This window comes from Chroicocephalus ridibundus, chromosome 4 (genome assembly GCF_963924245.1).
Source record: "Chroicocephalus ridibundus chromosome 4, bChrRid1.1, whole genome shotgun sequence".
NCBI lineage: Eukaryota > Metazoa > Chordata > Aves > Charadriiformes > Laridae > Chroicocephalus > Chroicocephalus ridibundus.
In genome coordinates this window covers 7887278-7959366 of record NC_086287.1, presented here as the reverse complement: position 1 = coordinate 7959366, position 72089 = coordinate 7887278, and the positions used below count along the sequence as shown (strand labels likewise).

At 38.1% G+C, this 72089-nt stretch overlaps 1 long non-coding RNA gene across 1 annotated transcript; it reads left to right on the top strand.

Annotated features, from left to right (window-relative positions):
• The first annotated feature begins 12796 nt into the window (after window positions 1-12796).
• On the top strand, window positions 12797-22926 carry LOC134515106 (uncharacterized). Its single transcript, XR_010070881.1, has 3 exons — window positions 12797-12855; window positions 22500-22673; window positions 22772-22926. It is a non-coding gene; the product is annotated as an uncharacterized LOC134515106 (long non-coding RNA).
• Window positions 22927-72089: the final 49163 nt, after the last annotated feature.

Genomic DNA, 72089 nt, shown 5'->3' with positions numbered 1-72089 from the left:
GTAGAAAACAAATCAAAAGGATCATTGTCTAGAAATGAATATGGTATTCCCATGTAAGATCCTAAATTTGTTGGTGGAATGCCTGATGCTATTATAAATCTGGAAATGTTGAGATTCACTATTCCAAGTGCTGACTGTCTTGTACACTGTAAGTGCAGACTGTAAAACTTAAACATAACAAGAAATGATATTTTGCAACACCTGTTTCAAGTACATTAGCATACTGTAATGATATAGTTATGGTCTTATAAAAAAGCAGAATTTAGGAAAAGGGCTGCTCTATCATCTATATCATTTTTTCCACTGGGGAAAAAAATAAAGTAAAAAAAAAAAAAAAAAAAAAAATCCTCCTTACAATTCCTTCCTCAGCTACCTGGCAGGTAAATCACAGTATTCCTCTTTCCCCACCTCCAAAAAAAAAAAAAAAAAAAAAAATTAAAATAATCCCAGACTTCAACTGGCCCTCTAGGGAAAAAACCTTCAAATTCCAGGGGAAGAGCTGCTGTGTGCCCTGTGCAGCAGCCATTTTGCCTGTCCAGTGCAACACCCTAGAAGAATGCTTCAAATGTGAAGTGTCTTCCATAGGCAATTCCTTGGGAGATTTAGAGCTGGGAACAACCACCTCAAGCCTTTCCTTTCTCCTTTCTGCCCTCATTTTGTCATTCACTCATTATAAACAGGATTCCTTTTATACTGCTGAGACGTCACTGTCTGGAAAACCATGATACCCTATTTGGAGTCCAAAATGTATGCCTAGGTATCTTGAACATCCTGAGCTGCAGCAGGGCTCTCCCCTGTCTTCGCTGTAGGTTGTGCCAGGACGTTGGGCCTCTGAGGATCCCTACTCAGACAAGCACCTGTCCCCAGGTTAAGCTGGGTGTTAAACTGAGCAAGGCATTCCACTAGATGATAGGGAATCTAAAATTCAATTTTGTAATGCTGCCTAGAGATACCCAAATCTGCTTGCAGTTTCTCCTCTTGATGCTTTGCATGAAATGATTGTTTTCTTTCCTAATTTCACTGCAATTCTACTCCTGCAGAAGCAAGGGAGTTTAGGTTGGGTTCATATAGTCAGTGAATATCTCATGTTATTCTTTTCAAGTAAGCAGTGCGTAAGGATGACATAGATATGTCGTAGATATGGACTTGAGTTTCTTCTTCCCCCTAAAATATATAGTCAATTCAACTTCTTTCTCTATTCAACTCTGCAAACATAGGAAGATGTGTGAAATGAACAAAGTATGTGTATATAAGCATGATGGGTAAAGAGTGTTGATGTTGAACCTGAAATGAAACTAAGGAAAGCATATGATGTGTGAAACATATGGCAATGCATATGTATGAAGTTTGGATCAGGATATGCATCACAAAATAGTAATAGGTTTTTATTCTGGGAGAAGAGTGATAAAGCAAAGGGGAATAAGAACCTCACACTGAAAACAAGAGAAGTTGGAATCTCCTTCCTCTTTGCTATTTGGCATTTCCTCTTGAGAGAAGCGGAGGAAGTATTTAAATATTTTATAACCTTCGTTATTGGAACATACATCTCTTTATTACATTTTTGGAAGCATGTGTTCTATTTGAAATCAGTATGGATGTATAAATATTTTTAGGAGATGATTATTCTCTGTATGTAGGTGGAGAAGAACATCGAATTAGTGAGATCTTGCTTTCGTGAGTAACAGAGCAGCTGGCATTATCCCTCCTTTCCCTCCGCCTCCCTGGCCAAGGGAAAACACCTCTTATCCTCAACTTTAATTCCTAAAATAAAATAAGAAATGGTTTTGGCTTCGCTCTTTCTGTCTGCTTCTCCAGGTGATACTGAAATTGCATCTGCCGTGTTTGCAATTCTTTTACCAGGTCATTGTGGAGGTGTAGGGAAGGTGAAAAGAAATGGCAAGCAGCTATCGCAGAACTGTAGAAAAGATCTTTTAGTCTACTTCCCTGACTAAATGTCTGTCTGATTTGTCCTCAAAGGCATTTTGACATGGAGACTCAAAAATGTTACCTAATCTGTACAATTCACACGTAAGCATCCAGGTTTAAATACTTAGCAGGAGGACCAGCTCCTGTTTATCTAACGTGTGTAGCATAGACCTCACCACCATGAAGATTAAGTACAACTGCCAGTCAGTGGCGAGTCAAGGCCCCATGGTCTTCCCCTTCTGTTTTCAGGCAGTACTAGTGGGAATGTAAATGTCCACCAGTGGTGCTGAAAAAAGAATATGCTCCCCAGTTCTGGTAAGATATCAACTTCTCTGAAGGGGTTCAAGTCCAAGAATGCTGCTCAAGGATCATCATTTGGAAAAAGATTCAAAGACTTCATTTTTCCTTCTCCATATAGAGATAAGGCAAATGAGCAATGAACAACAGCAGATACTGTGGCTCTAGTTTATTCAACTGAAGCCTTGAAATCTTTAAATCTCTTTTTTGTACTATTTCATAAATTTATTTTTAAACGTTTGACAAAGTTCAAACTTACCTCTCCTGTGTACTGTCTTCCTGACTGCATACAGTAGGAATATTTTCCTACTGTATATATAAGCAAAACATATATTTTGCTTACAGTAAAAGAACCAGGTTTGATGGAACAGCATTGAACTGTTGCACGTGAAAATTTGGCCCAATATCTTCTCTAAGAAACCACTGCAGAAACGCAACTTCACAACTTCACAGAAACGTTTGAACTCTTTCTCTCATTGTTACTCATGAATAACATAAAAAGGACAATTGTTTAAATCTCACCAGAGAAAAAAAATTGTCATGATTCAAAAAAGGTTTGAGACAAGATGAAAGTGAAAGTAGAATATAATCAAGCAAGAAAAGGAATGTCATCATTCTATTATGTTCAGCAAACTAACTTTACTAGAAGACTGTGACTACTGGAGTGAAGCATCCATGTTAAAACTGATCATGGTTGACACTGCAGTGTATTTTCTAATTGCTCATCTTATCACATAATTCCAAACATTTGGATTTTCTTCTGAAGGGTAACTCAACAGAATTGAGGCAACTAGAGATAACCATGACGTCTTCAAGATAGTTGAGTTCTTCATTCTAAACCAGCTACATAGTTTCGTCTGTAATTTGACAGACTGGATACTATTTTCCTGTTTTCTTACTCATTTGCCATCAAAGCTTTACATTAAATGTAAACATAAATGAAACAAAATCGGATTTAACCATTAGAAAAATGTGTAAAATAAAATTTTTCCTTTACTCATTTAGTTTGGTTTTAGAAAGCTATTGACCAGCTTAATTCAGAAGGATGTATCTCAATTTTGAACAAGCTGTATGCTTTGGAGTTCTGATGCAGTTTTTGCTTTGGCTCCTTATAAAGATTGAGGCAATATACAAATTTTAAATATAGAATAATGTTTGGAATTTTGAATGATGCCATATTCACTGCTCTTTGAATTTCATGCTTGGATAGTAGCCATGGCAATCTGCAGATAGTGAACTGCTTTAATAAGCACCCTGAAGACTCTAACACACGTGTGTGCCTATTCTGAGTTAACAAACAATAAAACTGAGGGATTCAGATTAAAGAATCGTTTCAGACTAGCTTTACTCTTCTGAGTAACTTACTGGGCAAATATGTAGTCCTCACCAGCTTTTTTCCAGTAACTAATCTGGCTATTTCTGCTGCCTCCTCTTTCCATTAAGGCTTCTCCCAGGTCAAAAAAAAAAAAAAGCCAAAACAAAAAAAACCAAAAACACGCCACAAAACAAACAGACAAAACATAAAAACCCAGCTACAAGACACAACTAATAAAACTATGTTAATTGTACTTTTTCCATTTCTTTGCATGATGCATCACTTTGCCAAGCTATTATTTGCATTTGTAATCTTAAGGCATCTGGAGGTAAGGAACATGTCTTTTTATATTTGTACAGCTCCCAGCACAACAGGCATTAGGTGCTGACTAAGCCCTAATGTCCTATAACTACTTTGTCATTGTCATCCGTACTAAACAAATACCTTTGCTTGAAAGTAAGCATGTTGAATGAGCAACAACATTTAATAAATCCCTCCCTTTTACTTCACTAGTAACAGGCATGTTGAAACAAAATTACACTGATGTAAATTGGGAATGATCCTATTATTTTTAGTGGAGTTAATCCAAAATAATATAGATGTTAACTGAGAACAAAAAAGTCCGGAATCCACAGGGAAAACAATAGAATAAATGGGGTTTAGATATACACATTTCTTTTGCCCAGGTTGCAAATCAGACTTGAGGCAATTCTGTAGAATGCAAAGCTTACTGATAATCTGTACCACAATTTACTTCAATTTTAGATTAGTTATTTACTGCCTTTCTGCAGATGCACGTTAATTAAGTTGATTTTGATGAATATATTATCTATAAACCCATAGTACTAAAAGGTTACGAACTGCGAAGTCTTAATTTCTTGAGATTTTGTTTCAGAACTATTTATCAGATTAGGCTACAAGAAAGAGCTGGCTGCTTGTGGGAGAAGTGTCACTTTCTGGTCATTTGAATCCAATTATGAAAGACGTACAAGTAGAACATTCCAAAATAGCATCGCTGTCGCTATGACTGCATGTCACTTTTGTCTCCATGTCGTTGGTTTTAGAAACATCACACAAAATGAATTGCATCAACCTTTTGTTTCTTTTCCTATTCTTTTTTAAGGCAGCCTCAGAATTTCCTGATAGGGTTGAGATGGAGCACCAAGTACAGATTTTCCTGAGTGTCCCACAGACACGTAAGTCATTTGGTTCATATGTGGGTGGTCTTTGACTTATTCAGCTAGCTCTGTTACAGACTCTCCAACACATCCAACCCAATTAGATAGATGCACAGTATGGTCTTTACGAAATATCATTCAACCATGTATCTTGCAACAAGCAATTACAAGTCATTTTCGGGGCATTGATTTATTTCTCATTGCCCTACCAATTTAATGACCTTATGATTTATACTGATTATGGAAGTCTCTCCTTGGCAAGCAAAGTAATTATCCATCAATCTTAAATTCTTTAAGGGAAGAAAATGTTTATTTTCTGTCTGCATAATAAGTTTTATGTCATTTTTAATGTCATGACTCCCACATGCACTGAAGATATATGTAGTGACTTCTAATGTCTCACAGAATGTCAATTGGAAATGCAATTCGACAACAGGCTTAGCTTCTATTGTCTGAATATTTGACATTATGTAATGAAGATGGTTAGGTCCTCTGCTTGGAAATGCATACATTATCCTAGGATGAAACAACGGACAAATTCTGTGGTTCAGTCATGAGGCCCTACAGAAAATTCTCAGTGAGAAAAATAGGAGATTTTAAGTATATTTAAATATCAACTGTACAAATAGAGGTCAAAGAGCAACAGGATGGATCATGCCTCAGCACAAAGGGGTGAAGCACACGACCTCTCACTGCCCCCTCTGCTACTGTGTTTCTAGAGTTGTTGGATTTACCGTAAGGATTCCAGCACTCTGTGTGTGTGTGAGAGTTTATTTTGAAAGGAAATAGGTTTTATTTGAGTGCAAATAGGAAAAATTCTAGGTTGCATTGCATTATTTGCCAGACTAAAATGTTCTACGTGGTCTTCAGCCAGGTTGTAGATGACACTAAGCTGGGCGGGCGTGTTGATCTGCTTGAGGGTAGGTTGGCTCTGCAGAGGGATCTGGACAGGCTGGGCTGATGGGCTGAGACCAATGGTATGAGGTTCAACAAGGCCAAATGCCGGGTCCTGCACTTGGGTCACAACAACCCCATGCAGCGCTACAGGATTGGGGCAGAGTGGCTCAAAAGCAGCCCGGCAGAAAAGGACTTGGGAGTGTTGGTTGACAGCCGGCTGAATATGAGCCAGCAGTGTGCCCAGGTGGCCAAGAACACCAACAGCATCTTAGCCTGTATCAGGAATAGTGTGGTGAGCCGGACTAGGGAAGTGATCATCCCCCTGTACTCGGCACTGGTGAGGCCCCACCTCGAGTACTGCATTCAGTTTTGGGCCCCTCGCTACAAGAGGGACATTGAGGTGTTGGAGCATGTCCAGAGAAGGGCTACAAAGCTGGTGAGGGGTCTGGAGGACAAACCTTATGAAGAACGACTGAGGGAGCTGGGGTTGTTTAGCTTGGAGAAGAGGAGGCTGAGGGGAGACCTTATCACCCTCTACAACTACCTGAAAGGAGGTTGTAGAGAGATGGGGGCTGACCTCTTCTCCCTGGTGACAAGTGATAGGATGAGAAGAAACGGGTTCAAGTTACGTCAGGGGAGGTTTAGATTGGATATTAGGAAACATTTTTTCACTGAAAGGGTTATTAAACATTGGAATAGGCTGCCCAGGGAGGTGGTGGATTCACCATCCCTGGAGGTGTTTAAAAAAAGGGTAGATGGGGCACTTAGGGACATGGTTTAGAAGTGGCTTTTGTCAGGCTAGGTTAAAGGTTGGACTCGATGATCTTAAAGGTCCCTTCCAACCTCAGCAATTCTATGATTCTATGATTCTGGAAAGCCTATATTATTTTTGATTTTTTTTTTAATTTTTTTTACTGTAGAACTCACAAAGTGAAAGGTTCTTAAAACCTGAAGACCCTGGAGAGACTGACAACCTAGGAAACAGTTTTACAGATGTACCAGTGAGTTTCCCAAACTTGGCTCCTTCTCAGCCCTGCTCCTCAACAGTTATTCACACGCAGTAGATCCAATCACTGCTGATGCCACTTTACTGTTTATTTCCATCTTTTTCATTATCTCCTCCCAGTCTTTGCAGACTGATTGACATGTAACTTCTATTAATAATCTTAGTGTTTTAAGACCTACAGCATAACTCCTATGTAAGATGATGAAGTCCCTTCCACACATTCTGAGTTTGATGGGAAGATTCACTGTTCACAAGATTTAGTATGGATGGAAGTGATGGTTCAAGTTGGGTATAGAAATTAAGATGGTGAGGTGCCAATGTGTCCAACATATAGCTTCAGTGATACAGACAAGACACTAGAATTATTTCTGTCCGTACATTCAAGTTACGGGAAATGATGATAGAAGAAAACTCTTCCACTGCTCAGGGGCGCTATACGTCAAGAGATTTTAGGTTTTACAGCCAAGACTCTGCACTTTACCCATGAAAAATGCCCATTAATTGGGCATGGATATGGTTTTCCTATGATTCTGGAGTTACTTTATTTCTGAGTCCTTAATTCCCTACTATAACGTCTCAAAACTAAGATCCATCAGAGATAAAAACTGCACAGAGAACAAGATGCTGTGAAAAATTTAATAGGAAATGTCACCTTCTACAACTCAGGTGACATCGCCAACTCAATGTAAGAAGGGCTGATTTAACTTTTCACATTTGACTTCTTGGGTTGAAGTGAAGAAAGAAAATCTAGACAAGCCAACAAATACTCTTTCTCCCTGAAATCTGCAATTACATGTTTTTTTAAAGTTAATGTCACCAGAAATGACATGCCACTTCCACCTTTTTAAATCCTGAAAAGGAAAATCTTCATGCAATCTTAACGCAACATTACCTGTCATTTGACTGGCCTGGTACAGGGATAACATGTGAGTGCATCCTATCACACCTTTCATTACAGACAAAAACTTTTTTTGCCCAAGAGCTTTAGGATTTTTTTTCTTTTTCTAAAAAAAATTGTTAACTAGGAATGAGACCAACCCAAAATTTCAAATTTAAATACTTCCTCCCATGCCAAATCATTTAGGTTGACCAGAAAAGCATCCTGACTGTTTTTTCTCATGTTCTCAACACTACCAATTTCAAATACCTAAGCAACTCCAACACCAAGCGGAGTGGATTGATTTCTATCCACGCTACTTAAGGGTAGCCTCTTTTGGGGTAGATTTGCCCACATCCAGGGTGGATCTCACTATCTTCTGGTCCCCGTGTAGTGCTCTGTTGCCCTAACACATTATTATTACTGTACACTTTTAAAATTTCAGTGTCTGCCTACCAGAGACCTTGATTTTATAGCTCAAAAGTGAGGTGACAGAAAGAACCAGGAGAGTGGCGGGAGGGTGCATTTGAGGGTGCTGAACATTCTGAGATAGTTTTTTAAAAGACTGCGTAGGTAGAGGAAGCTAAATTTGATGCACTGATTTGATTCATCCTGCTTTTTGGGAGCACTCCAATTCCAGCTTTGGAATGATCCTAAGTAAACCAAGGAACTGAGTGGATGGTCAGTGATCCAGTGCTTGAGCCTGCTTCCTGGCCATCGTTAGCAGTTTAGATATGCCCCATGTAACGGGATATAAAACACAAATAACACATATCTCAGTTCAGCATTTTTTAGTTCCTATTTATATCCTCAGCATACACTGTGAAACAGTATCTAGCTCCAAGAAAAAAATTGCAGTATTAAGAGCAACAGCTTTGAAGCAAGCCGAAAGTATAGAAACAGATACTACAAGACAAAAATAAATGGGCTGACACACAAAAATAGGAGTATTGCCAATCAGTTCCAATTTTATGGAATTAAATGTCATCAAACAAACTATGTAGAAATTTGGAGCAGATTAGTTTATTTTTCATGTAAAATTTCTAGATTTTAGGCATTTTGTTTAGCATTGAGGAATACATATGGAAAAATCAACATAAAACAGAGGATGCTGACAGATCCCAAGCCACTGTGTTAATGGGGAACCTTATTAACTGGAGATTTTGCTGTAGAGTTGACCGACTTCATTCCATGTTTATCTCATTGGCCCAGTTTAAAATTGGAAACTTCCATGGCTGTTTAAAAAACTTGCATTTTAACACAACTAAATGCAAGATGATGCGTGCAGAAGCTACTATTGCGCACAGAACTCTCTTTTCAAGATGTGAGTCTGTATATAAACACACCTGGAGTTATCATTACTCCCAACGTGATGCTTTGCTAAAATAGCTAATTTAATGCTGGCATTCATAATATGAAGATAACTGATTAGGATCAGCGGTGTAGTGTCTTCTAAGATTAGTGGATTACCGCACAGCATTAATTTTGATGGTCACTTTACAAATTAATGACAAATTTAAAAGAAACTACAAGAATGATGTTACAGCTTAAAAATATGGCCTTCCATCACAGATTATAAAGGCAGTACACTGAGAAAATGGGAAAACTTCATCCTAGTTCGTAAGTACTCCTATGATTAAGACTGCTAATGTGGCAGACAAGTTACTAAGTGAACTAAGAAATTTTACTATTTCAATTATTTTTTGTCGCACTCCTGGTCTTCTGCTTCAGGTTATTTCCCTGTAGTGGAGCCTGTAGAACACAATGTCTGCCATTCTCTCTGCAGTTTCAGTTCGTAATTCAGAGTCTTAGGTTAAAAATCTACATTTTGAGTTGCTCAAGCTAAAATGCCAGTTCAGACTAGACTTGCCAAGACGGGGATGCACATTCCAGTAACTGACCTATAGCTGAGAGCAAAACCTTCAAAAAAAGGATCAGGGTGAATGGCTTGAAGATCTCAGGCAAGGTTTGTCAGTTACTCTGGTCTAATCCTGAACACGTGTCATGGAAGCGGAAAGTAAATAAAGGTATTCTGTTGTGATAGTGCAGAAAGAGCATTTTTAAAGCAAAATCTATTGCAGGTCTGTGAAAATAACTACTAGGTACACAGAAAGTAGCTGGGAATCACCCATTTTTGCATGCAAAACAGCACAGTCTTCTTGGAAAACAAAGTATGTCATGCAAAAATTTAATTCTGAAATTAACTTTTTGTAGATTACAGTTAGTTTTTACCCCTTTTAAATTAAATTAATGCACATTTTGTAACAAAACACAAGATCATTATGTTTAAAATACATATAAAAATATTTCAAATGTATTTTTGTATTTTTCAGATCAGAATATTTGTGGAATATAATGTATTTTCAAATACTTTTTGACAATGTGAATAGCAGTTATTTTCCAATTAATTTAACGCATCTTTAACAATCAGTACATTCTAATATGAGACTTAAAATAATGAAATGTGTTTTAAGTGTGTGGTTAGTGCATTATCAGAGTTTGGGGGGTAGGGTCATATATCTAATTGTGAATTTCCACACCCTACAGATTTATAAAATTTCATAAACACAGCTAATCTTTTATGTGCCATGCATATAATCTATAAAATTTACGATATTAGTCTAGCGATTTTGTCATCAATTATTAAAATGCATTCTAAACCTGAATTCCATCTTTAACACATACTGTATCTTTCTTGAAATACATGAATATAATGCGATTTACTGCATCCTGAAATAGTTATTTCTGTACACATTTCTGCGTTTGTAATCTGCCTTCAAAAATTATTTCCTTCACCACAGGTAAATTCTACTGAACATTATTGAATTCCTTATTTTAGGTAAGTTTCTCCCAAAGACAAGCACATAACCGTATCTGCAAGACTATCCATCCAGCCCGTTTATCTTTCCACTCACCTTCCTACCTGGCTGTCTCATTTTAGGTATTTCTAGGGACCTGGCACTTGGTATCTAGAAGCATCTACTTGCAAATACAATTTTTCAGGACATCATTGAATTTTACTACAAAACAGGTCTTTGCCCGGTAGGATTTTTTTCCTTTCTCTGTGATTCACTCAGACCTCCTGTACGGCACATAGACTTATACAGATTCCCTCACCCTTTATCACAGCAGTACATCATACCCCAGCTATACAAGACCTAAAAATGGATTGTTTTTGTAGATGAACCAAAGAGAGAAAGGAAAACACAACAGAATTTAAAAACATGCTTGAGATCTGCACAGTGATTCACCAGTTATTTTTATATTGGAAACAGCATTGATCTGAAAGTTAAGTATGTCTCATAGATCACAGGTATGTGTTCTTTGCAAACATTCATGAGGACAGGGGAAAAGGAGAAAAAAATACTGGCATCCTAATCTACTGTTTCCCCCATCCTTCATCTCTGCATTTTGCAGCATACAATCGAGGAGAATATAGGAGACAAGAAATCTATGAGAACAATTGTGACATATTTTTCCTGTGGATCTGGGTTTTGGGTTTGTGTGCTTTTTTAAAAATACTAATAACGTTCCTACTATTGACTGCTCCAAACTATTTTATCATGAAGAATATAAGAAGGTTTGGTTATGTTGGAAATGTCAGGGCCTTTGGGAAGAAAACATGGAAAACAGATGTTTCTTGTTTAAGGTTACAATGTAATTAAACCAATGGGACTAATATTACTTATATGCCATTACTTAAGAAGCAGCTGTTCCTCCCACCTCCAGCTTCGCTGATTGGATCATGTATATTTTCCACCCCCATAACACTGTCTCCTTGTCAGCCTAAGTTTCCTCTTTCTAGTAAATTGGAAAGCAATGTTAACATAAATTTAAAGGAACCATCCTCAAACCTTTATTGAGCGGAGGTTGCTAAAGACATCGTTATTCTTTACACTTGTAAGCGATATTAGGAATTTCACTACACTCCATTAGTTTTGCCTGATCAGAAATTTAGCCCATCTCACAACTAGAGTGAAAACAGTCATGCATAACGTGTTCATATTGTTTTAAGGAATTCCTTGAAAAAGTGAAATGGAGCACTACTAGAATCCAAGCCAAGTTACAGGTTAACAATTATAGAAAATTTATGAGGAGGAAATATGGAGTAGTGCCATCCCTTGAGAAGGACCGGAGAAAATAAAGCGTTTGTATAGATGCCTGTAGCATCAAGGAAAGGGTAGTGGCCTATTAATGTTTATGCTTCTAGGACAAAGATAGTTTGAGGAACATAAAGACCACAAAACTGTGCCCAGTTTATCATTTGCCATGTACAGTTTCATAACTTCCATGATCAGCAACATCTGATAAATGTAAATCCTGCACTATAAGAGATTTATATTCTCTGTATAATTTTTTTCGCCCTATGAATTACAGGACTTGTTTATACAGGGAAATTAATGTGCTGTAAGCTACAGTAGAATAGTTAAGCAGTCGGCTCAATTAATATATCACTCTTAGACAATACTATGATACAAAAAGATTAAGCAACATCTTACTTTATACAAGGAATTAGTGTATTGTTGCTGGCTCATAACGAATTCTGTTCTTGGCCTCATGTGAATCAGTTTGCCTTTGTAGCGCAGTCCAAAGCCTATCCTACAGTTAAAAAAAAAAAGGTGGTCTCCTTTAAGCAGCTGAAGTTTTTCAGTTGCCATGAAGTTCTTGATCTGTGTTAACTCCCAGTATAGAGGCTGTTTAACCTCTATACAGGTCTCTAGAGAGGCTTATTAGTTATGATATAAGCAAATGGTTTCGTTACCTTAAAACTTCGATCACATAATGAGATAAGTCCTTCTGCTTGAGCTTAAAAATGGGTTGGATACAAGTTATGAATCTTTGTGTCCTTCATTGCTTTGTGTACCATTACTGTACCCCTCCTTAGACATCATTTATCAAAGACCAACATTTTCTGTTTCTCTGCATGTAGAATATTTTATGTTTACACTTATTTTTACTGTTAAAATCTGAACATCCCCCTATTTCTGCTCCTCTTGTACTTCAGTGCTATTATTGACTCCTATTTGAAGATGCTTCTGCAAATAAGTAGCTAAATACTCTATCCTAAAAATTGTCCTGTGATGAATTTTTCTATAGTTAAAATTATCATATGCAATTAGAAAGTTAATTCAGCTATATACCTGACTAATCCAACCATGGGATTTAGAAATATTAGGTTAAAAATGAATTGAGTGCATTTAATGATTTTGCACAAAGACTTGTGCTCTAGACTCTTCACCAGCCTGGTTTCTCAGTTGACTTGATCTCTTTCATGCTTTTATATTGCCGTCTGTCTTCACAGGCTCGGAGCGGCTGGATAGGAGGGGACTTTCCAACCAATAAATGAAGTGCAAGCCAGGTACTGTGTACTCCAGCAGTTCTTCACAGGAAAGTGGGGCCAAAATAATGGTCTTGCACTTTTTAGAAAGTGTTTTCATTAGTGTTGAATGTATAAAATCAGAGGAGGAAGCAAAGGGGCATGTTTGTTTTTACTTTCTGACCTTCATCAGTGCTGAGAAAGTTGTGGAGCATCACTTACTTTAAGGTAGTGTTGGAGTTACATACTCAAAATATGATCTAATTCTTTAGACAGGGAAACCTATCAGAAAGTGTTGCTCTCTACACTGGATATGGGGTAATGGAGTTGCAAGTGACATCAGAACTTGGTACTCAGAATACAAATTTTCAGAAGAAAGTGCAGATAGTTCATGTGTAAAAGCTTTGAATTTGCAAGTACAGTCTGTTCTTTCAACTCATTAGCTCACACTTTGTGCTCTGTCAAATTGCCAATCGTAATACTCAAAAAAAAAGTAATTTTAAGCAAATTGTAGAGAACAGTGACATTCATAACAATAGATTAATGCCAAGTATTTTAGTACCAGCTGAAGGATATACGCAGTTTGGGTTGAAGAAAGTAATGAGTCAGAAGATTTGGGGTTATCTATTTTTGTACTACTTTTTTTGGTTTCATTTAATTTTTAGTTTGTATTGATTTTAATAGCATAGAGCAGAGTATTTTCAATGGAGATTCTGCTCTATGTGAAATACACTCTGGAGTTCCATTCAGGGAACTCCAATTTTTGTCATGAGCTTGAGGCACTTAACACAAGATTTGCAAAGATGCTGAGGGCCCTTGATTTCCCACGGTTTCAATGAAAGCATCAGGTTTCTGCATTTCTTTTGTACCTTTTTCAGATCAACAGGAAGCCGAGCATGTACCCTCATAGCTCACTAAAGTAAAACTGAAGATACATCCCACCATTTGAAACTGGACTCTAAAAACCCACTCAGCTACAGAACTCTAGGCGTATCTCATGCTCTCATCAAATTGCAAAACCATCACTGATCTCAGTATTTATTTAGCTACTGAATCCTGGGTTTTGTTAAAAATAAAGAATATGCAATGGCAGCTTTGCAACCTTACATAAACGTATATATTTTTGTTTCGCGAGAAACAGTCCTTTGTAATACAGAATGCTATAGTGCTTGACTACCACAATTGACAAGAATTTGCTCTACGGGTACTTTGTAAGCATTTATATCAATCTGTTTATGTTCATGCATGTATAGAGGCTTACAGTCTCATCAAAACACCTCTGCTGCAACATTCCACTCAAGTTAATAAAGCTACGGCTGTTTATACTTGCTACGGATCTGGCCTAAGGATTTTTGTTAGTAAGAGCTGACGTAGTGCCCACTGAAGTCAGTGGGGTGACCAGAAGAAAATACCTGGAATGCATAATTAGACAAAATACAAACTATGTAGAGAGAGGAAAAGGATATTTTTCTTTCCAGGCATCAGAAAAACACTAGATGAGAGATATTCCCAGTTGTGCAAAAAGGTTTGGAGAAGTTTCTCTTTTACCCACACCACTGAATCACCCTTATCTCAGGCTCCATCTGCAGAATACTTACTCATGTAAGTAATATAGGACTTGATGTTTTCTTCAGTGATTTTTAAACCGTTGCATTTCTCTTGAAAGTAGAAGAGGAAAAGGTAATCTCAGGAGCCTGTGTTTACCCTGTTTCTACCAAAGTGTGGTTTTTATTTGTGGAAAGGGGCAGAAATACGAGAATTGCTTTTAAATGAAAGAAAATGTAAGGTTATAATGAGTTGACATGAATTTCAGACTTACCTTTAACAGTAAAATTCAATGTGTAGTATTGAACATTTCCTGTAAAATGAGTATAAGGAAAAATTTATAGTCATATTTCCAATAAAACATTGGATATCCAAGAGACTTGTCAAATTTACAATAGTTTAACTGCCATAAATCACATAAATCAGACCATACTTTAAAAATCTTATATTGTAAACTATCTGTTTCTAAGTTAACAATCCTATTGGAATAATGGATCTGTTTTTCATAAAAAATTCTCATATCTGAGGGAAAATATCTGACTGCTTGTTTGTGCAGGGAGATGCAAACCACAGTAGGTAGTAAATGATGTAATATAATCAAGTAAAGATAGGGCCGTAAGCTCCTCGCGTCTGGCAGTGTAGCGTCAATACAATTTGCCAGCGCACCTGTACCATCATCGCAGTCCATACAATCCACAAACTTTACCGAGTAGTAGAATAGTTTTGCAGGACAAAGCATTCAAAACAGAATAAAACTTTCGTCTAACATACCATCATATAAATGTTTCCGATTTAAGTTTGTCAATGTTCAGTGGCAACATACGAACATATTTATTAAGAGTACTGAGCCATCTTTCTTGTGACCTGAAAGTTGGTGATGATTTCTCCAATTGCCTTGAAGCAGTCCTGTGAGATACTATTCTTATGTCTCTGTACAAGGAGAGGCGTAATATGGTCTTAAGTATAAGCCATTTCTGCAAGTTCTCTGAGAGAGCTAAGAATAATAAAGCAGCAGCAGAATTTATTTTTCTTGGTGATTAGCTATTTAAAGAAAAATCTATGTTTTATATGGTAAAAGAAATTAGGATCTTTGTTTGGCATGTGGATTTAGCTTTCTACTTCATTTAAATTCTGATCAGTTTTTAAATTCCTGTTTATTTTAAATTTAACCAAAGAGCTTCTTCTACCATATATATCACACAAAACCTACTCATGTCCTCACAGTCTCTACAGTTCATAATTGAGGAATGAATAGCTGAACCATACAATTATTTGAATTTCATTATATAGGAAAAGATGAAAGACAGAAGAGGTTACCATAAAACCAAAGAATTTTATATATTTATATTTATATATATATATATATATATATATAAAAATCAGACTATGTTAAATTAAAAGACATCAAAGAAAATGTGAAACTCTGAAATAAAAATTATTGATGATGATTAGGGAAGCTATCATATGAGTATTTTTAATAAAACACAACTGAAAAGAAAATTATAAAAAAATCAAGGAAAATGGCTGAGATTAAATAATAGAAAATAATGCAATGAGAGATAAACCTGCTACACTTCCAAAAGGTGCAGGTAGAAGCTACAGAAATAGCTACTTATTTTAAGTATCAGAGAATCGGTACTGAAATTACCGAGGGAGTGAAGATATTATTTTCTGAAAATATTAAAGCAACTTATTTTGTGACTATGAAAAAAAAACACACTTGCCCTGATTTCAAAGTGTAAAGAGAGCAGTTGCCCGCAAGGGCATGTGACTGGCAATCCCACATGACGCAAAATGAATCATGAAAAATGTAAACCTTTTCAGGGGAGGAGGGGGGAGTTATATAGAAAAGTCACTGACTGTAGTAGGTGCCCGCCCCTCTCTCATGCTTGGCAGCAGGCAGGGAAGTGGAAGATGTAGTTATGTGACAGCTCTTAGCTATTGAGCTCTACAGCCCGGGCAATCGCTATTACTTAATACTATAGTATGCTGAGCGTTTCTAAAGAACACTTTAATAAGCAGCGTATCCACAAGAAGAAATACAGTGTCTCATAAACCTCCAGCCCCCAATGGGTGAGGAGCAAGGGACCAAATTCAGATTCCACATGTGGAATTTTCTCTGGCAGAAAGTCCATCTCTGCCTAGTGCACGAACAGGACTGTAGCTCTACTGTAGCTCTCCTCTGAGTGATGTGATCCTTCTTTCTGTTTGTCACAGATTATTTTGTCATATTTTCCCAAAGCAAGTTTCATTTTATTTTGGTAATTTTCATTAGTGGATGGAGGAAGGATGAACCAGCAGCTTCGCACTATTTTAGAAATTAGGAAAAGTCTCAGATTATTCCCAGATATCCTACAGATTATTTTTTTGGTAGTATGATTTTGAAAGAGTTAGCCTTTCTGTATTGCATTTTGCCAGTAGTATGAAGAATGATTATGATGCTGTGATGATGAGAAGCTAATGTCACTCAAGATAGATCCTAATTCAAATGTTTTTGAGCATAAATTTATCACCATCAGGGAGTACCACATGTGGAAGTCTTGGAGAACTGAAACATTAGATTATTTCATTTAAGAGACCTATATGCTATCCATATGAAACAAATTCTTTGGTGACGGGGCTACAGTTAGATCCTCTATTTTACATGTTTTATCTGTTGGGATTTTGTTGTTACTCCAGCTACCAAATTAATGATGTATAGAAACAGCAAACAATGCAATAGAAATTGTGACGCAGGGCACTGACAACAGAGGAACAAACTTTTCCAGATAACAAGCACTATCAAAAGCTAAAGAAATTGGATAGAGAGAAGAAGCAAACCTGAGCAGGTGCTTCTGCATGCAACAGAAATTACAGGAATAGAATTATTAAGTGTATGTCTAAAAGTATGTAGTGCTGAAAAAGACGACCAATGACTACAAAACATTTTTTTTTTCTGACTTTTGCGACATGGTTTTAAATTTTAATCTCCTCAAGAAGAAACACAACTTTATTAAAAATATTGTATTAATCATGAACTAACTGACAAAATACACTCCTGCATTTCGTGTGTCACTCTTCACCCTTACCAATGTTTCCTGCCCTTGTGACAAAATTTATTGCAATTTGAGTTGTGGCAATCCAAAGAATTGAACAACATATGATGTAGATTTGTTCAATTAAATTTTTCACGTTAACTAACAAACCCCAAAACCCTGGAATATTTTTTCTAACCCAGGTAACTCCATGTGCAGGAGTGTTGGCACAACTAAAACTGCAGCACAGGGTCAGGAACAAGTACCTAGGAACACAAACCTCTAAAATTATCTGTCTGGCTTAAAAGAATAAAGAACCATATCTGAGTGTGCAGGTAGGAAGGCTGTATTAAACAGAGATGTTGAAAAAGCACTGTGATGCTCATGCTCTAATACAATCTTTAAGTGGGCCTAAAATGCCAGCATAACTCACTCAACTGAATAAAAAGAAGAATCTCTGGCATGTCACAGAAATACTGGGGAAAAAAAGAAAAAATTTCTTCTTTTATAATGAACATCTAGTATGGCTCTTAAAATCCCTTTCTTATGCATAGAAGTGAATAAACAAAAGTAAGAATGCCCTTCAATTCTTAGAATTTATTTTCCTTGAACATCACTCAAAGAGCAGAGATAATAGATTCCCCACACGCACTTGGTTTTTTTTGCATGAAGGGACATCTGCAAAGTTATATTTATATAACAAAATAATGCACTATGGAAAGAAAAAACCACTAGATATATATACATGAACTGTGTGTAGCAATGTGTGAACTGAAGTTACACTGACAAAATTAACTCAGCTCTTCAGAAAGGATGATTTATTATTTGCTATGTCTAGTTTGATTAGTCTACTCCTTCCCAATCTTTTAAAATATAAATATATAATGAAGAGTTCTTGATGTACACATAAGGGAAAGTACGGATTCTTTGAGCTTTACCAATATGAAAGTTTTCTTTATTGTCTCTAAAACTTTTGACAACCTTTGGCCAGTTAAAGCATCCTGGCTTCTCATCCCTGACATTTTATTACCTCTTCTGTTGTCCTGGCATAAGCATTTAGTCATAGAATCATAGAATCATCTAGGTTGGAAGGGACACCTTTGAGGTCATTGAGTCCAACCATAAACATAACACTGCCAAAAGCACCACTAAACCATGTCCCTCAGCACCACGTCTACCCGTCTTTTAAATACCTCCAGGGATGGCGACTCAGCCACTTCCCTGGGCAGCCTGTTCCAATGTTGGATAACCCTTTCGGTGTAGAAATTTTTCCAAATATCCATCCTAAACCTCCCCTGGTGCAACTTGAGGTCACTTCTTCTTGGTCTATCACCTGTTACTTGGGAGCAGAGACCAACCCCCACCTCTCTACAACCTCCTTTCAGGTAGTTGCAGAGAGCGAGAAGGTCTCCCCCCAGCCTCCTTTTCTCCAGGCTGAACAACCCCAGCTCCCTCAGACGCTCCTCATAAGACTTGTTCTCCAGACCCCTCACCAGCTTCGTTGCCCTTCTCTGGACACAATCCAGCACCTCAATGTCTTTCTTGTAGTGAGGAGCCCAAAACTGGACACAGTACTCGAGGTGGGGCCACACCAGTGCTAAGTACAGGGGGACGATCACTGCCCCAGTCCTGCTGGCTACACTATTCCTGATACAAGCCAGGATGCTGTTGGCGTTCTTGGCCACCTGGTCACACTGCTGGCTCATATTCAGCCAGCTGTCAACCAGCACCCCCAGGTCCCTTTCTGCCAGGCAGCTCTCCAGCCACTCCTCCCCAAGCTTGTAGCGATGCGTGGGGTTGTTGTGACCCAAGTACAGGGCCTGGCATTTGGCCTTGTTGAACCTCATACCATTGACCTCGGCCCATCGATCCTGCCTAGTCACCCACACTGAACCAAAGTGGGGAACTGCTCTCACTGACAAGTAAGCCAGCAGAGAAAATGATGTTTTTGAGATGGTTGAGCTTCAGAGCTGCACAACTAGCTGCCCCAGTACACTGGGGAAGGAGAGGAATTATCAGCTGGAGGTGCAGACTGATTAAACCAGCACTGCTGCTAAAATTATATACAATCTAGTACAGCCTCAGTTGTCTTGAATGTTGGTTTAACTTAATACCAGAGTGATGTAGCTTACTTTGTCTATGTCCTGGTTCCGGTGGGGATAGGGTTAATTTTCCCTGGTATTCCATGCCATGTGAGCCACGCCCACCCTGAGCTGCCGGGGGAGGGGGCAGGAAGTTGCTGCTTAAAAGCGGGCTGGGGCGTCCCGGGTCCGGCCGGCGAGCGGCGGTTCCGTAATCGCGTTTGTATATTCCCCTATCCGTGTTGTTGTTGTTGTTGTTGTTGTTTGCCTGTTCCCTTTGCTGTCCTGTTAAACTGCCTTTGTCCCAACCCAAGAGTCTTGCCTTTTCTTACGATTCTTCCTGTATTAGGAAGGCGCGAGCGAGCGGCATGTGGTTCTTTGTTGCCGTCTGAGGCTAAACCACGACAGTCCTTTTTGGCGCCCAACGTGGGGCTCGAAGGGTTGAGATAACGACAGAATCCAACTAGAACGTGGAAAAAAACGGTTTTGGGTTTTTTTTTTGTATGCATTTATTTTATTAGGTAAATAGTCACTGGTCATCATGTTGCTTGGTTTGTTCTCATGGCTGTGTTACATAAATTCCTATATGGCTTATGTACTCCCTGCGATGCTGTTTACCATGTCTGGAAGAGGGATGACGATTATCATTCTGCTGTCCTGTGCGTTATCTGTCTATGATATGATAACATCACTGTTCAGACGGCTATTTTGGGGTGTTTATGTGGTTTTGCTGTCCTGTCCGTACACTGGACACCATCTCTCAGAATTTGTTAATAATTTCCCCAGCCCTTTTGCCTCCCTTTTCTCCTTCGGGTCAGGTATGACAGCTTTTGAGAATTTTGAATATCCTTGGGATACTCAAACCAGCGTGTTCCTAGTGCTATGTCTCCTGAATACGTTCCAGGTCTTGTTTAGGGTTAAGCGACTATTTAAGACTACCACCCGGAGATCTGCTCCGAGGCTGGATAGTCAGGGGTGGCATGGCATGTGGGAGAGCATGGGCAGGTACCTAGAGAACTACTCACCTCCAATGGTCTGGGACTTCACCCCTGAACAATTACAGGACCCTGATAAAGTGGTAGAATATTTGAAGGGAAAATGCTGTGGCTATTCTAGAGAGGAACAACTCACCGCGCTGTGCTGGGCCCTGGCCAGTATCTACCAGGCACTGCTCAGAATTATGCAGCACCCTCAAGGGGAAGAGATGGAAACCAGACCAGCAGCCCCTGCGGCTGCGGCGGACACTGCGGCTGCGGCAGCCCCTGCGGCGGACACTGTGGCTGCGGCAGCCCCTGCGGCGGACACTGTGGCTGCGGCAGCCCCTGCGGCGGACACTGTAGCTACTGCAATCCTTGCGACAGACACTGCGGCTACTGAAACCCCTGTGGTAGACACTGCAGTTACTCCAACCCCTGTGGTAGACACTGCAGTTACTCCAACCCCCATAGCAGCCACTGCCACTGAACCAGGGAACCAACCCGTGCCGGTATCAGTTGCCCCCATACAGAAGAAGAAGTATACAAAGAAATCAGTTCGCTTAGTAAGAGATGATGATGAACCAGGGCCATCACGAGAGCAGGAGGAAGAGGCAGAACCAGAGATAATTACTCGATCCCTATCCTTGAGTGAGCTGCGGGATATGCGAAAAGATTTCAGCCGACTTTCAGGCGAGCACATTGTCACCTGGCTGCTCCGGTGCTGGGATAATGGGGCCAGTAGCCTGGAATTAGAGGGTAGGGAGGCCAGGCAGCTGGGATCCCTGTCTAGGGAAGGCGGCATTGACAAGGCGATTGGGAAAAAGACCCAAGCCCTCAGCCTCTGGAAACGACTCCCGTCAGGCGTGAGGGAGAGGTACCCCTTCAGTGAGGATGTCGTATGTCAGCCAAGCAAGTGGACTACCATGGAAAGAGGTATCCAGTACCTGAGAGAATTAGCCGTGCGGGAGATGATTTATTATGACTTGGACAATGCCGACTTACCCACAGACCCTGATGAGGTGCGATGCACAAGGCCCATGTGGCGGAAGTTTGTACGGAGCGCACCATCGTCATATGCCAACTCCCTGGCAGTAATGGAATGGAAAGGTGAAGAGGGACCAACGGTGGATGAGGTAGCTGGCCGGCTCCGGCAATATGAAGAAAGTCTCTCTTCCCCCCTTGTCTCAGCAGCTGGCGCCCAGCAGTTTCCTCAAGATCTACATCTTCAGCCCACGGACTGCATGCATGAGCCACACCAGGTGCACCAGTCACAAGCTCCGAAAAATACAGCATGCAACAGACCAGCACCACCCAGCATCTCACCTGCCCTGAGAGACTGTTCTAACAGATGGAGCCCAAAGCCGTGGATTAGAAGAACTCAACGGACACTTTGGAGGGATGGCCCATAAACTAAGGTCATTATATGTGTGTATATATATATATATAACAGGGGAAAGTGGTGGCAATTCATTGGAACCTGCTGGGCATGGCATAGATGGTATGGAATAAGGGGTGGATAATGTCCTGGTTCCGGTGGGGATAGGGTTAATTTTTCCTGGTATTCCATGCCATGTGAGCCACGCCCACCCTGAGCTGCTGGGGGAGGGGGCAGGAAGTTGCTGCTTAAAAGCGGGCCGGGAGCGGCGGTTCCGTAATCGCGTTTGTATATTCCCCTATCCGTGTTGTTGTTTGCCTGTTCCCTTTGCTGTCCTGTTAAACTGCCTTTGTCCCAACCCAAGAGTCTTGCCTTTTCTTACGATTCTTCCTGTATTAGGAAGGCGCGAGCGAGCGGCACGTGGTTCTTTGTTGCCGTCTGAGGCTAAACCACGACAGTCTATTTTAATTATTTTCTTAGCAGATGGTGTGATTCTGCTGTACATCTTTCGATGCTGTTTTCAGGTTGTGGACAGTAGTGAACCTTGTAATTTTTCACAATGTTACAGTACTTGCCATAGGATTATGGAGGCTTTAATTAAGTTAATAATTTAGATGTTAATTTTTTAACAGGCAAACTATTATATGTCTGCATGGTTTAAACACAACTGGGTTGATATTTTTTTTCTGTGCAGCTACTCAGTAAACTAAGAAGAAGTAAAAGGAGACTATTCAACAGTCACCCAAAGCCTGTGTGTTCCTTTGATGACAGGTGGAACTGATAACTGTACTGAGAGCAAAGCTGAGAGTGCCTCAGGATGCAGGAAGTAGAAGATTCTTACACAGACCAGCTGAGCTGAGGAAATGAAGTATGTAATCCTTCAAAAAAAAAAAAAATTAAATTGCTGTAACAAGAATACATAGTGTCCTGATTTGACTAACGTTAACTAAAAGCTTACATTTTCAGGGACTTAGGATGAAACCATTAGAACTGTTTTCCCTGATGACGCTGGGACTTGTGATGCTTGCATGAGACATCATGTCTTTACAACGTGGAATGCCTTGACCCAGAGTTATTACATTTTTTTATTCTTTTCCTTTTAAACCTCAAAGGCAAGATGCAATAAATCTTACAGAATTTTTTTCCACAAAGTGGCATATATGTGTGGTGTGCATGCCTGAACCGAGCATAGTTTTACTAATCAGGGTTGGCAAGTATTGATACCTATTAACCACTAAATAATGGGACACATTCTTCTTTCATTGAACTCTTATTTATCTTTAAGAAATCTGCTTAAAAGGAAACTTAAACGTTCTGCTGCTACTTTTATTGTTTTTATGTATGTTTATAGAAAATAATAATGTACTTTATGTAATTGTATAACAGATGTTTTTATAAAACCTACCAACGTGCCAACTTTCTACTCTGTGTAAAGTTAAAATGAATACTGTCATTTTGTACTATAATACTGATCTAATTAACATGTGAAAGGATTAGCTGCTATGGCATTGGATGCTATAGAAACCTCAGGTTATACAGATAATTAGAGGCTGAAGAGGACTCTACCACATGATCCTCCAGGGCATGAATAAGAACAGCTATGCTAGGCTTCTGCTCTAAACTGTCCCTTGGAGAAGCTCATCTCTCTTCACTGACTACAGCCAGAAGTTAGGGAGATTTAGCCTAAGCTATAAATAGCCCGTGTGTATTCCCCCTAAGTACCTATGCAGAGACTACCATCAACTTCATCGGAACTTGAGTCAAATTTCTAGTCCGTCCTCTGCTAATATAGTATAATTCGTGAAACTATCTCACATTAAGAGTTCTGTTATATTGCTTGCTTGGTAGAAAGAGAGATTCATAGCCTCAATTAATAATTCCCATTTAAAATTTAAGTTTTAATATTAAATATGTAAATCTGCTACCCATAAATAATTCTAAAATGTTAATAAGACAATGTAATCTCCAAAGTAAAACAGAGACATAGAATGTGTTCATATCTGGTTTTGGAGGGTAAAATCTGTTTGAGTACCTACAGTATCTGTATATAAAAGTATATAATTATTATTTCAAACAACTTGGAAAAATACACAATAGGCCACAATATAGTATCGAAACTAATGGAAAAATATTCGAGTGATATTCTATTCTTTTTGAAACTAAAATAACTTTCTTGTTATATCTGAAACATAAGAATGACATGGACTTGTTGGCGCCGGTCCAGGGGAGGCCACGAAGATGGTCAGAGGGCTGGAGAACCTCTGCTGTGAGGACAGGCTGAGGGAACTGGGGTTGTTCAGCCTGGAGAAGAGAAGGCTCCAGGGAAACCTTAGAGCCCCTTCCGGTACCTAAAGGGGCTCCAGGAGAGACGGGGAGGGACTCTTGATCAGGGAGTGTAGTGGTAGGACATGGGGTAACGGTTTTAAACTGAAAGAGAGGAGATTTAGATCAGACATTAGGAAGAAATTCTTTCCTGTGAGGGTGGTGAGCCCCTGGCCCAGGTTGCCCAGAGAAGCTGTCGCTGCCCCATCCCTGGAGGCGTTCAGGGCCAGGCTGGACGGGGCTTGGAGCAGCCTGGTCTGGCGGGAGGTGTCCCTGCCTATGGCAGGGGGGTTGGAACTAGGTGATCTTCAAGGTCCCTTCCAACCCGAACCATTCTATGATTCTATGATCAGACAAGAAAATCAATATGCAGAAGTAGATTAAAGAATAGTCTAAAATGTTTCATGTAGAGCAAAACAAATCAGTGAAACCATCTAAAATATGAAAAGAATTAAATATTAAGAAATCTTAGGAAACCAAGTGAGATGAGAAATCAATATTGAACACAGACTGTCAAACAGAGAACATAGAGCCTATGTGTAGAAAAACACCTGAGCTGAATTCTACGATAAAGCTTTTTACCTAGACACACTGTAAGACTCAAAGAGGAGGCAGCAAGATCATCCTAGCAAGGACAGTTTTGAAGTCATGATTCCACATTCTTAGCTTAGTAACATCTTTTCCCACGTACCCTTCTCTTCTCTCCTTGTTTCCCCCCATGTTGCTCTCATGCAACTGCTTATGGAGCTACGTAAACTGCATTAGGGAACTCATCCGGCCTAAAAATAAGCCTGCAGAAAATAACTACACAGAACAGGAATGAACTGTTGACAATGTGGCCGGAACAGCCTGACCTGGCACTCTTACTGAGAGAAACAGATGAAAAAATGTGGCCTAAACGAGTAAATAATTGTTTAATGTGCTGTTCAAATATAAGTGCTGGGTCCTCAATGAACAGTTCCTATACAAAGCAAACAGAAAAAGCCATTTAGTTTCGTTTCCTTGGAAGAGATCTCATTTATCAGTCTACAAACGTGGTGTATACTTACTCCTCTTGTTCTAAAAGAGGAAATACTGGGTTTGTGCCAATAATGTGTGCTTCCCACTTTTTTCAACAGGGAAACTAATACCAATTTTTACATTGACCTTCAGGTCTGTAATCAGCTGCTCTGGCACAAAGCAGATATTTGAAATGGCTGAGTACCTTCTCCTGAGCTAAATCTGAATGTTAATAGGAACAAAACAGGTTCATTTTGATTGCTAAAACACACACCTATCAGTTCTTCAACCCTGAGGGAAAAAGCAGGGTGAAAATACAATGTAAATTATTCAACCATGATGGCTGATCCTCAGAACCTGTAGAAACTAGTCTTTTAACCTGCCTTGTGGCAACGAAAGTCTGAAGAGTAAGCGCAAGTGAAAAAGGACAATCAATAAGCAACATAGGTCCTCCAGACAGACACCAGGAAGGGTTGTGCTTACCTCAAACGGGTTTGTAATTCATAAAGATGGAGCACAAAATTACCTGTGACTGAACCTTCCTTCCCTTTTCCCACAGGATGCTCAAATATTTTGCCTTTACACAGAATATTTGAGGATTCCTCTTGTTTTCTGCTTTTCAGGGAAAGGAGAAAAGCAAATGAGATATGTTTTCGTTATATTTCTTATACCTAACCCATACCTAAAGATTTTCTTCTAGAATTTTATATGTCTGCCCACTAAACACAGAAAACTGTGTGGCCTCCTGCAAGTAACGATCAACAACTGCAACATTTTATGCTGTGAAATGTTTGGGGATTTGCCAACAAAATGCTTGTTGTAATCAAAAATGCTGTCACCAAGGCGAATAAAACCATTTTTGATATTTCAGTGGGTAGGAGAAATTAAAAATATTTGAAGTTATGTGAAAATAATACTAATATGGATGAAAACTAGAAAAGTATGAGATAATTCAAATAACTAGACTACAGAAATTGTAATGGAAAAAGAGGGAAACTCCGTCAGTGATCCTTACGTATCCCTCTGGACAGTGAGGAGTGATAAAGAACAGATTTATGAATTCAGCTCTCACTCTATCAGAGATTTTATTATATTTGAAATACATTTGTTAAGTGACCATGTGTTTTTAAGAGGATGTTACATACGAACTACAAAAAAAGGGAAAATTCTTAGGACATTTTTAAAAGGCCTAATATTTACCTCTTATCCTTCAGTTGCGACTGGGACACTTCATTTGCTCGAGTGAGTGCCCGGCTCTTCTCACCTGAAATCATGACAATAAAAGTGTAAATAAATGTCAAAGAACCTACTCCTGACTAAAAACAGTGTTTCATGGACATTCCTGCAGTCCTGGAAACCCTTTTGAAGGAAAGTGATAGCTGAGATGCCACCAGCTATACTAAACTTGTCGTGTATTAATACAAAGTACTACCCATATGTGCCACCACTAGGTAGGTTACATTGCAATGATAACCACTGAATGATAACTACAATGATACCACCAAGGATATTGTCTTTTTTCCAATCATCATTTCTTTGCCTCTAAGCGTTAGCACGTGCTTGTTGGAGTTTAGAGCAAATACTTCTTACAGTCGCTGTATGCAGTCCTAGGTTATGAGAATGCATTTCCATGAGTCTCAACAGCTTGTCAGTGCCCAGTTTCTGTCTTAGAAGGCCGAGGATGAGATTATGAACCTTACATTTTATAGATTTTAGGATTTTGTCATTTTTTACATAAAGGAAAAGACAACTAAGATATATTTGGTCATACTTAGCCTGAAGCAATACTACTGTCAAAAAAGCACTACCTGAAACAGAGGTTTATGCAGCAGGGTTGTGTATCAGGAAGGAGACCAAGAACACATTATACATCAAGTGCTCTCTAACTGTGTGCTACGTGTTTATTTTCCCAGCAACACATATTTAGTAACTACAGCATAACAGTACCTAACGATGGCTGGTCCCTTGTCATCATTGGTGTCGTAAAGGCAGAGAGCTTTCTGCCAGCAAAGAAATTCTCATACCAGAGGGGTTCTCTAATGTCAGAATGTGGTTGCTGTGCCAGCTCATGCAGCTAAACAGAACGGCTGAACACAAGTAAAAACTAATAATGTACAAAAAGGCCTTAGTTAAGTATGTTGAAACAAGCAGCAGCTCTGTATCATGCTCTGTATCATCACTAGCATGCAGCCTTCCCTTACAGGAAAGGAAAGGCAGCAGAAAACTGAGGCAGTAAGACCTCAGCTAAACGTGGGTTGGAGGCCCACTGTCCTCTACCAGACTTAGCTCAGAAGCTGCCCATTTTCACCATTCTTAAATGGTGAGACCTGAGGATGTCCTCCTGCATTACACTTTGGCAGTCAAAAAGCTGCCCTTTGAAATGGTTGTCACCAAGTTAATTAACTGAGTTGCTAAATGATCAGTGTGAAAATAATGACTATTTGGAATTTGATACATGGATTTATTACCAACAGAACAAAAGGTCTGAGAGAACAATCTTTTTCTCAGGAGTTACCGTACACTGGTTTGTGAGGGTATGAAGAAGATAAGCAGCTGGTTTTATGATCATATAGTTTTTAAGTTACGCAAAGGCAATAGGATGCACGCCTGTAATCCCAGAACATCTTTGCACTATATTTGGAGGGCTTGGGATAGGACTACAGAAGACATTACTAAAGGAAATTGCAACTACAATTCATAGGAGCTAACTGTAATCCCTTGTAAACCAGCCTGTGCCCTGGGCACGCAGGATGAAAATCTCACCTATCGCTCCCAGGAAGCAGGCTCGCTCATCTGCAGGTTCCTGCATCGCAGCACAGCCATTCCCTCTGTAACACAAGGATGAAAATTCTGCTTCATTTCACTGGGGTGATGCTTGAAGATAGTAGCAGTTTGTTCTCTCTGTGTTTGTGCAACTGAGCTGACCTAATCCTGTCCAGAGCAAACTTTCAGGAGTACGTGTAGATATTTTACGTATGAATTGAATAAATGGATTTCCATCAAATATAAACCAACCAACAGAGGAACAGCTTGTATAAAGCAATGCACACATCTGCCGTCATCACAGACCACTCGGGCTTTGCTCTCATGGTTACCATGATATCATCACAGTCCCTCAGAGTGCGCACTGCCTTCTCTCACACCACGAATGTCAATTATTAATGCCTGTTCATCATAACAACACATCATCTAGAAATGCTTTTTTTCTCCCCATATATATTAAAAAAAAAAAAAATTGTCTCTCCTAATTTCTAATACAAAAGTGATTGTAGAAAAAAAAAAAAAAAAACAAAACAGAAGTGTTTGCAGATGTCCAAAAGAAAGTATTTGCCTCTCCTGGATTAACTGGCCTGCTAATTACCCACAGCAAGTGTAGTGGGTTTTTATCACTGGAGGAGAGACAAGCAAGGCAGGTGGGAAACGTTTATGCAGGCTAGACAACTAACTGTTCCTTGTGCCAAAACAAACAGGTGCAGATTTTATTGATGCAACAAACATGGAAACAAACCCAAACAAATACACAGTCGATGGGGTGTATTTCTGTGCCACAAAAACAGTACCTGCAAAGTAAAACAAAAGATGTTCTGTTTTCCGGCGGAGACACTTTCAAAGTTAGAACTTGTCCTCTACCTTCTGATTTCCAACATGAAGGATTACACCCGGAGGATTTTAAGAAAGTTGTCCCAAGACAGGGACAGGAAAAATATGTGTTTGTTAAGCTTATTTGAAGAACAAAATACAGCTAAGAATAACGAAAGCTATGAGAGTTCTGTGGCAAAACATGCATACTACCAAAAAATAGATGCAATGAACTCCGCTTTTTATGGCAATGCGAAAACCTTAGCTGCTTTCTAAAAACGGCCATTTGATAAGTCTCATCAGAACAGCTTGAAATTGACTGTGAAGGTACCTATAAAATCATTGAGCAACATTCCATGCTTAAACCTTATGCATGTTTTAAAAAGTCTTGTAAACTTAAAGGAATAAGTATTTCAGCAGCTCTTCTGGCTCAAAGTCTGGGGTGGATGGAGAGGGGCAGCTGTTTCACACTTGAGTAATGATGAGCTGTGACACAGCGGTGTCAGTTTTGGGGAGCTGGCGTTACATTATTTCGCGGTAAATTACTGTCCGGTTGTGTTTCCTGGCCAAAGACAGACAATGAGGTTATCCCAGATAGCCAGACTCAGAGCTGAAGATCTAATCCTGATGAGACCACTAATTAATGAGTAATTAATGGTGATTGCTGAAGCAATATCACCTTGTATACCCATTACCACAATGATTATTACCTACAGCATATTTACTAGGCACTTCATTTCACTAGTCTGGGGTATGGATGGTGTGGGGTAATTGCTACAGTGTGACTGTCTTTTATTTGAAATATTGAACATTGCGTAGGACAAACTCTATAAAACACCTGATGATCAGCTCTCCAAAAAGTCAAAGTTACATTGAGATTTTTGTCTTGACACTCTCAAGAAAGTGTCTTAGAATCCTAAATGTTTTCATATATTTGTAGTTGCTTTTTTCATCTTTACTGCTTCTTTATTATTGTCCTTTTTGCTAGAAATATCTGCAAATTTGTCAAAGTTCATTTGCTAATTTTTTTGAACGTGTGTGCTGATCTGAGAAGTAGCAGATAAGTGGTTTATTTAGTAAACTTAGTGACAATTATTTTTAGGAGCTTTTATATGATAGGCTATTACATTTTCTTCAAGAAGTTTTGCTTGAATCCAAATTTTATCCACTATATCCTTGGACACTCTATCTATATATCACTATATCTTTGGACATTTTCTAAGTTACATGAATAAAATTCTCTATTTTCTTCCCCATTTTCTTTGCAATTATTGCCTGTAAACTCAGTAATTTTCAAAAGAATTCCCAGATTCTTTTTCCTGTTACTGTCTCAGTAGTCCATTTTAGTGATTAGTACCTGATATCTTTCAGTGCACTGGCCTCACTCTATTCAAAGTCTTTAGCATAATCGCTCATTGCATACATTTCTTGAGCAACCATCTAAAAATGAAAATCAGAAATCCATATTTCAGAGCATGCTATCAGCATATAACAGTAGACTTGCAGGTTCTCAGCCACTAAGTAAAACAGGAAGAAATTGTTGCATTACAAAGAAAATCAGAATATCTATATGCAACATACTTCATTCGTACCAGCCAGCTCCTTTTTTTTTAATCAGTAGTGCTTAGAAAATGCTTAATTTTGATTCATTTAACTTCTTTATGCAAAACAGAAAACATGTAGCTTTGTAAATATTCCTTCAAATTCCTGTCTGCATAATTAACGCTAAGAAGGAATTCCCTTGTTGTCCTGCACCAACCAGTGACTGTAAATAGAGCAGATAATTAGCATTGTCTAATTGCCCTGGGAAGTGGTTGAGTCACCATCCCTGGAGGTATTTTAAAGGGACAAGGTTTAGTGGTGGCCTTGGCAGTGCTATGTTATCAGTTGGACTTGATGATCTTAAAGGTCTTTTCCAACATAAATGATTCTATGATTCTATGGCCAATGCCAAGCATACACTTATTTATTTTGTGCAGATTAACTAAAGAATTAGTAGACACATAAGCATGCAGAATAATAATTTGTAATTTCTTAGAAAATATTTTGCTGAAGTTAATCTACAGAAAGTTTGGGAAGATCTGAACTACTATTAAAAACAGATGGCGTGACTCATTTGTTAAACTGTCAGGAACAATCAGGTTGATCGTTCTTTTCTTGTGAAGTAACTCAAAGTACTCTACCTGCACGATGAGTCAAAGTTCTTCTCTATACTTCAGTTCCCTGCCTGAAAGAGCTGTGATATTTATCTCAAGCTCTAGATGAAGGCACTGTAACTCTTTGCAACTTCTCCTTTGATACCCCTGAAAAGCCTTTACAACTTAACTATTGTGTCTATAAAATCTTGCCAGACTACCTGCCATAACAGCCTACAAGTCAAATCCACAGGCTGTGCATGCTGTCTTGCTGCGGAAGCACATGAGGACATGGTTGACCACCTCAGCTGGAAGACCTGCTTGAAAGTCCTTTTCCACGGCCAAGGATCAGAACGCTCGCTCAGGAAATCGTACAGGAAATGGGAACGACAAGTCTTGGAGACTACTGCCATCTAGACAGAAGCGTGTCTGAAACAGATATTTCACCATACTTCATTCTATGGTCCATACAACAATGGCCTCATGCCACATCCAGATGTCAGCAATATCTACCTCCCTGTAAGTTCTTCAGAGCTCACTGGGCCCTCTCTCATTTACTACTTTGGCCACACCACAGAATTAGAAGTTAGTGCAAAAAAAATGCCCATCTTTTCCATAGACACTTATGTATTAAAAAATGTCATCTGGTTTTCACGAGATGCCCTGAGGAACATAGTTTCTCTCTGGTCTAAGACAGACAGAGAGAGGAATAGCCTCAGGGGGAAGATAATACTTTGGGAAGAGGCACTTTCTGCCTTGTTGACCAGGATATGTTCACATGATGTGAAGTATAGTTCTTCAGTCATGGGAAACGTGGTTGCTGAGACCATGTCCAAGGTAATCCTAGTTACTAAATGAAGTGCGGCTGGAGACCCTCCAACTTTTATTGATGTTAACAGGTGGACAGAAACCACCTGTTTGTTCAGTGTGATTACAGGTCCTAAAACATTGTGTAAGTAGCCAGAGGGACTGACCCAATTGCCTCATCTGTAGCTTTTCATAATAACCTGTGTCTTTGCTTACATTAGAGATAGAAAATATTGAGAACCATTTCAGAAAATCTTTTCTGTCTGCTGATTTGTACTCAATAATTTAATCCTAAGCAAAGCAGTACTATAATTATTAGTAGTAATATTTAATAATAGTGTAAAAGTTCTAAAAATTCTGTTTTCAGTATTACCATTGACTTTCTCCATACAAATTTCCAATCTCTTCACACATTTTTTCATTCCCTGTGCTTTGATCTAGTCTATTTAAATGGTGAACTCTTTCATTCCATGCTTCTATAATAGCTAGGAGTTAAAGCTCTAGACAGTTTCCTAAAATAATCTAACCACAGTATTTTAGAAGGCTCATTGTTCTGCTGTAGCTGAAGCACAATGTTTCTAACTGCTGCCAGTACTGTTTAGTATTCAGATAAAGTAACATTTATACTATTATATATCAAAAGAGCAATAGTAACTAGAGATACAGGTATTTTAAAAAATCACTAAATAAAAAGACACAGTATATACATAATGCCTATGGCTCTATTTATAGCAGTGAGGATTTCTCTATGATCTTGTGGTGACAAATGACTCAACCTAGCTGTACTACAACATCCGCGAAATTTTCCTAAACTTATATTGCATAATTAGCAAACAGCATTAAGAAATTCACTGCAGTTTATAAAATATTTAAAGTAATTATATATGATTATGTCATTAGTTCCTAAAGCACAGAGCAAAATGCTGAAGTTACTGTATGAGTCATTCAGACAAGTCTCAATTTTTGGTGTCAATTGATTGCTGCTCACTGCTGACAAGTTTTTATTAAATTTGATTAATAGCATTGCTCTTAGTTTGGTGGCAAGTGATACAACAGGTGTGTTTTTCACTTCATAACTAAATTCTGGGTCAATTTAGACACCAGCTTATTAGTTTAATAAGACACCAAAATGTCTACAGCTCACCAGCTCTGGGATCTTCCAGGGTACCCAGCCAGCCTCTCAGAGGAGCATTGGGTTGTGTGCAATTAGGCTTCCAAGACTGATTAGGAAGGGCTCAGATTTTGAAGTAAGCGATCACCATCTCTCCAATGAAGTGAGTTGGTTTTAGAGAGTGTTTTGTGGTAGATGCTCACCCTGTTAATAACTGAAAATAGTAGCCTGAATAGTAACTGAAAATAGAACCCTTGGCTACTGCAACCAGACTGCAGCCTGCACCCTAGGTAGTTTAGATTTTATTTGAGTATCTCTGCATTAAAATTCTCTCTCCCTGTGCATTGACCTCACGCTGCTCACATGTTCCTGTTCTTTTGCTCTAGTTCTATCAGAAGAATGAATGAGAGATTGACTCTGCAAGTCCTGTAATACAGACTCACCAAGAATAAGAAGACAGCCAACTGTACGTCCTTTCTCCAGTGTATCGCTAGTTATTTATTCAAAGTGGAAAGGAGGCTAGAAGACAGACTATATCCTAGATCTTTAGGGCATTACCTTGGAAATCAAAATAGTATAGGAATGAGGGCTCAAAACTTTCTCCAAATAGAACAGGGTAGTTGCCTGCATTCAAGTACATTCTGTCTCCTGGCCAAATGCCTTCTTCATTGAACTATTACTTTCAGTATGGTAGGAATATAAGTATCTATAGTTGAGAGAAAAGTCATATGGCTTCCATGCCTAGCCTACATGAGAATCCATGGAGAAATGGTTGTTTCCTTGCCAACTAGAGCTAGACTTCTAGACACTTCCTTTTGCCATTTCTCACAGATGAGTTTGGGAAGCTGTCTATTAAGTTTATGAACTGTGAATCCCATTCTTCAATATTTACTTTCTCAGTACACTTTATAGAAAACTTAGACATGTGGCACAGAATGAGGAGTTCCTTATGTGGTAGAAGGACTGAAAGCCAACATGAAGAAAAACATGAATTTGTCCTTCACCTGTGTTGGAGCTATCATTTTGGAGTCAATATCCTTTACATTTTATGAGCTTTAAATGCAATACTAATTTAGATGGGTTTATCTGAGGGAAAGAAATGGAAGAAGCCCAGCATGTCAGAACCATCTACTCAAAGCTGACCAGTTCTCCATGCATCTCCCTAACTCTAACAAATCAAGAGACTCATGTACACAACAGATACAATGGGGCTCAGAAACAGCATATTTCGTGATTAATCACACATTCTTGCTCTTTTTTGTTGCTTACAGCGGAAGTAGTCCCTTCTCAAAGGAAGAATAAGCTACTGTACAATTCTCAAAGACATTAAATTGCTGCAGTTAATAGTCTATCTCAGTAACCTCTTGTTATTTAGAAGCCACAGACAACTGAAAAACAATCTTGCAGCCTGCAATTCCACAAATCTAGCAGGTGCAATGATTGCTCTCCTGAACCCTTTCCTGTCAAATATCTGCCGAGTATAAGAGTTCACTCTAGATGTGTAAATATGCAATAATACACAAGTCAACTTCAACAACACAGAAGTCAACATCAGAGACTCTTAACATACCATCATTACCTGACTACAAACTATTATGACCTTTTCACTAATGGTCCACTAGGCTGACACACACACACGCACAGAAAATCACCTGGTCTTATGAAAAATAAAGAGAATTGATAGCTAGTTCCATTCATTAACCAACTTTATCATTAAATCCTTACGTATATTATTTGAATTTATCTTGCTCCACTCATTAGATCCCATAATATTTTTCATACCCTATGTTACATAATCCTACCAAGTTTAACACCATTATTTAAAATGAAGCACAAAGTGAACTGTAATTTAGAAGTTAACATTTCGACAAGTTTTCAACTTGTTAGTTTGCTCCTAATAATAGATGCATGCCTGCAACCTTTTTTACTTTATACTGGTGCAAGTACTAAGACTTAACTATTAAGTTTAATATATATTTATATTTAAATTTTGCTTTTCCTGTTGCTGCTCCCTGAAAACTAAAAATGGTTCTCAAACTAAAACTGTAAAAATATATTTATTCTCTAGTTTCTATAGATTAGAGCTTGCTATTGCTGCTTCTACTACAACTTCGAAAGCATGCTGCATCATGACAGAACTTTAATATTTTAATACATAAGGATGAACTGTTGTACTTTGTATATACACACTTACTTGTTGTGACACATGATAATAGAAGACAGCAATTGTTTTTGAAAATTACCATTTAAAGCTGTGACACTTAACATATTCGCTGTACACAAGAGATTAATATGTTATGGCTGGTACTTTGAAGCCATAACAATAATATTTAGAAATTTGCAAGTGGTTGCTGTAAATATGGAATTTATTTATTTTTTAAGAAATTCAACACAGAACTTGAACAAAAATCTTAAAATACAGTTTATGTAACTGGTTTCCATTCTTGACAACTATTTCAGGTTTGCATAGTAATAAAAATAACAAGTCACAATAGCACAAGTGGAGGCTTTTTGTTGGTGGCAGCGGTCGTTTTGTTGCAAAATATTTACAAACTGAGTCATGAACTCTCCTACTATTATGAGATCTTGAGGTAAAGTGTGACCTTTCCTGAAAATGGGACAAACTTGCACGGACAAAATTTGTAGTCATGCATTTCTAAAGAACAGAGTATTGGCCTCACTGTGTTCCTGAAACCAACAGGATCAGTGTTTGCCAGCGCTGAATACTTAAGAGAAATTGAATAGAAATAATCTAATAGAAATATAATAATCTAGCAATCACATCATGACTATTACAGATATTTTTTATTCACACTATAGGTATTTTTACTTCTCTACTTCATGGATACTGAAATAATCTCCACCCTTCTATTTCTTAATTAAAGGAAGGATGGCTTTCAAATATTTCATTAGTTTTCAATATCTATCTTTCATTTCTTCTATAATCAATCCTTTGTCAAAGAATATTCCCAGCAGCAAGCAGTGTCTGGTATCAAATAAAACCACATAATAAACTGATTTATTTGTGTCTTAAGTTTTACAGTAGTTTTATATTTGTCTTTTGAAGAGTTGGAGAGGGAGAATATATTTGGGTTTTTATTTTCTTCAAGAATATATACACATACTGGATTTTGAATCACCATCAGCAATTCTGAAGCACCACAGCGATAACAGCTCAGTTGCTAGGAAAGGTTGCGTTCATGTGTCATATCGCACTGACTGCGGACATACTTGGTACCATGGTCTTTCCTAGAAAACTTGACAGACAGTTATGAAATATAGCACATCCTGGTAATGTCTTTGGTCTGTTCCGATTTTCTTCCATGGATTTGTCTGCTTTTCTATTTTTTCAACCAATATCTTACTGGCTTAGTCAGAGAAATATTCAGGATGCAATTTTCTATCACCTTTGGTGCACTTTTATATTTGTCTGGCCAGCTTCATTGGCTTTATATATATATGTGTGTGTATATATGAATTTATATATCTAAAATAGATGTATTTTTTCTAAATTTCTAGATGTCACTAAGTGAATTTCACTAGAATTCCATTTTGCGTAGGCAAAACCAAGAATAACAGTCCTGTCTGCTTTCTGTAATGCTCTTCACAATGTTGCCAATTTTTACTAAAAGACACAGTACTGCATGTATATGCCTTGGGGGCAACACTACTCTCAACAACTGTAATGCTTAGTACTGCATTAAAGTAAGGCTGGCTATATTTTCTGCAGCATGCTATTTATTTTACTGTAGTTATACAATCTCTGCAATTGCTAGCCTAACTGCATTGTTTCATTCAGTAAGGAGCTGACATTTTCCCTGGTTAGCGTCAGTCTATACTATTGACTTTTTTGAAGTGCTTTAATTAATCTGTGCATTACAATATTTCAAACTCTGATCAAATATTGCAAAATATTTGTACAGACATTAAAAATAGCAGTGCTTAACAGGTGGCCTTGACTGCCACTCCCATCTTCTGCCAGGGTGCCGGGGAAAGCACCTCTAACACAGAAAGCATAGGCGCACACTGAAATGTTGGGAAGTCCCTGGTCTGCACCTAAAAGTGAGCGGAGCTGGCTGTGTTACAAACACACAAAAAAAGTCAAATCAGCCTTACTATCAAAGGTAACTGGTCTTGTACATAGATTCAGTCTTAAATTTGGAGAGGTGAGCAAAACTTAATCTAGTCTAAGTTCAGAATAGCGACTTCCACAACTTTAGAAGAACGAGCATGGGATAGAAGTTTTATTTTCAGATCCTTGAAGAGTAGGCTATAACAAAGCCAGAGGAACAGAGTTTCCCCCAGACTCTTCCCCTGCAAAATATCAGCCAGGCAGATTCATTGATGTGACAGCAGAATGGAGAGATCTGTGGGTGAAAAAATTACTTTTATGGGGAGTTCAAGGCAAAATGTTGAAGGCTTCAAAGACATTCAAACGTAGAAGTTTTACAGTGTTCCCTGGTCACTACACCAAGCCTTTCCACATAAAAGTCAAATGTGTTCCACATGATTCTTCCTACCTACTGTGTAACAGTTGAGTAAGACTGCGAACATGACCCTAGGGGCTGGTGAGTAGGATGTTTTCAGAAAAAAACATAATATATTTTGGAAACAAAATCTCCCAATACACATAGGAGAAGGACCTGAGATTTGTTGCTAACTCATAGCGCAGGAGTTATTTTCACTGTCCTTTGGTACAGTGTCACTATTTTCACTGTCCTTTGGTACAAAGTTACTGACAAGTAAGGGTATTGGACTACATGACCTTTAAAGTTCCCTTCCAACCCAAACTATGAGTCTACGTAAGAAGGCAATTACTGTGGGATAAGAGGAGATGACCGTAGAGAACTCAGAGCAGCATTGTACATTTTGGACAATTCATAAATGCTTCACACTGGGACATCTCATCTTTACAAGAACAAAACAGAGATGTCTTTCCTGTTAAAAGTATTGAGAGAAAAGTTTAATTTTCTGTGGAGCATTTTAGAATTTCTCTCGGTTGTCTGCACTCCCCCAGTCCGTGTCAGGTAAGAGGAGTGTGTCGGGGGAGAAAAGTATCCACTTGCTGGAAGCTGGGTAAGTGAGGGTGAAAGCAAAAAATACCAATTACAATGCAATTACTCCTCAGGCATGAGTGTACTGGAGTGCTACCCACTCACCAACTGCCCATATCTGTGGGTTGTCACTAGTTTAGCTTTACTATAGTTAAGGAAATGTTGCGTTACTTGTTCAGATAGACTGCGTGAATTTAAACACTGTACTCGTTCTGCTTGTTATTTTAAAAGATGTATTGCTTTTAAAGCTTTTTTTTCTTGGAAGGCGGACAAGTACAGTGAGTTTGACTGACAAGCACAAGACAGATTTATCACTATAGACCCATTTGGTTTGTTATTTTTGTATCTAAATAGCTTTATAGATAATTTCAACATAATGAATCCATATCTTCCCCCAGCTTCTAATTATTTTTATTAGGACTCGTGCATCCACGAGTTATTTGTTGGAATAACCTCAGCCTAAATCAAAGAGCTTTGCAGAATAATATTTAAATTTGTTAAAGAGTCCGGGGAACACAGTAAAAGCCATAGGTCACTCTTAGGCAACTGAGCTAGATTTTGAACTAAGAAACAGGAGTTTGTCTGATATTGTGGAGAGCTAGAGCACAAGAATAGTAGAGAGAGGATTAAAGAGCATTAATGTGTCAAATCTTGTTTCAGAGACAGAAAATGGAAGTTGTTTAAAAGAAAAAGAAAAAAAAAGAAACAAAAAGCACAGTGAAAAGAGACAAGTGGTAGGTTCCTTTCTTCCACGAATCAAAAAAGGCAGGAAACTACAGGTCTTCACTTTTGGTCATTCATCTGCATACTCATCCTTCTGTGAGAACAGCAGCACCCCCTTCCTTCCTCTACATTTTCTACTCAAGAAACCCTGTAGATTTTTTCTTTTTTGATCCCCTCTATTACCTCATAAGGAGAAGTTAGAGTAGGCTTTCAGAACAGTAAAAGATGTTCTACCCCAATAATACTTAGTGTCTGACAAGGTGCTTATAAAAAGGAAAGGGAAGCATCTACTAGACAACAATGTAATCTGCTTAGGTGTGAGGATTAGAAAATTCATTGTGCTATGAACATAATGAGTAGACAGTCATTTCAATAGAACTTGGTGACGTCAAATATGGTCTTTTGAAGGTCAGCAGTTGAGATGATCTACTTTATTACAGGTTTAGAAAAGGACCAAAAGTTCTTTGATCTGCATAAAATGTCCCATAAATTATTTTGTTGACCTTTGCAAATAATTAATTTTAAAACACTATATGTTTTGGTGACCTACCTCAAGGAAAGAGAGGTCCATGATTCAGCAGCAGGCTGCAGCCATTATTCACTGTGTTCTAATTATTTATAATTGTATACCTACAGTGAAATCTACTTTTTTCTCCACATAGGTTGTTAAAGCAGATATATAATCATTCTCTTAAAAGATATTTCTCTGATAGAGATATATAAAGCCTATGTGTCTTCTTTTTATAAAAATGCATGTAGCTTTACAGATGAGGCAGTTCTGTGATTTTTATTTATTTTTTTTTTTAAATCAAGCTTTATCAAACCAACTAGTCCTCAGACTTGTGTTTACATGAAATTGTTGTTATGACAGACACATGTGGAGATTTTTAGCTTTTAGTATAACAAGCAAACATGATAAAATGCAAAATAGGTTTGGAACAGAGACTCTGTAATGGACCCAGAAATATGCATGAAGGATTTCTAGAGAAATCTCAGGATTTCTAGATATGGAGGTGATATATTTTCATTCTGCAAGAGGCAACGAGAAGATCGGTCAAGTGGGGAGAAAAAAAAAAGGAGAAATGGCAAAATGTCTATATACATTACATAGGAAACAAAACCAGGATAGGGCATAAATGGAAGTTAACACAAAAAGAACTAAGAAATAAAGAGGAGGTACTTAATTGTATGAAGAGAAGAGAGAGGAAAATAAGTAGGAAAAGAAACACAAAAGAGAAAAAAAGTCACAATGGTCTTGATTCCCTCTTAATCAACATAACGAAAACAGCCTTAACAGCTGACCAGAGTGCAGATTTGCCCTAAGTAAAGGTTATCTTAAAAAGCAAAGCTGAATCATGTTTGGTTCCACTTAATTATCAAAAAAAAAAAAAAAAAAAGAAAGAGAGAGAGAGAAATAAAAAAGAAACAAAAAATGTTTGTTCTTTCATGACAGAATTCCATTTCAGAGTAAACAAGAGGAAGAAGTTATACTGGTATGTCAGCATGTCTAGTTCATGCAGCAAAAGGGTTATATTTTGGTACTAGCACTGATCTTCTCAACTGTTCTTTCCATCATATGAGTCATCAGTGACATAGATCTGTATCTTAAAGGAGTTATAAAAACATATTCACAAAATGACCATCTCTGAATGATCATCTTTACCTATTGACGAAGACATCCAGACATGATTAATGTCCTGACCTAGGAGAGTTATTAGTCACATGCTTAAATGAAACTTAACAAATCTGAAATAATTTATGTAAGATTATTCAATATGCTTGAATTTAAGCAAGTGCTTCATCATAGAGAAGCCTAAACCCCAATATAATTCTCTGCCTCATATCACGCTATTTGTGTACACTGTAAAGCATCAGCCACTTTGCTATTGTTATTTTGACTATTTGCTGCAGCCCATCAGGTCTTTTGCTCATTTCAAGTATTGCTCCTTTGTCCTCTGAATCTGGGGAGAGACTTTTGATTTGCGCTTACACTAGCCCACATTCTATGGCAAGGTGGTAAAGAAGGGTTGGTCAGAAAGTTAAATGACTGAACAGTGCTCTGGAGGCCTGGATGTGTTTTGTGTTCCGTCACAAACTCACAGTGCGACTTCAAGGAGTTAAATATTGCAGCATTTACCTTTTAGACGCATTGCTACATGGTAGGGTAATGAAATTACACCTAATTAATGGCTAAATTACTTAACTTCCTATACGATACACAAGAATAATTAACAAGGCTAGCAAAATTAATAAAATCTGAAATGCTGAATGAGGAGGCACCTAAGCATCCAGTAGAAAATCCTGTTGTGCAGATTACATGTGAAGGGTACACGTGAATGGGGTGTGGACTTATATATGTCCCCCTTGAGCTGCAGTGGAACTAACAGCAATTTCTTCCCACTACAGAACGTACCTTGCAAAGCCTCTCCTGGAGGTCGGTACTCACAATGACTGCTCTTCAGGACACACAACAGAAACCAAGCAGCATTACAATGGATCTCTAATTTTTCTGACAGTATAATGGTTAGGAACCTCGCCAACCCTTTCACACATCCAGGTCCAGTTGCCTTCAGTGAGCAGTTGCATCAGGTCAATAAGAGACTCAGTTTCAATGACCTCACAATTATTCACAGGGATGTTATCTGTGCCTTGGTGAGACAAATGACAGGTAGTTACCTACACATGTAATTGTGGAGAGCATTTAGGCAATGACTAAGGCCAAGCTCTTGTTAACAGAGAAAAACACTGACAAAACAGTGCCTTTAGTATTATTCTATGTTATTGAATAAAAATAATTTTAAATCAATAGCCATTTTGAGTTGTACTTACCATCAATAAAAAAAATTTAGGAAGAAACGTATTTCCTGATTAACGTTTTGTTTGCTGCCCAGAGGCTGATACTCTGAGTAAATCTGAAAGTCCTCTAGTTGTTTTCTGAAAGGGTTGGTTATGAGCAGTGAACTGTAATGAGTTAAACATCATCATTTTTTGTAATTTAGTCTATTTATGAGCTTTAAAACTATTTAATTATGAATATTGTAGATGTTAATACATATATACATGCAGATATGTACACGGAAAACTATTATTTCTGTTATCTACAGATAATCTTATAATTTAAAAGTATAAAAGCTGATCTCTTGTTTTTCTTATCACACAGGGCTTTAGGGTTTAAAATAATTTAATAAAGATTTCAGATGAAGCTGGAATAGTTGGTGACTCATAGGTCATCAGTGGGTGGCAGGTGAGAGAAGGGAATGCCTAAAGCAGTTAAGGTTTTAATGAGACACAGAGCTAGTTTTCAATTCAGAACATTATTAGTTATTATTTTTTCCTGTTATTTTAACCAATACACAATGTTAAATATATTCTTTTTTCTCAGCTTCTGTTTTGTCTAATTTGTTCTTTCCCTTTTCTCCAGAGACTTTGCAAAAAGCAAGAGGATTCTATCAGAGTTTCAAAAAAACTAAAACTCTAGTAAATATACTGAAATTTTAGCCATAATTTTATTCTCAAAAGGGAGAACTTAGGAAAAAAAAAAAAAAAAAAGAGTGAGCAGTTTCAGTTATCAATTTTGATTCTTAAAATTTTACAAGTTTTGAGTAAAATTACTATGGAAATAGCATCTATTTAGTGATGCATCTTATCTTATACAGCATGTATTTATTTAGAATTGAACTTGTGAAGAGAAGCCAGAATTTGACAAGCTTCTACATTTTCCCAAGTAAATTCAGTTGAATATGTTAACCATTTCTGATTTCAAGAAAGCTGTCTGCCCCAGTTTAGCTGAGATTTCATGACAGGGGTAGGATCCAAACTTTTGGAGAGCTGGTTTAACATACCAGACAGTTCTATCTGAATTACCCAAAGTGCATCCCCAGTTGAATTGCTGAAGCTGATCCTTTTATTGTCATTTGGTTTCAGCCCTAATCTTATGATGGGGAATCTCTCTTTCTCTCACCCTGTAGATGGGAGGCAGCCACGTATATAGCAACAGTTCCTTCAGAGAGGTTAATGAATGCATGAGTCAGTCGGACTGGCTGAATAACAAGATAGTGAAAAGGAACATGCAGCATTGTCCCTAATGTCAAATAGAAGCCAAAGATAAAGTTTAGAGAGCTTTCGACTACATGAACTTCTTTGAAGAGATTCTTGTCCTCACATTTCATAGGCCTATATCCTTCCATAGAGAAAAAAAGTCTGGCTTCACATTTTTTCCCCCTAGAAACCTATATCATCACTGTATGCTGGCAGGACATTGGATTTATTTACTTCTCGTTTAAAAAACAGAAATAAAGGGTTCTGGTACTCTCTGTTCTTCTTCCAGTTCTCTAGCTTCTCCAATCTATTCTGTTTTTCTTCACGAATGACTTTAAGGAGCAAACATGACCTCTCCTCTTTACAGACAGAAGTGATAGAACCTCTTGTGCTAAGAAGGACTGGAGGACAAATAAAGAATATGGCTTGCAGTCTGCCAAAACCAAAACAGTTTCACAGAGCTTTTCATTATCACAGAAACTGAGAAGCAAGTCAAAAGAAAGTCTGAAGATCTGTTCATACACACCTCTGCAGCCCTTTTGTTTTCACAAAATGAATCAAGTGCTGAGATTGAAATCTCTATGGCTCAACTCTCTGCCTGACAGTCTGGAAAGACAGTGTTCTCTCCCTTTCCAGTTGCATAGGACTGTAACCTATCTGAAATCCTCAGCTTCTAGCTAGATCTAGAAGAGATTGTTTTCTTATATATGCTCTGAATAAGGGAATAAATAGTGTTTCTCACTATGGTAAAAGAAAGAAACCAACCAACCAACCACCACCACAGTATCACCACAGAACTGTGCTACCTCCTCCAGAACCTTTTGTGCAGAATTGACAGCATAATATACACAAGTTTGTTCCTCCGTTCCTACTAATTCATACGGGAATGCCCTGATTCTGCAGCAAAGTGACAGTTTGGTGCTGAACTCTCCTGCAACCTCAACTTCTATTAAGGAATCTCCACAGCACGCTGAATATCACCTCCAAACTGAACAGAGGCAAAGGATTATTACAGCCTACAAGACTAATCTAATTATTATTTATAACTCAAATATTGAAAAAGTCCAGGGTTTAAAAGTAATGGGTCATAATTCTTATTCTACTAACAACAGTCATATGAGGATTCCGGTCCAGTGACCTCACCGTGACTGCGTATTGCTATATTGGTGCATTGAGAGAAACAAGAGTGTTAGATTGCAGCCAAAGACAAGAATGTGCGAACATACTCATCCTCCCTGTGCTTCCACATTAGCATCTATGGTGTCTCATACACAGACTCTGAAGGCAAACATTAATGAACTTCATATTTTAAACTCTCTAATGTGAAAGCTGTCCTCGGTCAATTAGAATGACCCCAAGGCTATACCTGCTATTGGCATCAGTTTAATAATCTTTGTGCACAATATTTCATAAAGACCTTAGAGGCAGTGAAAGTGATTTTATGTTTCTTGGTTTTTTTATTTTCCTTTTATGCAGATCTCACATTCAGCCATTTTGAAGAATGTGTTTTCCACATAGCTGCTTTTATGCATGTACAAGTGTCTCATGCAGGAAACACAAAGAGCTGTTCTCCAACATACAAGGTAGGACTAGGGTTTGCTTTGACCTGGATTTACATTAACAAAACTTACAAATAATTCAATGAATATTAGTATAGATTTTTTTACATTATTAATGATTTGTTATTCTTACTGTCACTGTACCTCGGCCAGGAAATGAAAGTATTTTGCTAAGTTTTGTAGACAGTAAGGAAGAGAATTCCTTCTGTTTAAAAAACAAAAAAACACGTTTGAAATTTTTAAGAGAAACAAAGGAATTAAATAGAACAAAAAGGGGAGAGGGGAGGGAAGAGAAAACAAAGCTATTCAGCATGACAGGTGGCTACCTCAGTACACCAGGGACTTTCTTTTTGTATGCATGACAGTGAAGAAGCATGCTGAATCACAAGTGATTTACAGTGATTTTATGTGAGACTAGAGCAAGGCCCTTCAAAAATATGCACGCTGTTCAATTTCTAGAAGACACTGGTAAAGAGGTAGTTTTGTGTGCAAAATCTCAAGCAATTCATAGTCCAGCTGAGATCAAAAGCAACAATCCTACTAAAGAGAAGCAAAAAAGCCAAGTTATAACTTATATGGTGGTTTCTAGACAAAATTTGCATAGTTCTCTCCCTAAGATTACAAAGATCAAATTTAAAATTAACCAGAAAATAATGTTGATGTTCTGAAATTATCAAAGCTGTAGCTAATTAAGGCTTAATTTCTAATAATAAATTACTCCTTTGTAACTTGCAATTCTTTTAGTTTGCAAATACAGAATTCCCAGAGAACCTGCTGTTACTACAGAACTTGATATAGTCCTTTTGTGGTCTTGAATGTAATGATACCCAACCATCAAACGAAAGAATAATGTAATAGACAAACTAGGGAGGTAATTTTAGAGCGTTATTTAATGATATGTCCTATAGCACTGATTTTTTTGCATTTGTTTTAAAATATCCACAACTTATGCACATAATTTTCTCACTATGTTGGCACTGCACTTTTTAATCAATATTATTTTTCTTTTATTAGAAAACACACACAACTTTTTCCTCTTTTTCACCATTACTCTATGGTCATGGCAAACTTCTCCACGTCCAGCACTCTTGAATTATCCTAGTACATTATGTACCAGTCTAATGGGAAATGTGTTTGGGAGTCTCATTTATGCAATCACAGATTGGTATCCCCAATGAGTACACCACTCTGCTTTCCCTCAGGCACAAGCTGAATGCTGAGCAAAGGGTAAAGCATCTCCCTCGCTCCTCCTAGAGTGGTCTCTGTGCGGGATCATTCCAGCCCTCTGGAATGAGAAGTCCTCTGTTACTACGCAAGCCCTTCTGTCACCGTTGGCTGGGACGTGTAGCACAAACAGCCCCACAGCCACTAACGCTGGGGAACAGGACTGCAGAAAAACCTGAAAAGCCTGCTTGGTCTCCAAGCTTATGTTTTCTTCTAGTTGTGTTCCCCTTTGCTCTCATACTAAGTTCTGCAAGTAGCACGGGTTCAACATGAAGATGAAGAATTACCCAACTGGGGCAATTTGTCTGCCAGCTACCAAAAGCACTCTGCAGGAAAGTAAAAAATAAATATCATACTTGTATTATCCCAGGGCAACAAGGAAACTGAATTTAAGCTTTCTAAGCTGCCCTTCAAAACAGGATATTATTAGTCCTCTTGTCTAAATTTCTGAGAAAAGGTAGCCAAACTTAAACACTGAACTCAATTTTCTGGTGGATATCAAAATGTTCAGGACCCTTTGGAGACTTAAAAAATGTGATTCCGTGGAAATGAAACTATAAGTCTTTAATAGGAAATAGGCCTGCATGATGGTTGGCTCAGCTAAAACAGTGATACCCCCTGGCATGTGGACTTTAGGCATCCCAGCTGATAAAAAGCTAGCCCTTTAGTCTCTCTGGCCAGCCAGTAAATTGTGCTTAGCTTGTATTTGGGACACTTGCATTACACACTACGTCTCCAAAATCATTGATTGAGGCACCTAGAATAACAATTCAAACATTGCTCTTATTTGCACAATTTTACAAAGTGAACAAGAGCATTTTTTACCTTTTTGAAAAATAACGTTATACCGAGACCTTGTAAACATACACGAGGAAACATTCTGAGGATCAAGCCAAGTGGCAGCAGGCATACTGAACAATCAAGACGGAAGAGACGTCAGATTTCTGAAGGGTAGATCAAACACAATGCATCACCACTAAAACAATATCTCCAAACTATACTACACCAAAATTGATCTTTCTCTTCTGGGAGGACAGGTAATGCCTGACTTTTTCCAGGGAAAAGAGGCACGGCCTCTTCCATATATAGCAAAGGAAGTCATTTTCCGGGATGTGGTTCCTTTAGAAGAAGCAATGTTAGCAAACTACAGAACTAGTCTGTCTGAATGTCATAAGAGGAAAGCGCAGAATTCTCCCTTCTGCCACGCAAAAATCAAAAGCGGAAAGTTTTCTGAATAGCCTCTGTTGTACTTGACCCTTTCCTCACTTTTTCTTGGACTTTGCTTAATTTCTAAATTTCTCATTAAAACAAGATATATTTATATTGATTCCTAATAAAAACTAGATCAATGTACTCCCAAATGTCATTGCACATTGACTGTAAAGGATTCACTATAGAGAACAATGTTCCAGGTTTCATTTTTGAATTCTTCATTGCTTCAAATTCTTACTATGTTGAAATAAATTTTGAAAAGTTTCAGTTTCTGATTGTGTGAAGACTACTTTTAAAATGAGAGAATACAATACAGGGGCAGTTGCTCTTGTCTGCAATGAGCCGAAAACAGCAGGTAAAGGAACACACTGTGAACTTTCTTATTGTTAAAGTCCTCTGCTTAGGTAACACGCAACTGCCATCTTTTTGAACCCGCTGAATGAACCTGATGAAACGTAAGTTGCAACTTCACTACGGTATAAAAATTTTTTCCTTCTTCTGTTCCTCCTTGGAAATACCTACAGTGACCTCTAACTTCATGGAATCTTCATTATCATCTTATCTTCATGTATAAGGGAGGTAAAGTGGTAGAAATTTATCAAAACCAATAGATTTACACCCCAGTACCCAGACCTTTTCAACTTGCAGCTGCAGACTTAGCATTAAAGACTAAATTTTCCACTGCCAGTCTGTGCAGAGCAAAGAGAGAAGATGGCAAAGTAGTTCACAGCTCTCTGATCCTTTTTCCCAACCTCACGGTAGGGAGCCAAGGTTTAATTTATTGCAGTGTAAGAAAGGTCCTACCGGTTGAGAAGAATCCCAAAACAACCACTCCCTCTTCTCTCTTTCCTGGATATGTCCCAGCCTACTCCCTGCCTCCAATTTTCAGCATAGATTTAACAGGTCTGGGCAGTAGAGCAGGTACCGGAGGCAAAACACTACCCAGGGTACTCTTCGATGCATATTGCGTCTTATGGTGTCCTATGAACTCAGGGAGACTATTTTTCCCTTCACAGTTGTTTCTGTGTACTGTACAAGGGGAACGAGTGGTCATAATGAAGTGAGAGTCAGATCCTGAGGTGGTATGAATCAGTATAGAACTCATAGCAGCGAATAAACTAAAAGTAGAGAGTTCTCCCTATCTTCTTTTGCTTCAAATATTCCTCTGCTGATTTCATTGCTGAGCATCCCTTGCTCATAAACTGATCGAGCTAGGAATTTTAATAAAAATTCATTTTAAAAGCTACTTTAAAGCTAATAGGAATCTTGTTCACTGGCATCTTTTTCCAGGCTCAGTCATTTCTACAAAACTATTGCCGAAATTTCAAAATGAGACTCTTTTTATTGAAACTTAGTTTCCTTTTTCACTTTTCCTACCCTCACAAAGACGTGAAAAATAAAACTCCTAGAGTTCTTTCTCATACCTTCTGATGGAGCTGGTGATAAGCATATCACATAGAGCTGGAGCTGCATTTTCTAGTTCTGAATCATACTACTAGGTTTTACAGTAACAGTTACAGTATCCCTTTCCCTTTTACTGGGAAAAGTACGAGATTCAAACTTACTGAATTTATCCCATTTCCAAGAATCTGACTAGATTTCAGCCTGTAGCTTCTACCACAGTAAGTCTCTCCGAATGAGTTGCCAAAACTTCAGCATTTGCTTGCACCTTTCTCTTAAGCTGGAAATGAATCCTGAGCACGCAGCATCACCTTAAAATATATTTCTGAGGTGTGGGAGGAATTTTAAGACCTGAAAATGAACAAACCATGGAAAATGTCTTGAAGCCAAAATACGGTGATAGAATGACATAGTGACTGCGTCATAATATTATTTTTTTTCTGGTTAGAGCTGCCAGCACTCGCTTTTCTAGAGATTTGGTATGTGTAAAATAGAGCAAAACCATAACGCTTCAGTTAAGTTTTATAAAGGATGTAAGTTTCTCTTAAGAATTAATCTTTCACAATTTACCGTGAAATAAACCAGATTTTGATACAAAGTACAAGCACAGGAAAATTCTTTTAGTCCTAGCTTTCAATAGTTTCAAGAAAACTTCTAAATGGTCTACTTTTAATTCCCAGTCTGCAAGATGGAAATTAGGGTAAGTTTCAAGCTTCATGCTAGTAGTAGGTTGGCTCCATCCAGCAATTAGGAACACACCAGCTGCTTACTCACTTCCACCACTCACACTTAGAAACACAGGAGAAGGCCATCCCCATGTCTCAAAAAACGAGCTGATGGGGAAGAAGACCAGCCTGGCTAAATAGAGAGCTTTGGCTGGACCTCAGGAAAAAAAGGAAAGCTTACGTTCTCTGGAAAAGGGGGTTGGCAACTTATGAGGATTGTCAAGATATAACAAAGCTATGTAGGGGGAAAATTAGAAGGGCCAAGGCTCAATCAGAACTCAGCTTGGCCACTGCAGTTAAAGACAATAAGAAGAAATTCTTTCAGTATATCAATAGAAAAAGGAAGACTAGGGAAAATGTAGGCCCACTGATGAATGAGACGGGTGCCCTAGTGGTGGAAGACACAGAGAAGGCAGAGCTACTGAATGCCTTCTTTTCTTCGGTCTTCACTGCTAAAGCTGTCTCTCACGAATCCCATACCCTGGAGGCAAGGGGGAAATTCTGGAGAGAGGAAGATTTTCCCTCGGTTGAGGAGGACCGGGTCAGAGACCACTTGGCCAAGCTGGACATTCATAAGTCCATGGGTCCTGACGGGATGCACCCATGAGTGCTGAGAGAGCTGGCAGATATTATTGCTAGACCACTCTCCATCGTCTTTGAAAGGTCATGGGGAACAGGAGAGGTGCCTGAGGACTGGAGGAAGGATAACGTCACTCCAGTCTTCAAAAAAGGCAAGAAGGAGGACCCAGGGAACTACAGACCAGTCAGTCTCACCTCTGTCCCTGGGAAGGTAATGGAGTGACTCATTCTGGATGTCATCTCCAAACACATTGAGGAACAGGAAGTCATTGGAAGTGGTCAACATGGATTTACCAAGGGTAAATCATGCTTGACCAATCTGATAGCTTTCTATGATGTTAAAACTGGTTGGCTGGATGAGGGGAGAGCTGTAGATGTCATCTACCTTGACTTTAGCAAGGCTTTTGACACTGTCTCCCATAACATCCTCATTAGGAAGCTGAGGAAGTATGGCCTAGATGAGGTGACAGTGAGGTGGATTGAGAGCTGGCTGTGTGACAGAACTAAGAGGGTTGTGATCAGAGGCATAGAGTCTAGTTGGAGGCCTGTAACCAGTGGTGTCCCCCAGGGGTCAATACTCGGTCCAATTTTGTTCAGTATATTCATTAATGACCTGGATGATGGGACAGAGTGTATCCTCAGCAAGTTCGCTGATGATACCAAACTGGGAGGGGTGGCTGACACTCCAGAGCGCCGTGCTGCCATCCAGCGTGACCTGGACAGGCTGGAGAGCTGGGCAGAGAAGAACCTAATGAGGTTCAACAAAAGCAAGTGCAAGGTCCTGCACCTGGGGAGGAAGAATGTTAAGCACCAGTATAGGTTAGGGGTGGACCTGCTGGGAAGTAATTCTGAGGAGAAGGATCTGGGGGTCCTGGTAGACAGTAAATTACCCATGAGCCAACAATGTGCCCTTGTTGCCAAGAAGGCCAATGGAATTCTGGGCTGCATAGGGAAGAGTGTGGCCAGTAGGTCAAAGGAGGTCATTCTCCCCCTCTACTCTGCACTGGTGAGGCCACAACTGGAATACTCCATCCAGTTTTGGGCTCCCCAGTTCAAGAGGGACATGGAACTGCTGGAGTGGGTCCAGCGAAGGGCAACTAAGATGATTGAGGGACTGGAGCACCTGCCTTATGAGGAAAGGCTGAGAGAGCTGGGACTCTAGCCTGGAGAAGAAAAGGCTGAGGGGAGACCTTATTATGGCATACAAGTATCTAAAGGGTGGGTTGAAGGAGGATGGTGCCAGACTCTTTTCAATGGTTCCCAGTGACAGGACGAGGGGCAACGGGCACAAGCTGGAACATAGGAAGTTCCGTTCAAATACACAGAAAGACGTCTTTACGGTGAGGGTGACAGAGCACTGGAACAGGCTGCCCAGGGAAGTGGTGGAGTCCCCTTCTCTGGAGACTTTCAAGACCCGCCTGGATGCAGTCCTGAGTAATGTGCTCTGGGCAATCCTGCTCTAGCAGGGGAGTTGGACTAGATGATCTCTAGAGGTCCCTTCCAACTCTGAAGATTCTGTGATTCTGTGAAAAGGGAAGGCAATTGGAAGAGCAAAAGGAAGAAAAAAATCATGGGTCAATAAAGACACTTAAATAAGGGAAGGAAAAAAGGAATGAACAAACAAACAAACCAGCCACACCCCCCAGGTGATGCAAAGGAAATCACTCACTACCTCCCACCACTGGACTGGTATCCAGCCAGTCTGCAAGCAATGGCTAACTTGGAAAAACTACACACACAAAGACACACACACCCCTACCAGTTTTATTGCCAAGCATGATGCTACCTAGCATGGAATATCGCCCTGGTCACTTGGGGTCAGCTGTCCCGGCTGTGCCCCTTCCCATCCTCTTGCCCACCCCCAGCCTGCCCACTGCACGGGAAGAGCTAGAAACAGAGAAGGCCTTGATGTTGTGCAAGCACTGTTCAGCCGTAGCTGAAACACTCAACACTGTTTAGGTCACAAATCTAAAAAGGCACTATACAGGCTGCTATGAAGAACAAATAACTCCATCCAAGCCAAACTCAGTACAAAGCTTAAGGCACTGCAAACACTTTGAGTTGACTTCTCAATTTCTGGCACTGTTTTCCTGCAATTTTAGTGTAATTATCTAACAAGAATAGACTACAGAAAAACTCTGTACTTGTTTATATGATTTGTGTAGATAACTGCACTCCTGAACAGCTAGGTTTTATCTGTTGATGAAAGCATTTCACTTGGAAAATTGCATGTCCAGTACTATAAACTACTGCTCATCTAAGGACTTGATATTGCAAGCAATTCACGTACCGCGCCTTGATGAACAGGGGGGCAACAATCTTAACAATCACTCACGGCATCAGGATAGTAAGGCCAGGCTTGTGCAGTAGGTCTTGGTGAAGGCTGTTCCCAGTGTTCACTCTGAAATTTCAACTATGATGCAGTCCAACTGTTCAGTAAGGTTCATGTTAGAACCATATTATATCCTCACTATGTATTCAAAAGTATTTCATTTGCAGGTAAAATTTAATTCAAGTCAATACAAAAGCTTTTATTTGCCTCAGTGTAGCCAGGACTTTACCGCATGTTCTCGTAAAATCCTACCTGGTCTAAGCCCACCGTTTCTCATTTTAACGTTCATTTTCCTGCATCGTTCATTAGTATTCATAGTGTGGTAAGTGTTGTCTACATGCTTCACTTAACTCACTCAAAAGTAGGCTGCTTGTTCAACCAGTGGAGCTCCAGACAGCAGAGGGATTGCCTGTAAAAACTCTATTTGCAAAGAAAAGACTAGAGATTTCATGACTTCATATTTTGAAACAAACTACAACACATGTAGGTAAAGAATGACTATTCTGTCACCACAGAATATTGGTACTGTACCAGTAGAAACTGACATTAGATCTATTGATTTTAAGACTATTCTTCTAATTTTCCCTCCTAAATACTGTTTTCAGTTTTTAGAGCAAAATTACCGTGGGGAAAAAAAAAAGGAAAATGCAAAAAAAAAAAAAAAAAGAACTTTTCAGCTAACACCAAGACTGGACTATTTCAACGTTTTAAAGCTACTTACAAGCAGAAGATATATTGTCTGAAACACTTAAGGATCTATTAAATAATTGATGTGCACTGTAATGACAAGCCGAGTTGTAAGACAGTAAGGAGGTAACAGGACATGGCCCACCTAAAAGGGAACTGAGGGAAGAATCAAGCCTGTTGCTGAGAAATATGCTAAACATCTCTTTCACTGTTTTTGCATCTATTCACTTCAGGTGACATTTACTCCATATATTGGTGCTGCCATAATTCAGGAGTGAATTTTGCTCTCTATACAATTGCCTAAGCAACGGAAAACATTTTAAGGGATTCTCCAGTGTAGAAAGAAGGGGTGCGGGGTGTCTACAAAGGGTTAGGTGAATACTTTGCTTCAAAGTATTTTCAGCAGACAAAAGCATCATATTTGTAGAACCCAATCCTAATATCTCTACTCAGATTCATTTTGGACTTAGGGAAGAAGCTCTACTAAATAATTCTTTTTAGGCTTTTATATGAAGAAACAACCATATACAAGGACAAAATTGAGCAATTTTGATTTTTTTTTTTTTTTTTTTTCTTTTCCATTCTTTGGAGGCATAACTCTAAAAGTCAGGAGAACTTGTTGATTCAACAAGGGTCTCAGAATTTAGTCATAACCAAACCTCAGGCAAGCTGGAACTTTACATATGGACTACAGGGGAAATGGATCATTAGCAATAGTTAGAGTGCTGTGTCGAGCATCCTTTTTAATGAAATAAATTAGTGCTTTGTTCTGAAAGCAAGGCAACAGTCTTTCAAAGTCTCAGACTGAACTGACACAGGAAATCCATGGTGAAAAGTCTCTTTCCTCTACCTTGGTTTGATCACACTCCTCTCAATTTTTAACTTCCTTCTATTCTGGCTCTTTCCTTTTCTTCCTCCTACCTCATCTTTGATTTTCTCTCTCCCTTGCCTACAGCCACTATTTTTGGCTCAAATTCTCATGGCAGGAGATGAGAACCCAAGTGAAATTCAAAGCAGGAATTCAGAGTCTGATCTCATAGAATCTTGGCAGCCCACAGCTAGTCGTGGTGGACTAACATTCAAACTAATATATAAACAGTTACTGAAAAAAATAAAACAATGGCCCACAATATCATCCTGTGCTGAAGACTGATAAAGCTTAGTTAAGTCTGGCAAAAGATAGAGTACCTGCAAACCACAGCAACATCAGGGAAAATATTTATGTGATTTAAAATAAATTTTAAAATACTTATTATGTTGATATACACATCATCTAAAAAAAAAGTAGATTCAAAACCAACAACAAAACAAAGAAATACAAAAGAAAGAGGGCAATGGAGAAGGAAAGCCCAAATACAAAAAGGAGATGGGGACAAGAGGTAATAGGAACACATTCTTTGCAAAATGAAAGAGGGATCAATTCAGGCTCCTCGCTAGTGGGACAACTCCACCAAAGTACAGCAAGCAATCATGTAAAAAAATTTATATTTGAACATGAAGTGCAAGTTCATAAAGGCTGATTCTTTTTCAACTGTTATGTAGAGCTGCATGTGCAGTCTAGCAGGAGCTTCACAGCCTCTACAGAATTTTGTGTACCTTTTTATATCCAAAGGTACGTATCATTGGGATCTGGCAACATAGTCATCTTAAGGAGTCCTTGCCATCATAGTTAGCCGCTCCTTTCATCCCTTCTCCTCAGCTGACGCAACTGTTAATGGAGCGGGGCTGCAAGTCACCGCACTAAATACATTTTGCTTAAAAACGATCTTGCCAAAACAACCCCTTTAAAGACCCCTTTAAACCAAATCACTTAATTGTTGATTACCTGAATTACTTGTTTACCTGATTACCTGTTACCTGAATAACTTTATAACCTATTGTCTCACTTAGACTGAGGGAAAGCAGAAAATTATCATGTGAGACTAAGTAGAGGCAGCTAATGGATAGATGTTACGGCCTCTTGAAAACCAAATTTCAGTCAAACTCCTGGCACTGGACATTACATTTCAGAACTCAGCCTTTTAGAGACAATCTTGTCTTCACAGAAAAGCAAATACACTAAATAAAACATCACTAATAAAGTTAATTTTTTAATATATTTGAACAGTAAAATATAAGTTACACCTGATAAATATTCATATTTAATAAACACGCTTCACACACGCTGAGTGAAATCAAGCATCATAAAAAGTATCTAAATTAATAAATTAATTAAAATAAATAATAAAGTATCTAAATTAATAAATTAACTAAATTAAGAACTTCAACATCCTCTGTTAACTTTATACATCCTTTGTACTTCTAAAAAGAAATTGTTTTTAAAGATGAAGCTGATGTTTTTCTTTTAATATAGATTTTTTTTCTACTTGTAAATACAAACATTTTTCATATTTCAGAACTAAATTAAATCAGGCTTTTATAGATGTATGTTTTCCTTGAATGTTTTCCTAAAGATCACAGTTATGAACTATATCTGTATGTACTGTATAGCATGTATAGGAGAGGGAGAAAGTTAAGAGTTCTGTCCTATGATTCTTTATCACACACTGCTTTTCTATTCCTTAAAAATAATTAGAATACCTTGTCTACTGGGAAAATCACTAATTGGATGTATCTGCCATCGCTATGCCGTGTCACAAAGTGAAAAATCCTCACTAATGGTTCCTGAAACACCGATCTGATGTAGGTGGCATTAGATGATTCACAGAAGACAACCATCTATGTAGATTAATTATTTTTATTTTGTTCAGACTTTGCTGATTTACTTTGAACTAGTCATGGGGTAGTTAATAAATGTCATTCACTTCATTAAAAATGAAATTTCTCATCTGTTGTAAATAGTAATCAAAGTAGATGTAAAGCAGAGCAAAGTAGAGCAAAAAAAAGTGCTGTCTATAATGCCCTCTGCTTAGTATTACAAAGCACTACGAAATCAAGCTTTACAGTGGTATATGGACTTTTCAAGGAATTATACTGAGCTATACTTTTCTGAGAATATGGAAAAGCTCGCATTCATACAGCAGAATAAAAAAAACCCTTTGATCCTCATACGCCAGGTGACTGTAGTAAAGAGCCAGTCAGCCAGCAGAAGTAGGCCATCACCACTTCCAGACTGAGGACTGAGATAGAAATAGGTGGAATAATAATTAGCCCGGGAATCACACCCAGACACAGACATTGAGCTACATGGGAAGCAACGTGCATACACAGATAAACCATTAACAGGGTTTGAGGTTGAAGCGCTCAGGCCTCTCTAGAAGGTATTTGCCTAGTAGGTTAGCACCAACCGTACACAGTTTTCAAGCACCTAACTGTTCTGTTTAGACATTTAATTTAAGTACCTAACCCCCTTTTACAGCCATCTCTAAACTTCACTGATTGCATAGCCGAAGCTTTGAGAAATGTAAGGCGCAACACACAAACCAGAAGTCATATGCAAGACAGAAGTATACTGAGAGAACAGGACTCTCCTGATTTAATCGATGACTTGAACATGGAAGACAATTCCACAACACATGGCTTCAAAATCTAAACTGGTTTATGAATTTTCAGGCCTCCAACTTCATAATCTCATTTATATCCCTGCAAACAATTCTGCCTCCTCGCTTCTGATAAAACAATTGTTTTAAACCACAATATTAACTATAAGCAAATTTGCTTATAGCCAGGGTTTTAAAAAAAAAAATAAATTGATTTTTAAAGGTTTGAGCTCCATCTGATTACCTTGGGAGGGAGTGTCTATCATAGAATCATCATAGAATGGTAGGAGTCATATGGGACCTTAAATATCATCTAGTTCCAACCACCTTGCCATGGGCAGGGACACCTTCCACTAGACTAGTTAGGTTGCTCTCACACACTGGATTTTGATGACTCTAGAGTAATTACTGTAGAACGGATTTGCCTCCCTGTGTGAATCAGAATGTTCACCAAGTCTAATCTAACGTTACTGGATAGAGAGAACTAAGAAAAAAAAAATTGTTTTCAGCACGTAGTCTTTTTCTTTGCTGTCTAAAAGGGGCTACTCTGTTACGAAAAAAAATCAGTTTGCTGACCTTTTATTGTGTGCATCATAGTTCTCTCTTGCTGAATGACCTACTCCTGGCTGCATACATCGTGTACACTGAAGGTTCCCAGTCCCATTAAAAGTGAGACCTGGGTGCCGGCTGTACCCCCTGGGGAGCAATACAGGCGCGTGCACCACAGGGCAGCAGTGGTTCCCTACTGTCAGGAGTTCAGATCACCCCTGTGGCCACCACATCCAAGCTAGCTAAGTCAGTCAAGGATCAGCCAAAACTACACTCCTTGTCCTCTTTTCATTGCGGTACAGCAGGACAACTCACATGGAAAAAGGTAGGACTTCAGTTCCAAAGCCACAGGACATTATTCAGAGACAATAGTCAATTCATTTACTATTTTGTCTTAATGCAATTTCTCTTAAAAGATGCAGTTTAACCCTCAGGGGTTAAATGCATTTTACTGTAACCAAAAATCCAAGATAAATCACTTTCAACACCAAACGACTGGCAAAACATTTCTAACTCTTATGACTAATGTAAATTATTTCTTAAAGCAAGGGACAGACAGTTCATGGAAATATTTCTCAGTTATATTAGCATAAGTGAAGAGTAAATTCATTGTTTTCCTTTGCCAAAGACATCACACTACCTGAGACTGGGCCGAACAACAGAATTATCCTCTCACTTTAAGTGCAATAATAGTTTGAGACTGTTTTTCTTCAGCCTCTGAATAAACTCTACTGAAATTTTCCCCCTCTACTTTAGGTTCCCTCTTGCCACAGAAAAATACGCTTACAATTATAGTGCGCCATTTTGGCAAGATTATTTAATAAGTAAAGTATATGCAATGGATTTTTAAAATGTAGAACAATATTAGTAAGAAAAAGTATTATTAAATATGAATAAGCTTGTTCTTACCTCTTTGCTCAAGATTGCCCTCATACCTTAGATGCTTGTTTTCAGGCCCTAAAAATAAGAGACAAAACAATTAAAAAAATGCAGTGAATTTCTATGTTGCTGGCTTCTGTATATGAACTGGAAAACAAAAAATTAAAGGAACTTGCTTTAGAGACATCAATTGTCTCAAAGGACTGGTGTTAAAATACTAAACAGTGTAATACAAGAGGTAAAATAATTCAATACAAAAACAATGTACTTGCTGTATAACTTTAATAGCCTTAAGAAAGGAATCTTAACACTGACATTTTATTACTTCTGCTTAACACCTCAGGATTTACAGGTAGCCAGCTTACAATGAATAAACCTTTTTCAACTTCTAGATATTAAACCAGAAAGAAACAAAAATCTTGCATCAGCGAGCATGAACCTCACATGAACACGAGGATAACAGTTGCATACTATCTCTGGGAGGAGCCTATCTTCCATGATCTAATCACTGATTTAAATCTCTATTAATACAAATACAGCACACAGCTTTTCCCTTAATTTTGGTACCTTAAAGGTAACTAAATGGGTCTAACTCTCTCCCCTTGTGTAAATTCTGCCTCAGAATTGAAAAGTTAACTGCTTCTTTAGGTTCCCTTCTATGATTACTTCTTTTTATTCTTCTGTATTTGACAGCTTTATTTTGTCCTAAACTACAGTAAGGCATTATGAAGCATAACTTGCAGAGAACAAGCATAGAACTTGTATTTCAATAAGGCCTAATATAAAATATAAAAAGAGTCTTTTAGCATTCCTACTTCCCCCAGCTTTTTTTGCAGGCACTACTTGGTCTCTGGATTACTTGTTTGTACAACACAACATATTGGTGCCATGGGCCATGATTACCAGTCTGGAAGTTTGGTGCCTGTTTTCTGGATTCTGGGTCTGACATTAGTTTTGTCTTCCATTAGTAAGAGTTTAATTCTAGCTTGTGCCTTTACAGTACCATCACTTCCTTTGTAGATCATAAATAGGTCATCATAAAATCCAGAAAGAGCTTCAATTTAATTACAATTGGTGCAGCAACAGAAATTTGATCCTGCTACACTTCAGGTAACTATGAAGTGAGGTAACAGTAATTTCTTATCCTACTGTAAAGAAAAAGTAAAGGGGGGAGAGGTGCAAAAAAGGAAAAAAGGGGAGGGAAGGGGGAAGGGAGAGAAGGGAAAAAAGGGGAAAAAAGGGAAAAAAAAGGAAAGTGGTATCTTTTCTGTTTCAGGTTTCTGATATAAGAAATAAGTGAAACTAACTCAGAACCTATATGTGACTTCCAAGATGCTAATCCTGTTCTGGGCAAAGCCAACACAAACCAAAAAACCAACACTCTCTCCGCCTGCCCCCAACAAACAAAAACATACCCCAAAACAAAATAAAAGCAGACAATCATCCCACAAAACAGAATTTTACAAGAGGAGGCTATTAAAAGATGGCCTAAAGCATAACGTGCTGCTTAGAGTTAAAGAATGTCTCGTCCAGCAGTAAGAGACCAAGAATCACCAAGTGTTACCAACCCATTTTCCTAAACGCTAGCAAGAAGATTCACGAGAGCGAAGGGAGATCCTCCACCCTCTAACACCTCTCCCAACCCGCCTGGATATCACAGCATGCTTCAGAGGCAGTATTTGGCTCAGAGCACTTCTTTTGTCCATAGACAAAAGGAAGTAGGTCCATGCCCAGTTTAATTTGTCTCAAAGTCTCACCCCAAGAAAAACCTCTGTAATACTGGAGGTTCATTTGGCAAGTTTAATTAGACTTATGAGGAATGAAATGAAGAGTTAAACAAAACAGATGGCTAATTTTATATGGAGGCTGCATAGAATTAGATAGAGAGAAAAGAAGAGATGAGGACAACAAAAACTTCTTTTTTTTTTTCCCCTTAAAGGTAGCAAAAATGAAGACCGCAGTGAATAACATGCCAGAGTTATATATACATTCAGGTGAAATGAAAAATATCTATTTTGTGTATGCTGTTCTTACTCTGAAACTATACTTTGAAGTAAAAGCAAAGTAAAACTTGAATATGAGGCAGAAAAACCAAGGAGGTTTTGAAGCATGTTTAACATATTATCACCTCATCTTTCCTTTGCTGTTTAGAGATACCTATCTTTTTTAAACAAAGGAAAAAAAAATCTAGCTTTTGAGAACTGGTTGCTATGTGGTCTGAAATCATGTTCCTTGCTGCTGTAACTCTTCACATCCACTAATCACAAACTAAATCAAACATGACAGCCACCTCCATTTCTCAGGTCTTCGTGATTCCTCTCGCCCCCAGAAGGCATTTAACAGTGTACAAAGGCAAGAAAGGAAACACATTTTGATTGGACCTTAGTGTTTTTAACCCTCAAGAAAAAATTAGGGTAAAATACCTAGAAAACAAAATATCTCCTTCTAGCTCCCTTGATATTTCTTTGAGTTTATAGATTTACTGACTGGATGCTGAAGACAAAGTTAATTTATCTCCCAGTTTTTAACTGACAGCCCAGAAAGGGGCATTGGGGTGGGAATCAAAGATGTTATAAGAACACTCTTAAGAGTATGACTCACATTATAAAGTTAATGGGGGCTGAGCAAAGAACATTAAAATGGGCAAAAGCCAGGCCCTACAAAAATCTGAGTGCTCTTGCCTCCTTTTAGCTTCAACAACAACTGAGGTGGCTCAGACCCTAGAAGACTGCATCAGCTGTCTTTAGGACCTAGAGAACAAAGCGGTACTCGAAAAAAGGTAAAACAGAGTAAGGAAATCATTCCTTGTCCATAAAAGCTGTCTCATATTTAAAAAAAATAAAAAACCAACATAGATCTATCATAATAATTTAATATTAAGCATATGCTGAAAATTACTACTATATATCAGCCTCTGGGCATCTTCTGACACAATGGCAAAAAAAAAAAAAAAGAAAAAGGAAAAAGAAAAAAAGAAAAGAAAAAGAAAAAAAAAAGCCTTTGGTTATTTACAGATAGACCTGAAAAGGTCTCAGAAACTCTTCAGGTTCTTTTTCAAAGTGTAAGGATTTTTCTTAGTGTAAATTCACTCAACATAATTCCCTATTGAACCGTACCCATCTATCATTCATTGAAAAAACAGCTAAATCAAATCCTCTAGTATTACTGCTGTCTACGTCAAATGGGCCACTGGACCATTTGAAAAGTCTTTCACTCAGACCTGATTTTCTTTTTTTTTTTTTTTTTTTTTTTTTGAGACTTAGAGGGTCTATCATGTTTTACACTCCTGAGGAATTACTATTATTTAAAAACAATTAAGTCTCATATTTGATCTATGAAACTAATATCCTTGTACCATATCTCTAAAGATACAAATACATGACCTCATCACAGACATACTAGAGCAGTCATTACCAGCAGATTCAGTTAACAATGAATTTTCTAAATTGCATGTGCTTATTCCTTAGAGACACATAACTCCTGCGTCTTTTCTCATGGAATTTTATTCATGAAAAGAAAATGTAACTGGCAGGATAATCAAGTCACAGATTTCAATTAATCCTCATATATTTTCAGTGAAAGTAGAGGCGCGTGTTAATTTGTTAAACACCTCAGTTTTTGTTGGTGTACCACTCTGTGCTGGTTCATTTGTAAATAAATGCAGCAAAGATTTAACGGCACCTTCTCTTTAGTTGTAGGTGTTATTGCAATTGGAGATGATAGCTACTCGCATTCAAGTGATTTTTCTGGAGAAAAATGGAGAGCTTAGAAGTTGTTTTTATGGAAACATATTGGAACACTTCACATGTTCCAGAACAGCCGAAATATCTGCAGGAAATCCACCTCCGCTACAGGGTTTGAACGTATCAATAATGTATATGTCGGGCCAGGTGTCAGCTTTCTGGATAGGAAACACTGTACGAGTTAAGGGAGCAGAAGAGGTGACCCAACCTGCACATTGCTGGAACAGGGCATCTCATGGGTCACCTACTTTCTTTGGGTCCATCTGCCAGCGTTATATTTCAGGTGAAGAGTTTTTTATTTGGTTTCGTTATATATGAATTTTTATATAGGTAGATAAACTTTTATATAAAACTTAAATATGCACATACACACACAGAAAGACTTAAAAGAAAATAACAACAAAAAAAGCCCACACTCCCTACCCAAAGCTATCTTTTAACCGGTCTTGTGCCAAGAAAGCTCTTGTCAAAAAAGTTTATATGTGATGCTGGAGTTAATATAACCAACCGGAAAATTCCAAGAGCTGCATATTAGGCACAGTGATACTGAAGATCAAAAAAAAAAAAAAAAAAAAAAAGAGAGATTACTGTCTTTAAACTTATTTTCCATACCAGTCACAGTAAATGCAAGACATTGACCAAATTTCACAGCCATTTAGCATTTAGATTACAACTGCCATGAAATTTGGGAAATTAAAATATCTACCACTGTACTTCCTGGTTTGTGGGGAAGCGTTTGCTTTATGGATGAGACTTCAGAAAGATACGAACGCCCATCTAGAAAGGAGCAGGTGGAAGCCAGGGATGCTGAGAGTCTGCGTATCCCAATTATCACATCTGCTACGCCAACACACCTCTTACAAGCATCCACGTCATTCTATTTCAAATGTTCAGTGCTGTTCTATAGAAACCAGTAGGGGCTATGACTTTTCTAGCAGCAGGAACAGTGTCCTGAGTAGGAGGAGATGTGGGCTAGAAACAAAGGGCTACGTGACCAAGACCACACAAAGGATGATGAGTAACTTTAAACAGGAGCTTCACGACAAGCTGGATTTATGCCCATCAGTACTGCGCGTGACTGAAAAACACACAGAAGTCCAAATGATAGATTTTGTGTTTGGTCAATTTTCTTATTTATTTTTAAACTTCATTTATATTAACTTCATATATTAACTTCAGCAGTTAAATAGTTTGGTAATTAAAGAGCCAGGAGTGCTGGGATTATTCTGCTGTGGACAGTGGTTTCCTGTTAGACTAATTTTAATGTTAATAAAATCAAGTAGCGCACATGTCTTTCAGCTTTAAGGAGAGAAAAGCGTGGGCCAGAAGCAAGCCACACTAGTACATAAGTCCCTGCATTACACTATATGAAACGTGCTCATGTTCTCTTGAAACCACGAGGTGTCAGGAGCCCTTGATCTATTTTTGCCTCAGTTTATCTGTTTGTAAATGGCTTCAATAGATGGGAAGTGTTCTGGAAAATAATACAAACAAACAAAAAAACCACCAAACTAAAGCATGTAGAGAGTTTTAATAATATCCCTAACAGTGCTCAGCTTTAATTAAAAAAAATTCTATTTCTATGATGCTTTAAAGTGGAATTTCATTTTCCTAGTTTCCTTTTTACACACTGCTATTTATGAATTTGATGTGGTAGTTGGTTTGACAGATGATAGGAGTGTTTGCACGTTACTCATGTTTGGATCCCTATGCGGAAACTTCTATCCTTTTTTTAAGCACCAACCTCATCTTTTTTTATCTTTTTTAAATGAAAGCAGAACTTCCCTAGCTTTTTTTTTTTTTAATTACTCTTTCTTAAACATATGGCAGCAATACTATGATTATAAATGACCTCTGAGCTATCTGTATATATTAAGCTAATCTCGTGGTGTTTTAAATTTAGTTTCATCTTTCCATAGAAAGACTGACTATTGCAAAATTATTTAAAATTACTGTATGTACCACTGGAATACTCTGGGTGTGCGCACGTTGGGGCCAAGGACAGAGACAGAATTGCGTATTTCTCATCCAAAAGGAGAATACAGACAGTGAGAAAGATGTAGCACGGTATGTTCTTGTCGGAGATCACACGCAAACTGCCTAAAACACAGCTTATGATCCTCCCACAATGGGATATTTTTACTATCCTTAATGAAGCTAGGCAGGTGTTTACAGTTATGATGTATGTCCATCTAAAGTTGGAATTAAGCACAGACACAAAATAGCAATGCTTGACGCACTAGACCATGACATACTGTACGCACTGTAATTAAAATAAACTCTACTCCTGAATTATTTTTTTTATAAGGAAACAAGAGAAGCTATGAAGATGCATTCTGGTTTGTGGAAAGCTGCACACTATTCTGAGAAGTGTAAAAAATATAATTTGCAGAACGAACCAAAATTCTCTAAAACACCTTTTTAGCCTTGGCTCGCTCTTTGCCAGGTGATTTTGGGGGAGGAGGAAGGAAGGGAGCTTTCCATCTGTTGAGGTGTTAGGATTCTAAACACGTTCCTGAGTTAATTTTGACTCTTTAAAGTGTGAGATAAGTTAATATACTCTAAACCAATATATCATGTCAATCAACAGTGCTTTTCTCAATATCAACCCACTCACTTCCGCCTCCTGCTTGCAAGCTCTAGAGGCTTCTTGCTGTAAAACTATGTTTCCCTTCAGAAATTAAATGTTCAAGCAGTATCAACAAATCATAGAAGTCTCTAATAAAATAAACCTGAATAGTGTGAATGGAAATAGAGAGGCTGACGTTGTTTATTCACTTTGCGCTGATATAGCATTTTACCTAAATATTTGCAAACATTCAAAAATACAAAGTAACATATTCTTTTCTTTCCCCCCCCCTTTTTTTTTAAGTTCTTGAAAAGTGAAAGGGAAAACTATTATAAAGAAACATTAGCTATGTTATAAAAGAATACTAAAATAGATATGTCCCACAATATCTTTTTTCTGCATCCATTTCCAGTCTTTTCAAACCAGGTGTAGAAGTCTCTGAAGTATATTAACAGTTGCCAGATACTATAAATGCTAAATATTTGGAATATTATATCATCATCTTGTCAGAATATATGAATAAATTTACTAAGTCTAGGCCTGCCTAGTCCGATGTACTTTCCTGAAGGAACTGAAGATCACAGTGGGCGTACAGTAATTGCCTTTCTGTTATGCTTTAAGAATCTTAGAGACTTAGAAAACCTGGAAGTTGTATCTGGAACATCAGGTTTAGCAGGTAATTCAGGAAACATACTCCATAAATTTGCCTAATACCTTTACATTTTTGGTCTCCACAACATCCTGTAGTAATAGGTTCTACAAGCATAAATTGTGCAAAAAGTAATTTCTTCCATTAGCTACAAGTTTATTTACAACCTAACAAGTTTATTCAGTATATCAATTTGTATATTCGCATATCCCTCTATCTTCTCCTCTTCCTCTTATCTCTTCTCCAAGCTACAAAACTGTAATTTAGTATAGTTCATATTATAATCCATATGAAAGATATTCCATGCTTTTCATCAATCAAGGACTTTCTAGTTCTATTAGATCCTTTTTTGGAATTAATCAAACCAAATTGCATGAAGGATTCAAAATTTAAATTTACATAATTACACAACTTTGCAAAAGGATTTATCCACCAGGACAAATTAGTTCCTAATTTGCTTAAAATTTCTCTGCTAGCTATGCCTAACGTTCTATTTGCCTTTTGACCAGTGATGAATATTGGGCTGGCTTTTTGTAACTGTTCCCAGCAGGAATCACTCAAGTCTTTGGATTGTGGATAGTATGCCTAGAGTTCTAACCTACATGCACAGTTCTCCGATTCTGTAAATTAACAAGATATGAGCATTAGTAACCACAGTATCATCCCTCAGAGCATCCAGCTTATTAGCTGAAGTGTCAACTTAAGTATTTAAATAGCTGAAGAAAAAAAAAATATTGTCTTGTAAATATTGGTCTCTCACTTCTCCCCTCTCCCTTTGTTAAAGGCAAAAGGAAAAAGGCAAAACCAGCACCGCTCCCATCACCTCCCCAGAAAACCAAACAACCCTAATGCTGATTTCAATATAAGCCTCTGATGCAGCAACATCTTGGGGACACATCTAACTTTCAGGATGAGTCACTTCACTGTGACTCAGAATCAATAGTAATTTTAATGTGCAAAAAAAATTAAGATGGTCTTCAAGATCCTTACTTCTTTAGCATCCTGTTTCAATAGGTATTGCCTCATGGTTTTACCAATAGAACAAACAGAAGCTCAGCTGCCTTGATTAAATGCCTCTCCTCATGGGAGAGGACTTTCCCCTGTGAAATCCATGGATTCTTGAAACAGTGGCGATTTACCTTAATAGAATATACCCAAAGGTCAATAGGTTACATCCCGTTACCAAGAGAAAAATGTAGATTCTTTTTTATTTTCATCAAAACGAAACAGTACCCTAAAATCACTGGAAATAATCATACAAGTTGTTGGAGTTTTTCTCCACTAAACAAATACCTTTAAAATGTCAGCTTACCATCTGGTTTAATATAATGTGTCTACGAGGACAAAGTTTTGGTCAGGTAACCAATCTGCCTAACACTTTTTTTTCCCCCCAGTATTGAGAGTCACACACACACAAAAAATCTTTTTGTATTGTCTCGAGTGCATTTTGAATGAGGCCTCAACTTACATACCAAAGTATGTAATTGTATGGGTTTTTTCTACCTTATAGCAAGCAGACTATTACTTCAAGTTTTAAAAATGTCACCATCTTCTGCTGGCACAAATAGAATACAGGAAATTTCACATACTTCCCAGGGGCTAGCTTGGGTTAGAAAGGAAACAACATGAGGTCTACAGAGAGGAGTGGGCTAACCCTAATAACTGTCAAGCTGAAACTGAAGGAGGGAAAGGAAGTACAAATCATTGGAACTCACAAAGGAACAGGTCCTAACTAGCAGCTTTTCCAGGGAACTCTGAAAGTTGTTAATTTTTTAGTATAGAAACACATTATTTAGAATTCATTTATTTAGAATTGTAGAATTTTATTTAGCTTTTATTTATTTAGAATAGTGAAACATATACAGACCTAAATTTATTAATAGATGAGATTTTAAAAAAAATGTTAATAGAGGGAGTTGAGCATGGGCATGTGACCTAAATATAGAAGTTTTAAACAAAAAAAAAAAACCCCAAACGCAAAAAAAGGCAGAGGAGGAGAGAGGGATTTCTCCACCTCCCTCCAAGTCCTAAATGAGACATTCAGATTTCTAAATTTTACTAAAGATATGGATGGAAAGTTGTTTTACCAAGTTTCCTTATTAATACCTTTTACCTAAATTGATCCATTGAGTGGCTCATCTTCCATCCACAAACTACTTGCACCAGACTTGTCAAGCATCTTTAAAGAGATCAAGGAGAACATGGGCCTGCCTATCTGACCATTTCTTGCAGACTGGAGAATTTCCAGCTGTCCAAAAGCTGCTGCAATTTTGTCTGTGGTAGGAAGGAAATGCCAAAGGAGTAAGGAAAGGCTGAGGTGCAATGCATACATTACTGCCACACTGATGCACTCATAACCGAGGAGATTCCAGACATTTACACCCAACACGTCATCCCCAACAGCTAATCTAGCCTCAGGGGGTCCTGGAGCAATGTAGGGAATTGTATCAGCTCCCTTCACAGAACTCTGCAAGCTTCACGGCCCAGAAAGTGTTGGATGACAGAGGAGGGATTTTAATTTCCATAAACGGCACTATAACCATAGGCATCTAGGGATTTAGAGGATTTCAGGTTCTTCTCAGGCATCCTGTACTGACAAGGGAAGGCAAGGGGACCCTTGCCTATTTCAGATGTCAAGGTAAGCAGTCATCAGGCCAGACTCCATTGGTTTCAGCCGTGTAATTCAGGGAGGCAAAACAGGCATTTGGTAAACACAGCAGATGGAAGAGATTCAACAATGAAATAATGCAACTTGTTAAAACGTTGCTTTTGGCATGGTTGCATTTTTGTGCTAACTCATAATACTTCCCTGAGAACTCCCAAGCATAGTTCACCAACAATCCTTGCCCTTTCTTACCATAGTTTCTTAATTTCTCATCTACAACTAGAATAGTATTGACATTATAATACTAACTTGAATTATAACTTCCGTAAGATGTAAACCGAGGTGAAGAAAGGAGAAAGGTCAGCCTGTCAATTATATCTAACAGCCTATGTGTTTGTTAGCTATTTGCATGCATTAAAAATATTTTGAGTTATATGTATATATGCATCTCCTATACGTGCTTCTATATTTCCATCACCTATAAGCTACAGTAAATGTCATGTTGACTGTTAAACTTGGATCCATTTTGAGGAAGACTTTGGTTCTCAACCACTCTTAGCTGCCCAATCCAGATATTTTTCTGATTAAAAGCAATTTTGATCATTCAAGCTCAGAATTTTTCCCCTGATCGAGTTGTCTGTTTCTCTTGCCAATATTTAAAGATGCTTTCCCATAAGCATTTGGAGCAAACAAAAAGAAACCCTTTAACCATTTAAATAAAGCCTTGTAAAAATGACTTCAAGTACTTGCTATTAAGAAAACACTAACATCCTGATTCTCTTTCTCTGTCTCTCTCTCACACACACACACAGAACAAGTCTCTTAAAACAACATCACACAGGGAAAATTAATTTTTGAAAGGCTAGCAAGGACAAAAAGTATGACCTTTCATAATCAGAAAATTATTTTTAGATGTGTAAAGAATTCTAGCCATAGTCTTCCCTGTACAATTTTAAATTCAAACACTGAAGTTACAAGGGTAACTTTTGTTCACGATGACATACTGCAAGAACTCTCCAAATGATTCCTCAAAACCTGGAATACTTTCGCCTTCGTAAAATTGAATGCAGGACTGGAAAGTAAACAGTAAACTTACATTCGTAGAATAGAAAGAAATAAAAAAATACTGAAATAGTAGAAATAAAAGCTGAAGTTACATGAAATGCACCTTATGCTTATAAATGGGGTTTATACCTTCAGGAACTTCATTATGAACAGCATATTCATATAGAATGAATCTATTATCAAATACAGTAAATGAGTGATTCACAGTCTAAATTTCCTCTTACTTATTTCATAATAAATCTGGGAAAACTCCATTGAAATGAATAAAAGACTGATCATAGAAACCAAAAATCTGGTCTATTACATAATGGAAAAAATGCATGGACAGAAGATCACTCTAAAATATGATGGTTGTCAAGCAAATCAAAGCTAAAGTGTAAGTTCAAAACCAAATTTCCTCCAATCTAATAGTGTGTTTAGGGGCATTCAAATCACCAAAGACAAACCTGACTTTGACACTCTCTGTCAGAGAGAGTCCAGTTTGGGTTTTTTTTTTTGGTTTTATCTAATAAAAATTTTGTTGCTGAGCTTTGTATTTGAACCTGGACATTCACCAAATTTTGTTTCTATTTGCTATATTTTTGTAAATTAACAATGAAAATACTCCAAAGAACTTATACTTTCAAAAGATCTAGACATTTTTCTTATTTGCCTTTAAAATACATGTCGTGGTTTTGGCTGGATTGGCCAAACAGAATGACAGATTGCCCCTTCCCCCCCCACCCCCTCCAAAGAGAGCATAGGAAAAGATAAAGAGATTTAAGCGTTTGGAAAAAGAACTAAACTACTTTAATGAAAATATTAATAAATAATAAAACAATAAATAATAATAAAATAAAAATTAATAAAAAATATATAATACATGCAAAACCGTATCCAGCTCCCAGGATGATGATCGTGTCACCAGCAAGCACAGGGAAAGTCCTAGACTGGAGTCAGCAACGGACATGAGCTGGATTCCGGATCTGGAGCCAAGAATGCTCAGATTGGGATCAAAAGCAGACAAACAGACAGAATTCTCCTCGGATGTCGGCCATGGAAGAAAGAGCGTTGACCTTTTGATCCCCCAGCTTTTACACTGAGTACGATGCAGGTGGGATGGAATTGGTCAGTTGCAGACCAAAGCTGCAGATTGGTCAGTTTTGGGTCAACTGTCCTGTCCGTTCCTCCCTACAGGTGTGACCCCTCGATGTTTTTCTACTTTCAACCCCTTAAATAACGAAGTTAGCTGACCTTAGTTGTTATAGCAATAAGTATAAGCAAGAGCCTCTCTGCATACCACTCCTTGGTATAATCAGGTCTTATCACTCTGAGAGTGAACAGTTTCTGAACAATATGCTGTTAATTTCAGACTTTAGTCAGCTAGAAGAGACCCAGCTAAAAGGTAAAATTACAAAACAGAAAATTGGTTCTGTTTTACCTCAAACCAGGACAATATAATAAATATTTTTATTCCCTTGGTTTCACAGGGTGACAAGTTAAAGATTATTACAATGACTGACGACTCAGCATTCACTATTTTTAGTTGCATGTCTATTAGCTGGCAGGCGACAACCTTTGCTTTTTAAAATCTAAGCACTTAAGAATTTCTGAAAGAAAACTAGAGTAATTATTTCATTATCTTTCATCACTCAGACACAGAAGGAGCAGAGTACAGCAAAAAAGTGACTATAGTAATTAAATTCATTTTAATTCAGCAATATAGGAGACATGCAACACCCAAGATTATAAAATAGATCCAACTATCTTCATTTTTTTGGCTTCTGTTTTACAAAATTTGCATAAACTGATACATTATACAAATCCAGTCTATTAAAGAAACTAAAAAGGTTACCTAGAGTGACATCTTTTAGATGTAGCTGTGGTGTACTTTATTGTGTTTTCATCGAATAATCCACCAACACCTTGAATCAAAGGATAAATATTCCTACAGTCATATCGTATTTAATTCCCAGATTTTTGGATGTGATTAAGGACTAGACCACACAACTCTCAGTGGAAATGAAGTCCAAATACTTTTCTTCCCCTCGTTAAGTTTACATATGCACTGAACTTCAACTTGCTAGAACAACCTGAAGGCTTTTTTAACTTCACACCAGTCATCAACAAACCTTAGGCTTCCCAGTGTAGGCAGGGAATGTAAATAAAGTCTTGGTGGTATCACTATTTTCCAAAGCACAGCTGTCATGGGCTGACATATACTTTCTGACTTCTGTTGATGGTAGGGTAATCTTGCCATAATTGACATTGAAGGTTTCCAGCCCAATTTTTGCCAACAGTGAAAAAAAAATTAAGAAAAAGTAAAAGAAAGAAGAAAAAAAAAAACCACACAATAACAAAAACATGACAATAATTCTGAAAACTACATTCCCCTATTAGTTGTCTGTCTTAGATGGTAGTGTTGTCTTAACGTCATGTCACCAGAATCTGCATTTTATAGTCGGTATATGATGCTATAAAAATGGATTTTACTTTTCTTTAGAAAAAAGAAGAACCACATATGCTGTTTGCACCACAATAGGGTAAGTACCTTCATTATTAAAAATGCCTTGATTAAAAAAAAATTACTGTAGGAGACTGCAGGTTAAGCTAAGGGCTAGTCTATCTGGTAAGGCACAGTTCACACAGCTATAGAGAGAATACTCATAGCACTCATAGTAGTTATATCCAAATAGCCCTGGAGAACGGACAGGTTACCCCTGTAAAATTAAGGAGTTTTTCAGTCCTCAAAAGTATACTCTGGTAAGACTATGGTAGATGCTGGAAAAATCTTATTTGTTCTTTAGGGTAGAATTTGGGATACATGAGACTTAATTTCTTTGACAGATTCACTCAAACAAGCGTTGCAGCCATCAGCTCATTCCCTACGAACCACCCAGCTACTACCACACTATAGAGCACCCACCAAGAAAATATAATTCCATTCCATCAAATACTATAGCTAATCTGAAATTCACACCTAAAAGGGGCAGAGCCAGTAGAATAAAGTAGTTGATAAATGTTAAGAGGAGAAAGCCGCGTGGATAGGTACATGACTTGTTTTACTGCAGTCCCTTTCACAGGCTCTGTAGACATAAGCAATGCAAAATAAAAGGCAATTTAAGATGTGGCTCTCCTCTACTTCAAACAAAGGAAAGGAAAACCTGGAGCTAAGTACAAGAGTAGCTTTTCAACATGATATAAACGAATCATAGCAAGACGGAGCTGCTTAGAAAAAAAGTGAGCTAGTTCAGTCATTTGTCCCACACTTTCTAAAGCAAGTCCATTTAACTTAGCTCTAAGACAAGCTGAAAATTAGAAGAACAACCGTATGTCTATGCTATTTTATCAAAGATTTTCTCCAATGCTTTGTTCCAACTATTAAACGCGGACACTCCAAGAAACCCATGTTAATGATATCGGACAATCAGCCACCTAAACTAGGTAGGCCTGCACTTTAGTAAAACGTTACATATAGTTAAAACACAACTAGACATTCTCTGAAGTGGGGGGGCGCGTGGAAACCCACAGCAAAAAAACGCAAACCATGAAATTTCATCACTGAAGAGGTAAGACAGACAGACAACATTTGAAAACTTCAGGGAGCCACAGTCTTGCTCCTGTAACCTAGCAGTGCGGCACCTCCAGTTCTTAGGTGGCTCTTAAAAACCACTATGAGTGGGTTTAATTGTTAGGCAAAAGTTTCTTTGTCATGAAATTTGCTACATAAACTGTTGAACATCATCAGTTATTAGTGGAGTCTAATAATATAAAAAGCTACCAGTTAGTTAATTGCAATAGGGCTACATAAGTAGGATGTTAATTCAGCCAATTGATAACTAAGAGTCTCAAATTCTGTCACTCATTAGCAAGCAGTCATCGCATGGCAACATCTTTTGATTATTGTTCCAAGCTTGCTTAGAATTACGTGGCAATCTGAAGAATAACTCTCATTTTCTACAAGGTTCCAATTATCTGCTTCTTTGTTTTAGACACTTCCAGAAAAAAATTGCAAGTGTCTTTTTACTTTATCGTTTGCCATACAGAATCATAAAATAGGTGATATTTTTATAGCTGTAATTCACACAAACTGTTTGTTGCAGGCACCAAACTTTTTTTTAGGAGTTAAGTCTAAAAAGTTAAGAAGTTAAGTATAAAAGTAACTGATCCATTAACTAATTAAATATTTTCTGTGTTACAAGTACCTGTTGAGAAGCCACAATACTCCTGAGATATAGAGACTTTTGAGAAAACACATAATACTAAAATAGGTAAACCTA